This window comes from Monodon monoceros, unplaced genomic scaffold, assembly GCF_005190385.1.
Source record: "Monodon monoceros isolate NGI ecotype Baffin Bay Population unplaced genomic scaffold, NGI_Narwhal_1 Super_Scaffold_10, whole genome shotgun sequence".
NCBI classification, from domain to species: Eukaryota; Metazoa; Chordata; class Mammalia; order Artiodactyla; family Monodontidae; genus Monodon; species Monodon monoceros.
The window spans coordinates 4,803,694-4,874,525 of record NW_021703766.1 but is presented as its reverse complement, the minus strand read 5'-3'; the positions used below and the strand labels follow the sequence as shown (position 1 = coordinate 4,874,525).

General features: G+C 49.3%; 1 protein-coding gene across 2 annotated transcripts; it reads left to right on the top strand.

The window, feature by feature from the left end:
- Positions 1-32,222: 32,222 nt before the first annotated feature.
- On the top strand, positions 32,223-49,413 carry MLYCD (malonyl-CoA decarboxylase). Of its 2 annotated transcripts, none has more exons than XM_029213434.1 (5): positions 32,223-32,791; positions 41,398-41,510; positions 42,397-42,553; positions 45,314-45,466; positions 47,567-48,214. In XM_029213434.1, the coding sequence occupies exons 1-5, from the start codon at positions 32,249-32,251 to the stop codon at positions 48,098-48,100; spliced, it is 1,500 nt and encodes a 499-aa protein (XP_029069267.1). In that variant the 5' UTR covers positions 32,223-32,248; the 3' UTR covers positions 48,101-48,214. The 2 variants fall into 2 exon arrangements, with proteins under 2 accessions (XP_029069267.1, XP_029069266.1); XM_029213433.1 differs by having other exon boundaries at positions 32,248-32,791; positions 41,304-41,506; positions 47,567-49,413.
- Positions 49,414-70,832: the final 21,419 nt, after the last annotated feature.

Genomic DNA, 70,832 nt, shown 5'->3' with positions numbered 1-70,832 from the left:
CCGTGGCCGCTCTGCTCAGGATTAGCTTTGGGGCTGCAGCCTCGGTTTCTTATTCCCTTTAAGGAAACCGAAGGGCTTTTTCAGACTCACGAAGAACCACCGAGGGACCAGGAAAATGTTCCAGGGGTGCTTTGTGCCACTACCACCCCCCCACCCCCCCGCAGGCTGGCAAGCTAACAAATTTGTAGCTATTAAGGAACACAAATTGCTCTGCTATGTTTTAAATTCGGCAAATGGAAAACTTTGTTTAGAGAGGTGGCTGGAACGCAGAGCAATTAGTGTCTAATAATTTGTTAATGTTGGAGATGCTGCACAGAGATACGGTTTAAAATGCCTGCCTTAATGTCTTAAGCGAAAAGAGAGAGGAATTTGAAGAAACCATAGTCGAGTTAGGCATATTAATATAACAGCATATTTTTACAAACTGTACAAGGCTCTTGTTCTGCCTGTAAAAGGGACGGCTAATGCCGCATCCTTATTTTTACCACTTAATTGCCCTGTCTTGGATACTAATGATGGGCTGATTACAATTTAATTACGGAGGGATGGAGGTGGAGAGGCCGGCTGGATTGGGAGGGAGGGACCAAGGGTTGAAAGACACCTGGGAACGCACGTGGGGAAGGCGGGTCATCAGGCCACCCCATCGGTGCACGGGTCCCGGTGACGTCATCACACCGCAAGGTCTCGGCCCCTGCAGGCTCCCTGACGCATTTACCGAAACATGGTGAGAACTCACGGCACCTTGGTTCAGAGAGGCTGGTGGGGTGACGGATAACAATTTACTGTCTTCCGCCCAGTCTTCCGGTAGACGTGGCTGCTCCCCTTCCTCTAGGGCGGTGGTTCTCGCACCTGAGCATGCGTCACAGTCACGTGCAGGATCGACAAATCAGATTCTAATTCAGAGAACCTGAAGGCGGCCCGAGAATTCGTGGTAAGCCCTGGCCGATGCCGCTCCGATGCCACACTTGGAGGCCCAGCCATGTGGGGAACTGCTTCCCTGTGACCCAAGATGCACTTTCCCATGGACTGTTGGCAAATCTCAGTAGAAGCAGACGCCCCTCGTGGACAAATGTGAGTCTGGGAACTGGGCGCAGTTGATGGGCAGAGCAAAGAGAGAGGGCAGGCCGGGCAGAGAGGGGTGGACAGGGAGAGGAGGCGGCTTCCTGGTTCCAGTCCCCGAGGCCCGTCGTTTCCAAGGTTCGACATCAGCTAATGAGTTGCCCTTTTGCTTACCTAGTTTCCGTTGGATTTCTGTCACTGTAACCCAGAAAATTCTGACCACCACAGAAGTGCCAACCAGAATGCCAGTCTGTGAATGTACGAGGCCTCACTGATAACGGTGGCCTGTGCAACGTGGTCTCGTCCCGTAAGAGGTGGCGGGACGGAGATGTGGAAAGAGCAAGAGCTTGGGAAAGGCTTGCCAGACAGAAATCAGGACGAGCAGCTACATGCGAATCTCAGAGGACGAATGATTTTTTAGGACAAGCATGCCCCCAATATTGCATGGGATATACTTATCCTAAAAAATCATTTGTTGCTTATCCGAAATTCAAATGCAACTGTATTTTTATTTGCTAAATCTGGCAACCTGCGCCGCGGAGCAAGGCAGACCCAGGTTTGCCTCTCAGCTCTGTTACTGGCTGTGACGTTGCCGGTGTCCGTACCGGACGTGCGAGCTGGCCTGGTCTGGGCAGTGGAAGCAGTGGCAGTGGTCGGAGGGCAGGAGGAAGGGAGAAGGCAGAGTGTTTGCAGCGGCCGCCCTTCCTGCAGGGTCCCCGCTTCTGCTGGATGGCCCGCGGTGGATCCAGAGCCGCAGAGGCGCATGTCCTCATTTTTTTCACCCTAGATCGTTTGTCTGTCTAGGACTCCATATAAACAAAGTCATACATTATGCGCTTTGGGGGCCTGGCCTCTTTCATTCAGCATGATGTTTTTGAGATTCCTCCATGTTGTTGTGTTTCTGAGTTCATTCCTGTCAGTTTTTTCCCTGCTTTATTGAGATATAATTGACATATAACATTGTGTGAGTTTAAGGTGTACAATGGGTTGATATGATACACTTGCAAGTGATTATCGCCATACCTAACAGCTGCATCACATCACGTAATTACCATTTCTTTTTCTTCCTTTTTTTTTTTTTAAAGTTTTCCCTACTTGTGCTACAGCTCTGACCGCTACCTGCTTCTTTCTTTGTTTTTTCTTTTGGCTCCCTTGGGTCTTCATTGCTGCACGCGGGCTTTCTCTAGTTACAGTGAGCCAGGGATACTTTTTGTTGCGGTGCACAGGCTTCTCATTGTGGTGGCTTCTCATGTGGCAGAGCATGGGCTCCAGGCGCGCCGGCTTCAGTAGTTGTGACACGTGGGCTCAGTAGTTGTGGCTCCCGGGCTCTAGAGCACAGGCTCAGTAGCTGTGGCTACTGAGCTGTGGGATCCAACCCATGTCCCCTGCATTGGCAGGCGGATTCTTAACCACTGCGCCACCAGGGAAGTCCCAGCCGTTTATTTTTCATGGTGAGAACATTTAAAATCTACTCTCTTAGACAACTTTCAAGGGTAAAATACAGTTATTATTAACCATAGTCACCGTGCTGTACATTCGATCCCCAGGACTTATTCATCTAATTTCTGGAAGTCTGTACCCCTTGACCAACATCTCCCCTTTTCCCCCAGACCCTGGCAACCAACATTCTAGTCTCTGTTTCTGTGAGTTCAGCTTTTTTTAGGTTCTACATGTAAGTGAGATCATACAGTACTTGTTTTTCCCTGTCTGACTTATTTCACTTAGCATAATGCCCTCAAGGTTCATCCAGGTTGTTGCAAACGGCAGGATTTCCTTCTTTCCTGTGGCTGAATAATATTCCGGGGTGTGTGTGTGTATAGACACCGTATCTTCTTCTTTATCCCTTCATCTATAGATGGATACTTAAATTGCTTTTCATGTCTTGGCTATAGTGAATAATGCTGCAGTGAGCATGAGAATGCACATATCTCTTCAAGATCCGGTTTTCATTACTTTGGAAATATACCCGGAAGTGGGATTGCAGGATTATATGGTAATTCTATTTTTAGTTTTTTTAAGGAACCTCCATACTGTCCTCCGCAGTGGCTGCACCAGTTTACATTTGCACCAACCGTGTGCGAGGGTTCCCTTTTCTCCACACCCTCAGCAATACTCCTCTCTCGTCTTTTTGAGGAGCACCATTGTAATAGGTGCGCGGTGATATCTCATCGTGGGTTTGATTTACATTTGCATTTGTTTTCTGTGATGATTAGTGATGCTGATCGCCTTTTCGGTACCTGTTGACCATTCGTATGTCTTCTTTGGAAAAATGTCTTTTCAGTTCCTCTGCCCATTTCTTAATCGGATTGTTTGTTTACTCATCCATTCCCTTTCATTACTGAGTGGTAATCCATTGTCTGAATATATCACTTAAAAAAAACTCATTCTGTTGACAGGACATTTGGGTTGTTTCCAGTTTGGAACTGTTATGAACAAAGCTATGGAGAACATTAATGTACATGTCTTTGTGTAAACACATGTTTTTATTTCTCTTGAGTAAAAATCTAGGGATGGAAGTGTTTGGTTTTAGAGTAGGTGGATGTTTAATTTTAAAAGAAACTTCTAGGCCTTTTTCTAAAGAGTTTTGCCCTGAAACTGTATATGAGCATTGATATGTGTTAGGATGACACAAGTTCTCTGATGACGAGGCTATAAATCAGAATCTGAGATTGTTTCAAGTCCGGGGTTCTCTGCTTCTCTTGCAATGCTTGTGTCACTGTCTTCCAACACAAAGTTCTGTGGGTAACTAGGAACACAGAAGGTTGCTGAGTTGGCAAGTCCTCCCTTTTCCCAGAATACCTGCAATGATCAGAAATAAGAAGCAAGACCTCACATTGCAGCATTACACTTCTTTTTCCCAGCTTTACTGAGGCATAACTGACAAGTAGAAATTGAACGTATTTAAGGTGTACACCTTGATGTTTTGATATACATAGTGAATGATCACCACAGTCAAGGTAATGAACAAAAATCTGTTGCCTCACATAGTTAGCATTTTCGGTGTGTTTGTGTGATGGGAACAAGTAAGATCCACCCTCTTAGAAAATCTCAAGTGTACCATACAGTACTGCAAACTATGAACGCATTGAACAGAATTTGGGAGGCGGGCATGAAGCTGGTGAATTCCTGGTGGATGTCGTCAGCTCGGGCTTGGAGAGTGGCCTGTGAGAAGGGCCTTTCCATCAGGCCACTTGGAAGCCTGCCGGTCACAGATAGCCCACAAGCTACCCTTAGGTGACACAGTCACTCTGCCCTGTGCCTTGACCAAAGACCTTTGTAAACAGGAAAACAGTCTTGAAGGTAAAGAACAGGGTGTAGTGGTTCCTCAGATGTTCTATAGTTTGAAAATGACCATAAACAACCCAAATAGCCAGACACAAAAAGGGGGGCATGTTTTGGTCCACAGCCCCGAGGGCAGGCAAGGCTGAAGGAGGAGCTCAAACTACACCATCAGCCCCCCTGTGTTTAAGCAGACACTTCCCAGGTGGCCCAGGCTTACTTACAGCCTCAGGTTCAACAACTGTAGTGGAGAGGCAGCTTCTCTTTCCTAATATTCCAACAAAACCCCAGAATTGAATCTCATTGGCCTGGGTCACGTGCCCACCCATGAGCCAATCAGGATCAGGAGGCTGGAATAGGCTGATTGGCTGGGTCTGAGTCACGTGCTCACCTCTGAGCAGGCTGGTGTCAGTTGCGCAAAAACTCTGAGAGCCCGCGATGACGACTCTGAATCGAATCAAGGTGGGGCCGCTGGGAAGGAGGCGTGGACGCTGGGTCAGTAAAGCACGCCTTTCTCAGACTACCCGTTGTTACGCCTATGGATACTAGCTAATGAGAGTCGAAATGGTCATGACCTTGGAAAACTGAACTCCCAAGACGTGAAGCCAAACCCGCACAATTTTTTTTTCAGTAATGTGTAAAACCAGACAATACTAAGTGCTTTGTAAACTGTACTGAATATAATTATAAATATACAAAAGTCTCTCTTGAGATTTCTTAGCAATAGGCGAGAGAGACACATACCATTGAGGAAATGCTTGTTCTTCCTGCTGCAGTAAAAATGGGTCAAATAATATAAAGAAAAATGCAAAAAGTAAAATTCGTCTCTTTGTCAGCATTGCCATTGGAAAAGGCATAGAAAACACCGAGGATTTGAACAACCTAGAATTAGAAGAAAGTAAGCTGTGTGGGAGGTTTTCTATACAACTGGTTGAGAGTATAGATTAAAAAAAAAAAAACATGTCATAGCTAATGGTATTGGTTAGATTTTGTTTCAGTAAAGAAATACATAAAGACCACTTTTTTGTGAGCCATTAAATGAAAGATGTACCAGGGAATATATATTCTCAGTAGTATATCACTTCTTTAATAACAATAACATTTTAGGGAAAAGCTGTGTAAGTATAACCAGTGATGGAATAGGCGAGCTCAGACCCAGGTGTGTGTGTGTAAGAATTTAATATGCAATAAAAGTAGCATCACCAATTAGTGAATAAAAGGTAGATTGCTTAATAGATGGTATAAGGATAACTAGCAAAGACAAGATAACCGTGTAACACCTTACTTAAAAGTGGACTCTGAGGAATTAAAGAGTTAAAAGTGAAAAATGAAACTGCAAAGCTAATAGAAGAAACTTAGGAAAATATCTGTGGGCCAGGACAGAGGAAGAAATTTTCAAAACACGTTTCAAAGCTTAAGCCAGACAGCAACAAAATCAGTGAATTTGACTACATCAAAATTCAGGGCTTTTCAAAAATGAAAGGCACCATGAATAAAATTTTGCCCTTTTCATTAGAAGGGGACAGTGTAGGAGACAGCATTTACAATGTCAAAAATGGGCAGCCCAGTACTTTTCCCCAGAAATATAATTTGAGCCACTTAGGTAATTTAAACTAGTCTTGTAGCCACATTTAAAAACATAAAAATAAATGAAATTAATTTAATAATATTTTTAATCTGATATGTCCAGAATAAAACCGTTTCATTGTAAAATCAGTATAAAAATTATTAATGACACTTCTGCTTTCTCTTTTTCATCCTGAGTCAAACTGTAAGTGTAGTTTACACCATCACAGGACATCTCACTTTGAACCAGCCACATTTCAAGGGCTCAAAAGCCACACGCATTTAGTAGTCACCATATTGGACAACACAGTTAGAGACTATTCACAGAACTCCTGAAAATCAGTAAGGACAGAGAGTAATCCAAATAGGAAGATGGACAAAAGGCATCAACAGGCAACTTACAAAAGAGGAAAACCAGGAAGATCACAGCATCCGAAAAGATGCTCAAATTCAGTAGTCATCATGGAGATTAAAACTGTGAGATAGCATTTTATACATGTTAGACCGACAGTTGGAAAGCTGAATCACGCCGAGTGTTGGCAAGGATGTGGGTACGTGGGATCCTCATGTGTGATGGTCAGGAGACCAGAATGGCATAGCTATTCCAGGGAGGAGAAAATCAGCACTTGGTCCAATAGAAGCGGCACACACGGCCAGTGGCCCAGGAGCGCTACTCTCGGGTCTGTTTTCCAAAGGAGGGCTCACACAGTTTTATAAAGGACCAGGTACAAGGACGTCCAATCTCTTATTTTTTTCATGGTGGCAAGGAGTCAGAGGTATGAATATCCATCCCTGGGAGAGAAAGAAAGAAAATACAGGACTGCATATGGTGGCAGGGAGCTAGAGGGAACGGTTTAGAGGTACACACAGCAATATGAATGGATTTTGAAACAGGAGCTCAGTGGAAAAAGGAATGAGATAAACACATACATTAAAAATACATCACACAAAACAACAGTCCATATTTTGCAAGAGCGTGTACCCCCCGCCGCCCCTGTAAAAAACCCATTAAATACATGAGAAGACTTGCTTGGGGGACTAGAGAAATGCAAATGACCTATGGGGCACAAGGGAGAAAGGCTTCTTCCTAATGAGGGATCTTGGGTGGACCAGTGATGATGGTGTGTTCTGTAACCCATCCACCTCTACCTGAGGTCCAAAAAGGAGAAGAGGAGGATGAAGAAGAGGGGGAAAGGAAAAGAAGTTGATGATGTGAGAAGTACACGAGCATCAATGCCGCTAGGTGTCACTGGGGCAGTTAACCCTATGCAATCCACAGCTCACAATGAGATGGGAAGAAACCTTGTGGATACCTTGAGTATCTCATGGCGGAAGCCGTAGAAGAGTGTCAAAACTTAAAGAAGTTACACTTTTTTAAAAACAAAATGACAGGTGTTTCAAATTTGCTAATATTTTCTCCAATGACAAGTAGCTCTGAGCAATTAATAACCCAGCAAATAATTTCAGAAGTATAATCAACAGGGAACTCTACTCAGTGCTCTCTGGACCTAAATGGGAAGGAAATCCAAAAAAGAAGGGATGTATGTATACATATAGCTGATTCACTTTGCTGTACAGCAGAAAGTAACGACATTGTAAAGCAAATATACTCCAATTTAAAAAAAAGTATAATCAATCTGTCCCATAAAAATTCCACTTTTAATACTAATGAGAAAGGAATTGCTTTTTTAAAGAAACTCCTGCTATGGAGAGAGCATTTGAGGGAAGTTTTTCATTATTGTGTCACCTTTTCCCCCCAGAAACCCACTTTTAAAATATCACCTATAAAAGTGCCCATAGCTGTGTGCCTAAAATTTTGGAAATAAACCATTCTAACTATTTACAAAATCTCCTAAAAAGTTATAGTAGGAGGAGTTTAGTAAGAAAAGTTTTAGTGGGTTTTGAACCCACTTGTAAAAATATCAAAAGTACCACCTTCCCATTAGTTTGCAAGAACAACATCAAGATCAGGAAACATGGAAATTTACTGGCCACATGTCCACAGAAATTTGCATAATTGGTGGTTGGGATTGGAAAATGATTGTTATTATCTTCCACATAGAGCCACAAATCTTTGTGGGAAATATTTTTCAGTTATGATAGTCTTTCAAACCATGTGTTAAGACCTACTGAGGGCTTCCCTGGTGGCACAGTGGTTGAGAGTCCGCCTGCTGATGCAGGGGACACGGGTTCGTGCCCTGGTCTGGGAAGATCCCACATGCCGCGGAGCGGCTGGGCCCGTGAGCCATGGCCGCTGAGCCTGCGCGTCTGGAGCCTGTGCTCCGCAACGGGAGAGGCCACAACAGTGAGAGGCCCGCGTACAGAAAAAACAAAAACAAAAAAAACCCTACTAAACCTCAGAATCAGGTTCTTAAATTTTGGTATCGAGAAAAAGTGTTAAAGAATTTAAAATATAATGAAGCATATTCAATCCTTCACTCTGATTGAAAATACTATTAATATTTTAATACAAATAATTGTAACTATAGCCAAAAGGGGTTTTGTACTGTTACTGCACCTAAACTTAAAAATGCATTTTGAAATATTTCTTACGTCCCCTTTATTTTATCCTTTTTAATTTCTGATTTTGCTTGCTTTATAATGTACATAATGTATCTGTGCAGTGTACATTTTTTTACTGAAAGGTGTGTATGATCAAAAATGTTTGGAGACTGTATCAGTTTCCTATGGCTACTATAACAAATTACCATAACCATAGTGGTTTAAAACAATACAAAGTTATTGTTTTACAATTCTGTGCAGCAGAAGTCCAAAATAGATCTCACTGGGCTAAAACCAAGGTGTCGGCAGGGCTGTGTTCCTTCTGGAGGCTTCTGACCGTCCTTTTGTCTTCTTTTCTGACCCTGACCCTCCTGCCTCCCTTTTACAAGGACCCTCGTGATGACATTGGGTCCACCCAAACAATCCTGGGCCAAGGTTACTGACTCAACCAAATCTGCCAAGTCCTTCTTTCCATGTAAGGAAATATATTCATAGGTTCTGGAAATTAGGATGTGGACATGTCTAGGGGACCATCATACAGCCTGCCACAAAGACCATGGAAGAAAGAAATTGTGATGGCCAGGGTCAGATTGGGTGTGAAAGCTCCCCTTTAGGGAAGTTCTCACAAGGTCACTTTTTGGGCTGCACTTTGAGGGGCAGCTGGACCTCATCTTGAGCTAATGCATGTAGCATCTCTCGTCGCATTCCTGTCGTTTTGACTAAAGGTAATAAACCTCCTTTATTTAGGTAACAGGAGACTGGGATGATTCTTTGTTTTGCTTTCTACTGAGTCAGCTAGACCAAGTTTCAAATCTTGATTCAGGCTGTTACTCTCTTCCTGTATGACCTGGACAAATTCCCCAGCCCCTCTGATCCTGAGTCACCCTGTCTTTAAAACAGAGAAACTCGCCACAACTACTGAGCCTGCGCTCTAGAGCCCGCGTGCCACAACTACTGAGCCCGCACGCCTAGAGCCCGTGCTCTGCAACAAGAGAAGCCCCAGGTCAACACAACTAGAGAAAGCCGGTGCGCAGCAACGAATACCCAACGCAGCGAAAAATAAATGAAATTAAATCTTTTACAAAAACAAAAAAACCCCACAGAAACTAATCCAGACTTTGCAGGATAGCCAGGAAGCTAAAGGCTACAATGTATAAACTCCTTGCACAAGGGGCTGCTGAAAAATGTCAGTTTCTCTCCCTCTTCCAGTAAGAATTTCCATCTCTGCATCCGTGAGAGCAAATGGAGTCCGAGAGTGAATGCCACTTTGCAGTGATTTCTCATTTCATCTAGGGATTAAAAAAATACAGCTTCATTCACGGCTTCCTCAAAAGAGTGCCAAGCGCGGCAGTGGAAGTCAGAAAACTAAGAATTAAATGCACACTTGACAGGGCGATGGGTGTCAAAATCATTTCCCTAAAAACCCCTTAAAAACAAAGGTCTTACTAATTGAACAGCATTGTGCTTTAACCATTTCCCAAATCCTCAGAACGTGAAAAAATCAGCCAGTATTTGTTCAACCGAGTGCCACGGTTCTCTTCTGAGATCCCGAACAGGGTGGGTGGCGGGGAAGCCCTTCCACAGGTGGACATCCTTTTGGAGGAAACATCTTCATTTTCCTGCTCTGAAGTGGGACTTGTCAAATCCCATTTTCCTGCCAAAGGCTTTTTTTTCTTTCATGCAGTAACATCCCCCTCTGCTGGAACATGTAGATTTTGCTACAGTATTTATTAAGAACAAATAAAAACCGAAAATGGGGTGCATCTTGCAACCAAACGAGTGGTTCGTAAATTTACTTGTGTGTCAGAATCTTCTGAGGTGTGGTTTTCTGATAGAGATTTTTGTATCCTCATTCCCATCTCTTGAGATTTAGAATGAGTAAGGTTGGAGGGGGCCCCAGATCTACATTTAAACCCCTTCCACCCCCCAGACCGCCACCCCCCATCCTCGTCCCAGAGAGTCTGATACACGTGGACTTCTCAGGAGAATTTCGCTGAATTCTAAATGAAAGAGGATAGTGTGGTGGAGAAACGTGGATATCAAAGTTCTCCCTCTAGGTAGATTCAGCAGGAAAAGGGGGAGATTTTCAAGCTCAAGAAATCTGTATCTTCTCATTTTATTTCAGCTTTATTGAGATGCAATTGATATATTTAAAACTACACATATTTAATGCATACAATTTGATGAATTTGGGCATATACATACACCCATGAAACCATCACTGCAGTCAAGGTCATAAACACATCCATCACCTCCAAATGTTTCCTTGTATCCTGTTCGTTTTGTTTTTCATTGTTTTTTGCGGTGATGTTGCTGAAACTCAAGAAGCTCAGCCCCTGTTCACATGTGCCGAATAGAAATGCAGAGACAGTTTTGGATGAAGTAGAGAAGAAATAGCTTTATTGCTTTGCCAGGAAAAGGGGGCCGCCGCGGGCCCGCGCTCTCAAGACTGTGTCCCGCCCTGGAGGGGGTAGTGAGGAGTGAAGGAGCAGGGCGTGGTCAGCTCGTGGACATTCTTCTGATTGGCTGGTGGTGAGGTCATCGGGAGTCAGCCTCCTCAACCTGCTGGTTGCAACCGGTCTGGGGTCCACGTGCTCGTGGGCGGCACACAGTTAACTTCTTCCCCTTGGTGGAGGTTTCAGTACCTGCCAAACAGCTCCCAGGACATGGCGCAGAGTATCATCTCTAGTCCTTGAGGAGGAACTAAAGGTCCTTGACTTTGTTTAATGGCTAAAGTATTGTTATTGTGTCTTGCTTCACTGTTTTCCTTTCTTTCTACGCTTTCTCACTTCTCTGATTAAATGTATTCTTCAACTAGAGTTTTTCTGCAGACAGAAGGCAGGCGGAGGAAATGGTGGGGTCTATTCTGGGAAGGCTTCTGAGGGTCCTGCTCGGTTACAGTAAGAACGCTTAGCACCAGGTCTACGCTCTTGACCAATGTTGAAGTGCACAATACAGCCCTGTTCCCTGGCGGCACTGTGTCCTGCAGAAGGTCTCTAGAACTGACTCGTCTTGCATAACTGAGACTTTATATCAATTGAAAATTCCATTTTCCAGCAACTTCCCATTTCCTTCTCCCCTCAGCCCCTGGCAACCATCAGTCCGTTCTCTGCTTCTGTGAGTTTGATTATTTTAGATGCCTCGTATAAACGGAATCACAGTATTTGTCCTTATGTGTTTGGCATATTTAACTTGGCGTAACATCCTCCGGGTCCATCCACGTCGCTGTAAATGCCGGATTTCCTTCCTTTTTAAGGTTGAATAATAGTCCATCGTACGTATATACCACATTTTCTTTATCCATTCATCCATCCATGGACATTCGGGTTGTTTCCATACCTTGGCTATTATGAATAACACTGCAGTGAACATGGGAGTGCAGGTGTCTCTTCGAGATCCTGATTTCAGTTCTTTTGGATAAATATACCCAGAAGTGAGAGTGCTGGATCGTATGGTAATTCTATTTTTAACTCTTTAGGAACTTCTGTGCTATTTTCCAAAGCGGCTGCATTCCCACCAACAGTCTAAAGGGCTCCATTTTCTCCTTACCCTCACCAGTGCTTGCCATCTCTTATCTTTTTGATGATGTCCATCCTGTGGGGTGTGAGGTGGTATCTCATTGTGGTTTTGATTTGCATTTCCCTGATCATTAGTGAGGTTGAGCACCTTTCCATATATCCGATGGCCACGTGTACGCCTTCTTTGGAGAAATGTGTATTCAGGTCCTTTGACCGTATTTTAATCAGGTTGTTTGGTTTTTGGCTGCTGAGCTGTAGGAGCTTCTTACGTATTTTTGATGTCAACCCCTTATTGGGTATTTGGTTTGCAGATATCTTCTGCTGTCCCATAGGTTGGCTTTTCATTCTGTTGATTGGTTCCTTTGCTGTGCAGAAGTTGTTTCGTTTGATGCACTCCCACTTGTCTATTTTTGCTTTGGTTGCCTGTCCCTTTGATGTCATATCCAAGAAATCACTGCCAAGACTAATGTCAAGAAGCTTTTCCCCTGTGCTTTCTTATAGGGGTATTACAGTGTCAGGTCTTACATTCAAGTCTTTAATCCATTTTGTGTTGATTTTCGTGTATGAAAATCTTCCTGAAGGAAGGCCCCCCAAAAAAAGGGGAGTGGGGAAAGATGAGATGTGAAAAAGAATATAACAGCAATAATCATAATAATTGTATCAGTTTCCTATGGCTGCTGTAACAAATTACCACAAACTTAGTGGTTTAAAACAACAGAAATTAATTCCCCTATAGTTCTGGAAGTCACAAACCTCAGGGAGTGTTTGGGGAGCTGAAAGTGATGGCGATGTGGGGATAGGAAGGGGCCAAATCACAAATGGCTTTTCTCTACATCAGGGTTTCCAAATGTTCAACAAAGGAGCGGACAGTATTCCCACAGGCAGTGCAGCCTGGGCGAGCCTCCACATTCATGCAATCCCAGACTCACTGACTAGATCACCCCTTCTTTTCCTCAACCCCCCAAAGTTTCTCAGAGTGTAAGTGAGAGTGATGTGATCATTAACATGTGGATAAGATCAAACCCACTGTTTCTATGGGGCTACAATGCATAAATCTTCAGGGTACAATTCTGTCGTTTTTACATATACGGCTGTGTAATCCACTCCCATAAAAACGCAGAACTTTTCCGACACCCCAGAAGACTCCCTTCCCAGGGGGTACAGACGCATACCCCCCACTGCTGTAACCCCTTTTCTGGCTTTTGTTACCATAGATTAGTTTTCCCTGATCTTTACTGTGATATAATGGAATATCCATCACACGGTCATTGTGTCTGGGGTTTTTTTGCTCATTATTACATTTACGAGAGTCATCCATGCTGTTGTGTGTACCTGTAACATGTTCTTTTTTTAGTGCTAAGTAGTATTCCATTGTACGAATAGACCACAATTTATTTATCGTGCCCCCGTTGATGAAACATTCTCATATAGACCTTTCAGAGATTTCTAATTTAAAAATAATTTTAAGTCATCCGAAAACAGCCATATTTTAACTTTTAACAGTAACAAGTTATTTGGAATACAGCTCGCAACTGCTCCAAATCCTAAATGCCATAGCTTTGAACTACTGCTGAAAAATCTGTTTTGGGTGACCGAGGGTATTGGCAGGCTTTGAGCAGGAGAGCAATGAAGTCGTTTAGAATTTCAGAATGATCCCTCTGGTGGCCGAACACCAGCATTTCTGTGACTGAACCGATGTACTGGTTTAGGGCAAGCCCTGTGCTTGGCAATTGAAAACACAGAGGGTGTCATCGAGAAAAGAGAATGCTCACTATTGTTTGTTCACTTGTTTTGCTTTTTCACTCCCGCCGTGTCTCATTCCATTTTGGCAAAGCCTACAGCTGGAATTAAACTTTCAACTCAAGGAGCAGATCTGTTTCCCTTAGCCCTGCATCTGTCAGAGATGATATAGATTCAGCAGACTCATGTCCCGTCCCATGGTGACAGCACTCCCCTTTCATCTGCACAGCCGGGCACTGGGGAGAGCACGGAACAAAGAGTTCTTGTCGCCGGCAGCCTGTGCAAATGAGTCGGGGATCAGCCACCTGTCACTGCCTCCTGGCAAGAGAAGACATATATATAGTGCGATGTTGGTTTGGCCAAAGAAACCCGACCTGAAAAGGGAGGCAAGGAGTTGGCTCAGGCTCGGAGCATGAAGACGTGTGTGATGGGGAGTTTGGGGGGATGTCATTGGAGCCGTTTCTACAGCTCCTTCCACGGCTTCCAGAAAGCATTGCCTCGTAGCCCAGCTCCTCTGGCCATCACTGGTCGGATGAAGGCTGCACACCAGCTTCAGAATCTGGAAATGGTTCAGAGATGCTTCTCAGCCTCCGCTGGTCCCTCTCTCACAGGAGACGTGAACTGGGAGACAGGAGGAGTCTATGTGTTGCTGTTCACCTGTCGACCCTGGGATATGGCAAAGAGCAAGACACGTGTGGTCCTTGCTTTCGTGGAGCCGCATCCTAGTGGGGAGGAGAGAGACAAAAATCAACTTAATGGCTTCCCTGGTGGCGCAGTGGTTGAGAGTCCACCTGCCGATGCAGGGGACACGGGTTCGTGCCCTGGTCCGGGAAGATCCCACATGCCGCGGAGCGGCTGGGCCCGTGGGCCATGGCCGCTGAGCCTGCGCGTCTGGAGCCTGTGCTCCGCAACAGGAGAGGCTGCAACAGTGAGAGGCCCGCATACCCCCCCAAAAAAAAACTCAACTTAAAAATAAATCAATAAAATAACTCCATATTTGTGATTGGTTACAGGGTTGTGCTTACCAGCACGATGCAGACTCACTGTGGTGGGTTCACTCCTCTGCCTGGACCACGTCCCCGCACTCATCCGCTGGCTGGCTCCATCACAGCGTCACCCGTCCCACGGGTCCACCCTTATTAAAACCATCTCCCTTCCTCTTACTGCTTCTCTGTGGGAACCTTTTGTTTCCACCACAGCAGACCTGTCCAGGTCGAGAAACAGAACGTGACCACCACCAAAGCCCGTCATATCTCATCCCAGTTGTCAATCTCCACTTATCCCCCGAGTAACCACCATCCTGGCTTCTGACAGCAGAGGTTGGTTTTGACAGTTATTGAACTTTCTGTAATGGAATTGAAACCGCACAACTCAGATGGGAATTGAACCCACGGGCGAGGACTCGAACCCGGCCGGAACCCAGATTGGGACTTGAACACACGGTCTTTTGAGATCACGCACCTGGTCTCAGGACTTAATGAAGCTCAGCTTCTTGATGTCTCATCACAGAAAGAATTCAGTGAGAGACAAAGTGATAGGTAAGAAATGGATTTATTTAGAGAGAGACACACTCCACACGCAGAGTGTGGACCATCTCAGAAGGCACGAGGCCCCAGAATATGCAGTGGTTAGTTTTTATGGTCTGGGTAATTTCACAGACTAATAAGTGGGAGGATTATTCCAATTATTTTGGAGAAGAGGCGGGGATTTCCAGAAATTGGGCCACCGCCCACTTTTTGGCCTTTTACGGTCGCCCTTGGAACTGTCATGGCGCCTGTGCGTGTGTCATTTAGCTCATCTGTTCCAATGAGGGTATAATGAGGCTCAAGGTCCACTGGAAGTCGAATCTTCTGCCATCTTGGACCTGATCAGTTCTAACCAGTTTTTGTCATGTCCTGAAGGGCTGTGTCATTCTCTTAAATGTCGTGCCCTGCCCCCTCCCCTCCTGTTGCATCGTCACCCTTTGGTGTCTGGCTCCTTTCACTCCATACTGTGTTTGGAGGTTTACCCACGTTGCATGAGGTAGAATTTGCTCATTCTCACGGCTGTAGAGTATTCCACTGTGCGACATTCCATGCTTTATGTGTCCACTCTACCGTTGATGCATATGGTGGACAGACTCGAAGGTGGCCCCTCCCCTTGATAGTGGGCAGGGTGTCTGACTCAATTCTAGCCAACAGAATACAGCAACAGTGATGGAATTTGCTTCCATGATTAGGTTACATAGGATGGCGACCTGCATCTCGCAAGGAGACTCTCTCCCTGGCTGGCTCTTCGGAGGACCACGTGGCAAGGAACTGAGGACAACCTCTAGCTGACAGCCAGTGAGAAACCAAAGCTTCAGGGTTACAGCCACAAAGATCTAAATTCTGCTAACAACCACATGAGCTTAAAAGCGAACCCTTCCCCAGTCGGGCTTTGGAATGAGGCCCCTGCCTAGCAGATTCCTGATTACAGCTTTGTGAGATTCTGAAGCCAAGCCCATGTGCCCAGATCCCTCACTCACACAAGCTGTGAGATGAATAATGTGTGCTGTGTTGGGTTTTTTTTTTTTTAATTTTTTTTTTAATGAAAAAAAGTTTTTTTAATGTATTTTATTGATTTTGGCTGTGTTGGGTCTCTGTTGCTGCGCACAGGCTCTCTCTCGTTGAGGCGAGCGGGGGCCGCTCTTCGTTGAGGTTTGTAGGCTTCTCACTGCAGTGGCTTCTCCTGCTACGGAGCACGGGCTCTAGGCGCGCAGGCTTCTGTAGTTGTGGCATGTGGGATGTAGAGCGCAGGCTCAGTAGTTGTGGCGCACGGGCTTAGTTGCTCCATGGCATGTGGGATCTCCGCAGACCAGGGCTTAAACCCGTGTCCCTTGCATTAGCAGGCGGATTCTTAACCACTGCGCCACCAGGGAAGCCCATGCATGTTGTTCTAAGCCACTAGTTTTGCGGCAGTCTGTTACACAGCAATAGAAAATGAATACAGTGGACCTTTGGGTCGCATCCAGGTCTGAGTTTTTAAACCGCTTGGCTACTGTGTACATTCTAGGACATGCCTTTTGGTGAACACTTCTGTTCGGTTCATACCTAGGAGGGAACCTCTGGGTCATATGGAATGCATACATTCAGCTCTAGTAGATTCCGCCAACAGTTTTACCAACCAAGTTACATTTACATTGGTGAAGATGAGATTCAAACCCGGGTACGCCCAGCTCAAAGATCTTCATGTTTTCAATTACAGCTGCTTCCTAAGCTACTTGACAAGCGATCCTTACAACAAGAAAACAAATGTCTCTTCATAATAGTTTTAAGTGAGCAAAGCTTCCATGTGTAACGTACTTTAAGGCAATAAATCTCTTCACAGGCATATCTCATTGAATTCCCACAACAGTCCATGAAGGGGAGGGTACTGTTATTATTATTCCCCATTTACGGATGAGAAAACTGAGCCCAGCAAAGATTAAGGATTTCCCTGAGACCAGACAAACCACAAGTGTCTGAAGCTACACACTCCTGGGCCCAGAAATTTTCACCACATCATGCCTCTTTGTTTCTTCTCTCTTCCCTTCTTTTTGTCTCTTCCTTTTTAAGGATATCGCAGCCTGTGTCAGGATTTGTGATGGGCTGAGGAGACACGAGAACAACTTTGCTTCCCTTCGTATCAACTGCACTTGTCTTTATATAGACACTGGTCAGGAGCCAGTACCTCATCACAGTCATTTCTGCTCATTTGACAGTAGGGGTTTCATAATGTTGAGTTTTATAGTCTCATAATTTTAATCCCAGCTCTCAGAAGTACCTTCTGTTTCTCTTAATTAACAAATGTTTGGAGGTTGTCTTAGAATGGATCCTCATCACAATTTAATTAGAGAGGAAATGTTTTCAACCGCTACGCATGTATTTCGAGGCAGCTCAGATCTAGTCCATATTTATAATCTTATTGAACACGCAAAGCAGTAACAGATGTGTGCCGAACACCTACGATGTGCCAAGCTCTCAGACAGCAGCAAAGATGCTTAAGTATTAATGGAAAATGACAGGCCTCAGCCTCACACACTCTGTCCACAGGGTGCTTATACCAATTATCTATTGCTACCTAACAAATGAGTCAAAACTTTGTGACTTGAAACAGCCAACAATGATTTGCCAGTCACCATCTCAGTGGGTCAGGAATTGGGGAAGGGCTCATCTGGGCAGGTGGCTGAGGGTCTCATGTGGTTTTAGCCCAGTGATGGCTGGAATTAGAACAGCAGGAGGTTGGAGTAAGGGGTGGCTGACCAGGCACATCTCTCTCTCTCCCCTCCTCCCTTCCCCTCCCCCTCCCTCTCTGCACCACCCCTTCCTTCTCTCTCTCTCCCCAGTCTCCCCCACCCTTCCCCCACCCCTTTCTTGTCATCTCAGGGCTTCATGTGGTCTCTCCAGGTGGGCTGCTTTGGACTTCCTCCCAACACGGCAGCCTCATGGCAGCTGAAGGCTTCAAGAGCGAGTCGCGCAGTGAATGGTGTGAAGGCTACCTCAGCTTTTATGCCCCAGCCTTGGAAGTCATGCAGCAACACCTCCGCAACATTCTCTTGGTTACAAGACAGCAATAGGCTGTGTCACATGAGTCCTCTGGGAAGCAGCCACTGAAACAGAGCTTAGAGTCCAAGAGGTCTGTCGCGGGTAACATCTGAGAGAGCACAGAGGAAGGAGGCAGAAAGAAGCAGGAAGAGCCTTTAGACCAAGGTGTGGATCTGACACCTATGAAGGGAAAGGGGTGGGGCATGCAGGACGGGGTAGGGGGAGCCTCAGAGGGCAGTACAGATTGGACAGCCGTGGGCGACCCAGCCTCATGCTCTGGCCCAAAGGTTGTCTGCTGGAAGACGCCCATGCTGGGAAGTGGCCAAGCCCCAGACCTCCACTCTGCTGAGTCATCGGCAGGGCTGCCCAGGAGGAGCGTGGCCTTGGCTTGAGAGCTGAGGTGCGTGCTGAGGGCGTTAACAGTTGCAGGCTAACAGTCTTCCTTGCAGCTCAACTCCGAGTTCTTTCTTGAGGGGAAATCTGAGCGGCGAACTGCATGGCTGCTATACACACCCACTCAGATTCAAGGAGAGGAGAACTAGGAAGATAGGAATTATTACCAGCGTCTTTGGAACATACGTTATGCCGTAGCCCATGAAATGGGTCGTGCATACCGGAAAGTGGTAAAGCGGTACTGCGTAGAGATGAACATCTTATGCCTTAGAATCGGCCCGAAATGGGTTGAATTCTTGGCACTTCGCTAACTAGCTGTGTGATTTTGGACACATTACATGACCTGTCTGAGCCTCAGTTTTCTCATCTGTAAAATGGAGAAGTAATAAAGCTCCTCCTTCAGGGGTTATCTGAGAGTTAAACGAGATGAAACGTGTGAAGGACTTTGCACTTTTCCTAGCGTGTAGTCAGTGCTCAGAAATATGAATATCACCACCATTAGTACCGACCAGCAAGAAATCGTGACAGTCTGCGACCACTCAATTTAAGGAGTAAGTGACCCCATGTGTTGCAGGAACCCCCAGGAGCATGAAGAAATGCATGTCCTGAGACAGGAATTGAAACCAAGCAAAGTATTTCACACTAACTTGGGTCTTGGTGAGAATACTGAGACCCCAGCAAGAGACTGCATTGCGTTTTGTGTAGTTACTGAGGCAGGAAACGTGAGACATTTACAAACACGGGAAGTGATGGCTTGGGTGCCCTGAGCTGTCTGGACGCAGGACCTGAGCTTTGTTCATCATTGTCACACGGGGGCCGAGGGCTGTTCACCCAAGTGCCTCCCAGCGTCCACCGCGTCAAACTGCGTCGAAGAAAGGGTGAAATGTCGCTTCCTGGAAGATGCACAAGTTATGAAGGTAGATAAATATAGGTTCTTTTATTCCATCCAAAATGGAAGTGTAGAAAATATGACTTTTTCTTATTATTAAAAGTCACGCATGCTCATTGTAATCCAAAAAAAAGAAGAAAAAAAGGTTGGGCAACCCAAAAATATATTTTAAAGTTTTTTTTTTTTTTTGCAGTACGCGGGCGTCTCACCGCTGTGGCCCCTCCCGTTGCGGAGCACAGGCTCCGGACGCGCAGGCTCAGCGGCCATGGCTCACGGGCCCAGCCGCTCCGCGGCATGTGGGATCCTCCCAGACCAGGGCACGAAACCGTGTCCCCTGCATCGGCAGGCGGACTCTCAACCACTGCGCCACCAGGGAAGCCCTAAAGTTTTTTTTAAAAAAAGAAAAGCCATTACCCAGAAATAACTAGTATTAACATTTCGGTGAACGTTTTTTCAGGATGCGTTTTTTTTGTTTGTTTGTTTTTTAATAAAAATACAATCATGGTATAAGAGTTTTGGAGCCAGATCTTTTTCACGTGGCAACGTGTGATCCCCATGAGGGAGGCTGCTGCACGGGCCCACAGGGAATGGAAGCAGAGGGTGGATTCTGAGCAGCCCTCTTCTCTCGCCCTCTGGACGACCACCGCCGTGTACACCCTGGAAGGTCCTTGCAGGCTTGGCCGAAGCTCCAGCCACCCACCCTCTGTCCTCGGAAACGCCTGGTTCTCCGGCCGCCTTCCCACCTCTGGCCGCTTGACCCTTCCCTCTGGGTCCCTGTCAGCTGTTGCTTCTCACAGGGCCTCTTCTTGCTTCTATGCCCCCACCAGCATCACCATCTCTTGTCCCCTCCTCAGCAGAAGGATGGGCTCCTCCCTCCGGTGTCAGGCAAGCGGAAGGACCAACGCCCACAGAGTTGCCTGAGTCCCCAGCACCATGCCACATACTTTACCCAGAATACCCTTATCAGTTTCCACAACTGCTCTATAAGGGGGTATTAGCTTCACTGCACCCATTTTAAAGATGAAAAGATTGAGGCTAGAGAGGGCAAGTAACTTGCTTCTGGTTACAGTAAGCAAGTGGTACCTCGAGGGTTTGAGCACAGGAAGTAAGACTCAGTATCTCTCTCAACCACTTCCCTGCTACCCTACATCAGAGAACCAGGTAGGGGCAAGAAGTGAAAATACACTTATGGAGTGTTTTCTCATACTTTTCCTCATGTCACTGAAATGCCAGCTCTTTAAGGTAGAGTTGAGTTGTGTTGTCTTGTTTCTGGGGAGGAAACTCAAGCTCAGAGAGGTTAAACAACTTGCCTGGAGTCCCACAGCTTATAAGCCACAGCACCATCATTTCAACCCTTCAACCTGCCAGACGCAGAAGCTTGCTTGTTCCACAGTAACACAGGCTTGCTCTTTGCACACAGCCGCCCCCACGGCTTTGCCCCATCACATATCTAGAAGGGCTGCGATCTTACCAGAAGGAAGCTGACCTTTTGTGTAATCGGTCACAAGCATGGCAGCATCTCGTGTGGGCTCTGGAGCCAGACTGCCTGGGCCACCTTGGACAGGTTACTTAACCTCTCTGGGCCTCAGTTTACCTGATCAGTACAAATGCAGATTAAAAATAGAACCTACCTCTCAGAGTTTGTTGTGAGGGTTGAATGAATGAGTTTGCATGAAGTGCTTAAGACAGTCTCTGGCACCTAATACATTCACCACCAAATATTAGCGGTTCTTACTATTAGCAGAGGCCAGAGTTTGATACAAAACATACTTTGCCCGTTGCATTTCCTTTTGGAGCAAACAAAGCAAACGTTGGAAGGTGTGTAAGTGTCCTGTGGCTGCTGTAACAAACAACCACAAACTTAGTGGCTTCAAACAGCAATTCTGGAGGCCAGAAGTCCAGCACGAGTCTCACTGGGTTAAAATCAAGGGGTGGGCAGGGCTGGCTCTTTCTGGAGGCTCCAGGGGAGATCTGTCCTCTTGCCTTTCCCAGGCAGGAGGCTGCCCGTGCTCCTTGGTCTGTGGCCCCTCCCTCCATCCCGCTCAGCACCTTAGCGGCTTCGAGTCTCTCTCTTATTCTGACTCCTCTGCCTCCCCTTCCACCCGCATGATCTCCCCATCTCAGGGTCAGCTTATTAGCAACCTTAATTCCCCTTTGCCATGTCATGTAACATGTTCACAGGTTCCAGGGATTAGGACAGGCACATATTTGGGGGGACATCATTCTGCCGACCACAGAGTGGTACCTAGGAGTCCCGTCACTCCCATCTCTATCCACCTTCTCTTTGCTCAGCCTCCCTATCCCAGCCATGACTCGTTTCTGCCAGCACCCCAGAGCCCCTCATTCCTGGCACCCCCTTCAGACAGCAGGGAGGCCCCTGATGGCCGTTTACAGTCCTCAGAGGCATCAGAATGAAGCATCAGCAAGTCCACACACCTTTCTTAGCTTGACTCAGGAGTGTGTTAAAGACTCCATGGGGCCGCTGACCCCCATCTCCAGTCACTACAGTTCTGCTGCTTTCCCTGCTGGCTCTAACTTCAAGGTGTTTTTAAACCGCAGCAAAATTATAACCCCCTTCCCATCATTCAACAACAAATATACATGAAGCAGCCACTGTGTACCGGGTTAGGCAACAGGAATCTAAAGGCAAACGAGACACAGACCCTGCCATGGCAGAGCTCAGGGTTGGAGGCATGGATGCGGGGAGGATGGCAGACGTGTGTAAAAGAAGAAGTGGTAGGGAAACAGTTTGCCATTACTTAGTAAAGTGCAGCCCTACCACCCAGCAGTTCCACTCACAGGCATTTGCCCCAGTGGTTTCGAACGTGACTTCACGTCATCTAAGGCTTCACTTTTAAAAATCCCAATGCCCAGCCCCCCACTCCAGACCAATTATATCAGAACCTCTGGGTGTGCAGCTGGGATATCAGTGTTTGTTTTTTTTTTACAGCGCCCAGGTGATTCCAGTGTGCAGGCAATGTGAGAATTGGCATCTAGCAGTGTCCCTGGGGGTTCTGATTTAATTGGACTGGGGTGCAGTCTGGGCATGGAATATTTCTTTTTTTATTGAAGTATAGTTGATTTACAATGTTGTGTTAGTTTCTACTGTACAGCAAAGTGATTCAGTTATACATATGTATACATTCTTTTTCATATTTTTTTCATTATGGTTTATCGCAGGATATTGAATATGGTTCTCTGTGCTATATAGTAGGACCTTGTTGTTTATCCATCCTATATATAATAGTTTCCATCTCCTAATCCCAAACTCCCACTGCATCCCTCCCCCAACCCCCTCCCCCTTGGAAACCACAAGTCTGTTCTCTATGTCCCTGTTTCTGTTTCGTAGATAAGTTCATTTGCGTCATATTTTAGATTCCGCACATAAATGATATCACATGGTATTTGTCTTTCTCTGGTTTACTTCACTTATTATGATAATCTCTGAGTCCACCCGTGTTGCTGCAAATGGCATTATTTCGTTCTTTTTCATGGCTGAGTAATAGTCCATTGTATACATGAACCACATCTTCTTTATGTGTTCGTCTGTCGATGGACATTTAGGTTGTTTCCATGCCTTGCCTATTGTGAATAGCACTGCTTTGAACCTAGGGGCGCATGTATCTTTTTGAATTGTAGTGTGCTCCAGATATAGGGCATGGAATATCGCTAAAGCTTCCCCATGTGATTCTAAAGCGCAACAAAGTTTGAGAACCACTAGTCTAAAGCAGTGGTCCTCAACAGTGGGAAGGCAGCGTGGTCTCCCAGGGGACATTTGGCAATGTCCGGAGACATTTCTGGTTGTTGCCACTGGGAGCTGCTATTGGTATCTAGTGGGTAGAGACCAGGATGTACGGGACAGCTCCACAGATACAAACACATCACAGAGAATGATATATTCCAATATGTCTATTGTGTCAAGGGTGAGAAACTCTACAGGGAGTCTGGCCCTAGGACTGGAAGACATGTCTGAGGAAGGTCGTGGTAGCACTGTAACAGCAAAAACAAACCCACCTGGATGCAACCCAAATGAAGAGATAAATCCACATTTGCATATTCACAGCACAGACAACTCAGGGAACTACTAGCGGGGAGAGAGGCATAAACACACCAGGGGTGAGAGAGCAGAGGCTTCCCGGGGGCGGTGGGGTGGGGGTGGGGTCTCCAGGAGTTGAGTCCGTCTTCCCAGGGAGCCCCAGTGAGTTTACGTGTCTCTCTCCATGCTAGGTTTCTTGGTTAGTTTGACATTTCATGGGAAATTTTATCCTGTTTGGTCTTTTTAAATAATTTGGGCAACTCCAGTAAAGAAAAAATCAGTATGCATGAGAATATTTCCTCATATATATATATATATATTAGCAGAAAAAAATTAGAAGCCATGTAAATATCCAAAAATGGCCAAGTGATTAAGAGATTATGGTACATCAACTCAATTGAATGTTATGCAGCCATTAAAAAGGATGATTATGAAGGTGATTTAGAAACATGGGAAATGTTTGTGATATGATGGGAAGTAAAAGAGAACAGGAAATAAACAGCACAAACATAGTGATTACAACTCAGAAAAATATGTTGGCCTGTGGACAAATACTGGAAGGATTTGCAGAAATAAAAACCCTCATAATTAAGATGCTAGAATTATGGGTGATTTATTTTTTTTCCAAGATTTTCTTTAACTCTTTTTTTATGCTTAAAGTAAACATCTTTTGGGACAGCTGCCTGGCCCATAACCCTCTCCTCTGAATACTGTGTCCCTACCCAAAAGGGTGAATCCCCCCAGGCCCATTTGGTCTTTGTGACCTTTTATACCAGCCTGGTCACTTAATCCAAGCTGGACCAATGACATTCTCTTGATGGAAATTGGCTAGAGAGATGCAAATCCTTCTGAGATGGTCTCTTTTCTTTTTTTTGAGATAAAATCCACGTAACGTAAAATTCATTTTTATTTTAACCACTTTATTTTTTTTTTCTTCCAGTTTTACTGACATACCACTGACAGAAGTTTGAGGTGTACAGCATAATGACTTGGCTTACGTACATCATGGAATGATTCCCACAATAGGTTTAGTGAACATCCATCATCTCATATAGACACAAAATAAAAGAAATCGAACGAAAATTATTTTTACCTCGTGATGAGAACTCTTAGGATTTGCTCTTAGCAGCTTTCACATGCGACATACAATGGTGTTAATTATATTAATCATGTTGTACATTACATCCCTAGGACTTATTTGTCTTGTAAGCGGAATTCTGTACCCTTTGACCACCTCCATCCAATTCCCCCCCCCTCCCCCTCCCTCCTCCCTCCTCCCTCCCCACCTCTGGTAACCACCAATGTTCTCTCTTTTTCTTTGAGTTTGTTTTTGACGTATAATTGACCTACAACACTGTGTTGGTTCCTGTAGCACAACAGAGCAACTCAATATTTGTCTACATTTTAAAATGATCACCGTGGTAAGTCTAGTGACCATCTGTCTCCGTACAAAAATATTGCGTAACTTTTGACTGTAGTCCCCACGCCGCACATTTCATACCTGTGATTCATTTATTTTGTAACTGGAAGTTTGTACCTCTTTCAGCCATTCTGAAGTGTGCAATTCGGTGGTTTTTAGTACATTCACAACGTTGTACAATCATCACCACTATCTAATCTCAGGACATTTTCATCAGCCGAAAAGAAACCCCACGCCCATTAGCTGTCACTCCCAACTCTCCCCTGCCCTCAGTGCTAGGCAACCATTAATTTACTTTCTGTCTCTATAGACTTGCCTATTCTGGACGTTTCACATAAATGGGATCATAAAAAACGTGGTTTTTTGTATCTGGCTTCGTTCACTTGGTGTCATCTTTTCCGGATTGGTCCATGTTGTAACATGCATCCGTATTTCATTCCTTTTGATGGCTGTTAACGTTCCCTTGTATAGATAATGTGACATTTGTTTTATTCCATTCATCCATTCATGGACATTTGGGCTAGTTCTACTTTTTGAGTTTATAATATTGCTGTGAACATTCATGTACAAGTTTTTCTGTGAACGTGTGTGAACATGTACCTAGGAGTGGAGTTGCTGGGCCATATGGTAACTCTATGTTTAACTTTTTGAGGTGCTACCAAAATAATTTCCACAATGGCAGCACCATTTTACATTCCCACCAACAGTGTATGTGAGTCCCAGTTTCTCAATATCCTCACCAACACTTACTTCACTATTATTGTTGCTGTTGTAATTATTGTTATTGCCGTACCAGTGGATTTGAAGTGATAGCTCACTGTGGCTTTGATTTGCATTTCCCTAATGACTATTGATGTTGACAGTTTTTTCATATGCTTATTGGTTATTTGCATATCCTCTTAGGAGAAGTGTTTATTCAAATTCCTTTGCCCATTTTTAAAAGTGGGTTGTTTGTCTTTTTGTTACCAAGTCATAGGAATTCTTTATACATTCTGAATACTAGATCCTTATCAGCTATGCGACTTGCAAATATCTCTCCCATTCTGTGGACCGCCTTTTCACTTTCCTGACAATGTCCTTTGATGCATGAAAGTTTTAATTTTGATGAAGTCCACTGTATCTATTTTTCTTTTGTTGTTTATGCTTTTGGTGTCATATTTAAGAAACCATTGCCTAATCCAACCTCCTGAAGATTTACACCTGTTTTCCCTTCTGAGAGTTTTACAGTTTCAGTTTTTACATTTAGGTCACTGATACATTTTGAGTTAATTTTTGTGTGTGGTGTGAGGTAGACATCCAGATTCATTCTTCTGCATGTTGATATCCAGTTGTTCTAGCACCATCTGTTGAAAAGTCTATTCTTTCCCCCATTCAGTGGTCTTAGAACCCCTTGTGAGAAATCAGTTGACCGTAGACGTATGGGTTTATTTCTGGAGTCTCAATTTTATCCCATTGATCTATATGTCTGCCTTTTTGCCAGTACCACACGGTTTTGATTACTGTAATTTCCTAGTGAGTTTTGAAATCAGGAAGTGTGAATCTTCCAAGTTTCTTCTTCTTCTTAAAGAACAAACAAAGAAGAAGTTTTGGCTATTCAGGGCTCCTTGCATTTTCATTATGAATTTTAGGTTCAGCTTTTCCATTTCTGCAAACCGGAATTTTGATAGGGACTGCATTGAATCTGCACATTCATTTGGAGGGTTTTACCGTCTTAACAATATTAATACTCCAACTCATGAACATGGGATATCTTTCCATTTACTTAGATCTTCTTTGAGTGTTCTGTAGTTTTCAGCGTACACGTCCTAAATGTCCTTGGTTAAATTGATTCTTAAGTTTTGTTTTTTCTTTTTGGTACTCTTGTAAATGGAATTGTTTTCTTAATTTCAGTTTGGGATTAGGATAATGTTTTGAACCAAGGGCACAAGCAGGGAGAAGCAGAGAATGGCAGTTGACACCTGGAGGAAAACAAGTATGAACACAGAAAAAAGCAGATTCAAGAAATTAATGTGAAAAGGGAGGAAGATGGGAGAGAGACAGGTTGAGAACCGTACTTGAAGCAAATACCTAAGCAAAGTGGACAAGGTCCCTGCAGCAAGGCAGGAGTATCCCAGGACAGATGAGAGTACATGGGACAAGGAAAATAAGGACAAGCACCGAAGGAACCTGTCTGGACCAGGCAGACTGCTTTCACCAGCTGGAGATGAGTTTTCACCACTTCCTTAGAGAAGAGGAACTAGTGTTCCTTCAGAAGGCTTTGTGTATTTCTGTCTCTGCAAAAGGAGCCAAACACAGTTCCCTGGAGCCCTGTAAGATCCGGTATGCCCAACAAAGGCTGGCCCCATAAAGAACTGCTACCTCTCGGTGTTTTTATACTGTAATGCTTGGACCAGAGGGTTCTACCTATAGGAATTCTGGCACCTAGTCAGCCAGGTACCGGCTCCCCTACCCTTGAACAGAAGATGCTTTGGATTTCTATCTGAGTGGAACAAAAGTCCCACGTACTCCTAATGCTTCCTGCAGTTTTGCTCCGTGGGAGACCTGGCTGGTGTGGGATATTCTCTCCCATAAATGTGGTGGTGGGGTGGGGAATAGAAGGAGGAGAAAATGGAAGGGAGGTCAGAGCCTCACTTCCTAGAGGACGAAATCATCTCCCTTGATAACTGTAACTATTTGAAAATTGTTTCAAAAGAAAAATCTTTTTGTTATCCTGGCAATTGCTCAAGGAAATGGCTTTCCATCAGCCTCTCTCTCTGTCTCCGTCTCGGTCTCAGTCTCTCTCTGACTCTTTCTCTCCCTTTCCACCCTCTTTTCTCACACTCAGCTGCCTCTTCCCTCACTTATTGCAGAATTCCAGGAAGAAGCTGCACAGGAATCAGAGTGTCTCTGAGCCCGGGGTCAACATGGTGCTCCATTTTTGGATACATGCAAATATACACCCACCCTCAAATATTAATGACCGTAATTTTGCTAAAATGTTACAGAGGCTTTACTGCTTGCCACGTGCTTAACATGAATTGTTTCATTTAATCCTCACAAGCCTGCAATAGACAGTTACTCTCAACTACACCTGTTAGATGTGGAAACAGCCTTTAAAAGGTGACCAAACCTACTCAGGGTCACTGAACTGGAAAGCGGCAGGTCCAGGATGCGTCCCCAGGACCTTCTGCTGACTTCGGAGCCCATGGTTTTTATTAATGTGCTCTCCCAGCCCCCTGTACTCGCCTCTGGGGATGGAGACGCTCCAACCAAGCCCCTCCCCCACCTCTATTTTGCTGTTTCTTCCTGGCCAAGGTGCTCCGGCTGAGGACTTTTGAGCCTGAGTCCTTGTTATCGCCAGAGATGTCTGTTCCACCCTCACCTCCGTCTCCTTGCAGGGACCCTGCTGTTGTCCTGGGCTCCCTGCCTGATTCCTGGTCCTGCCGATTGAGAACCCAGGTCTGGTCAACCTTGTCATTGACCCATTCAGCAGATGGAGGATGTATCTGTGCACATTGCTGGGCCAGTTTGTGACGCTGAGAGATAACTGCCAAGGCACCCCTCACCCCCCCCCACACGGGCTGTATCAGGTGATGCTCCCACCAGTGGTGGAAGAGGATGCCTGCTTTCCCACAAGCTCGTGAGCACAGACTGTCATGCAGCTTTTTGATCATTACAACATGGTAAATCAAAACTGGTAGCTCACTGGAGTATTTTAATTTGCATTCTTTTAAATCACGAGTCAAGTTGAGCGCCTTTCATATATTTTTAAAATTTATTTATTCTATTTATTTATTTTTGGCCGCGTCGTGTCTTCGTTGCTGCCCGCGGGGCTTTCTCTAGTTGCGGTGAGCGGGGGTTACTCTTCGTTGCGGTGCGCGGGCTTCTCATTGCGGTGGCTTCTCTTGTTGCGGAGCACGGGCTCTAGGCGCATGGGCTTCAGTAGCTGTGGCTCGTGGGCTCAGTAGTTGTGGCTCACGGGGTCTAGAGCACAGGCTCAGTAGTTGTGGCGCATGGGCTTAGTTGCTCCGTGGCATGTGGGATCTTCCTGGACCAGGGATCAAACCCGTGTCCCCTGCATTGGCAGGCGGATTCTTAACTACTGAGCCACCGGGGAAGCCCACCTTACAGATTTTTCAGAGCCATTTCTATTTACTCTTCTATTTCCTCTCACCAGAACTCTCTGGTGAGATCTTTTCTCCATTTTTCTGCTGGGTTGACAGTCTTTTCCCATGGTGCTTTGTAGTTCTTTATATATTGGGGGGATTAGCCATTTCTATGTGATAATAGCTTGCAAATATTTCTCCAAGGTAGTGTTTGTCTTTTGCTTTTGTTTTTAAGTATAAAGAACTTAAAAAATTTATATACTGAAATTTACTTATCTTCTCTTTTATGCATTCTGGGTTGGTGTCATGCTTCAAAAGGTTTGTTGCACTCTGGGATTATTTTCTTCTAATACTTCTGTTTCATTTTGTGAAATTTTAAACCCTTAAGCCATCTAGAATTTCTTTTGTACAGTGTGAGGACACAACTTTGCTCTTTTCCCCCCAGTGATGTGTGATGCTACCATGATGTGGGCTGCTACACCCAATACCCAAGCACCTCTGGGCTCTTCTGTTATTTTCATAAATGTTTGTGTATTCATTCAGTTTTAATTACTGGAGCTTCATAAGTTTTAATACCTCTTAGGGCTGGCCCCTCTCTGCATTTTTCCCCCATTATAAAATAATAGTTATCACTCCCTGTTGGTTCCCATCATCACTGGGATGGAACTTGGGAACAGATGGATGATTCCCGTATGGCCTCTGAGGAAGGAAAACCTTTCCAGAAACTTAACTCACGAGAGTGGGAAAAGCAAAAGCTTCGGCGCCGATAGACAGTGGTCAAACCTGGACTTTGCTTCTCACTAACAGGATGACCTTGGTCTGTCACGTGACCCCATCAAGCCTCGGCTTCATCTGTAGTTGGGGGACAACTACCTGACAGTGTTGATGTGAGGATTGAAAGCAGTCAACCCTCGGCCATGTGGGAGGGAGTTGGTATTTATTAGATTCCTGTCTCTCCTGTCTTTTCCTCAGCATCTCAGCATGAAAACCAACTCAATTCTAAATAACGCAGGAATCCTCATTTTAGCAGAGGCAGGATCCTGGGGTGGAAGGAGCACAGACTTTGGAGAGACAGCAGCCTGCGCCCAGATAGTCCTCCTGCGCTCCAGGCTGGGAGAGACCCAGGGAGCACTGCTGCATTTACTAGTGGGAGCCCTTGGGCAAGTCCCTGTATCTCTCCGTGCCTCTGTTCCCACCTCTATAAAATGGGAATAATAGTGCTGGCCCCATAGGGTTACTGGGAAGCTTAAATGAGATACTGCAGGTAAGTGCTAAGAACAGGGGATGGCATTTAGGAAGTGCTGAATGACTGGTGGTCCTATTAGTGTACAGAGAGGCACATGAGGGGCTCGGCCAGGGCCTGCGCACATCCTTCTCACGGCACAGGGGACATCAGAGGGACTTCAGTGGGACATCAGTTACTGACTACTGTGTGACTAAGGAAGGGAATGGTTCACCGTCCTCTGCCCACCCATCGCTGGATGCCCTGTAGCTCCCGAAACACACAAGAAAGGCCCTGCCCCAGAGCCCACTTGCCCCGGGCATACTGCCCACCATGTGTTCTCAATGGTCTCTTTGATCCTCTCCTTCATCCTTTGTACCTAGATGAGGCTTCTCTTTCTCCAGGAGCACAGTGGGACCCTGGATGGCTTTTCCTCTGGACTCCACTGAATTTGGCGTCAAGCCCTGCGAACTCCCCCCAGTCTCTCACTAACTGTGGCAGAAATCTCACTCCTGGAAGGAGGGACTGTCTGAAGCAGGGGTGTGTGTCAAGGCTGTAGACGGATGCGATCCCAGCCACCTCCCCACTCCCTGTCCTGTGTCCGTCTTCCCAGTGTTTAAAAACTGATCCCCAAATCTAAACATCTGGGAGCCACCAGGCCACAGAGTAAGGCACGTGAGGTGGGAAGAGACAGAACACGGGGCCAGAGAGGGGAGCAGGGGCCGTCCGTGCCAGGCTCTGCCTGTCAGGCTCAGAGCATTTGGTTGTTGAGCAAGTGAATAACGTAGTTAGATGGATAGTTTAGAAAGTTCACCCAGCGGCTGATGCAGAGAATGGATTGGAGCAATCAAGCCTGGAAGCAGAGAGGCTACTGCAAGTGGCCCTCGTAAGAAGTGACACGGGCTGCAGGAGCAGAGAGCCAGAGAGAAGAGATGAATGCAGGAGTCTTTTTAAAGCAGAATCGATAAAATTTAGATGTTGGGATGAAAGGCAGGGAAGAGGTTATAAAAAACGGTGCTTTTGAACTTGGGAGAACGGATAGGTGAGCTTCTCCCCACCTCCCCACCTCCCCCCGCTTCTGGTATCAGTTGAAATGTCACCCCCTCAGAGAGGCCTTCCCTGATGACCCTGTCCACAATGGGACGTCCGCTCTGACCCAGCTGTATCACTCCACCCGGTTTATTTCCCTTATAGCACTTAACACAATTTGTAGTTATGGTATCATCTGTCTCTCTCGTTAAACTGTAAACTCCCTGCAGCAGGTTCAGGTCTATCTGGTTCATTATTTTATCCCCGTGCCCCGTATAGGACCTGGCACATACCAGGCGGTTAATAAACACTCTGTTGAATGAACGAACGAATGAATGAATGAATAAGGACCAAGGAAGGAGGGACATGTTGGGGAACCAGATGCTTGGGAGAGCCCGGTTTGCCGTATCGGTGAGAAAGTTCTCCAGAAGGCAGCTGGAAGCCTAGCTCTGGGGGTCATCTGGGTAAGTGAGAGCGCCTAGGCAGGGGTCAAGACAAAGCCTACCTTGCCAGAGAATTACCACCACGAATACTTCGTAGGCACGCAGATTGCTCCGCTCCTCCCCAGATACACTGGATCAGAATTTCCGGAGTAGGGCCAGGAATCTGCGTGCGTAACAGGTTCCCTAGGTGACCGTGATGTTCCTTGGGGCTGGAGAGCTCGGCCCTAGAGGAGAGGGACTGAGGCGGTGACTTTGGGTGACTAGATGACAGGGCAGAGGCCCCCCCTGAAGTCGCCACCCGCGCCGTCGCTCGGCCCTCCGATTGGTCGCCATTCGGGTTACCTTTGGCCACACTTGGCCTCGCGCCGCACTCCGCCCCGCCCCCGTCGCTCCGCCCTCCGATTGGTCGCCGCCCCGCCCGTCCCCCGGGCTGGGGCAACCGGACTGGAGCGTGCCGGAAGCCGGAAGCGCGGCGGCGGCGGCGGCGGCGTTGGCGTTCCCGAGGCAGCTGTATCCTTGCGCCATGCGAGTCCTTCGGCCGACCGTGTCGGCTGGGCGCCTCCTCCTCCTCTGGCTACGGCTCCCCCTGCGGCCGCCGGGACCCCGGCTGTCGAGCGGGCGGGCGGCGGCGGCGGCCGGCGCCCTGGAGCGGGCCATGGACGAGCTGCTGCACCGTGCGGTGCCCGCGATGCCGGCCTACGGGCTGCGCGAGAAGACGCCGGCGCCGGCGGAGAACCAGTGCGCGGACTTCGTGAGCTTCTACGGCGGCCTGGCTGAGGCGGCCGACCGCGCCGAGCTCCTGGGCCGCCTGGCGCGGGGCTTCGGCGTGGACCACGGCCAGGTGGCCGAGCAGAGCGCCGCCGTGCTCCAGCTGCTCCAGCAGCCGCGGGACGCGGCCGTGCTCCTGCAGGCAGAGGACCGGCTGCGCTACGCGCTGGTGCCGCGCTACCGCAGCCTCTTCCACCACATCAGCAAGCTGGACGGCGGCGTGCGCTTCCTGGTGCAGCTGCGGGCCGACCTGCTCGAGGCTCAGGCCCTCAAGCTGATGGAGGGACCGCACGTCCGGGTAAGGCCCCGCCCGGGCCGCCCCCGACCCTTGGCGGCTCTCCCCATGTCGTCCTCACCCGCCCCTCAAGCCCCAAGCACTCCACCTTCCCCTGCCTGGAGCCGCGCACACTTCGCCCCGAGTCAGAGGCCCCGAACCCTGTCCCCTTCCTTCCCACGCTTTCCCAGTCCTTGCCTCCCTCTAGGCTCGTCTTTATAGAAACTCGGCCGTCGCGTACTTTCAAGGTGACTGTCACGCCTCGTTCCTGATGAGCGTGCTCCATAAAATCTCTTTTTCATTCTTTTACCTGAGAGGTTTCGTCCATGTGGTACACTTGAATGCGGACCGAACCGAGCATCCGGTAACTTTCTGAAGACCTGGATGGGGTCAGTAAGAGTTAGTCGCAGGTCCCACTGTGTAAGCCCTTGTCCTACAAAGTCCTGTGAAACGTACAAAGGTGACTAGAACTCGAGGTTGCCACCGTCTAGGAGTCTGGATGCCTTCTATTTTCTCTCTGCCTCATAACTATGACCAGGATATTTTTACCTTCCTGAGTTCAGCCCTAAAATAGGATTCTAAGTTGACTTCTTGAGCAAATCAGGCGTTTAGCACAGTGAGCTCAGGTTAGATGCGAATAAATAAAGATTTAAATAATGATGACTTGAAAGGTGGCTGGTAGTTGAATATAGTCCTTTTATTACTATTGATGTTAAATATGGTGGGACCCCTAACTTGCTCTTTTAGTAAACCAAAAATGCTGTAAATGTTCTGGCATTCAGAAGGTTAGTAGGTGCAGTTGGCTTTAAAAAGAATCGAACAGTTGAACGACTCCTTTAAGAACTCTTAACACTGGCGTAACGGTTTTTACGTTCATTGCCTCACTCTTGGGGAGGTGATAAGCGTGTCTCCACATGTCGACCTCTCATGTGAGGTCACATGACTTGACCAGGCCCCCAGAGCAAATAAGTATGTCTCTGATCATCCACCCAAATCCACATTGCCCAGGTTCTTTGCTCTGCACTTTATATCTTCCTCATGTTATGTGAGTTATGGTGTTTATCAGAAACCTTCGTATCTTTCTTGGCTACGTCGCCCTAGCCCATAAAATCGTGCGTAGTTAGGATAGGGTTAATCTCAGGATGATAACAGGAGCTATGATTTGATGGCTCTTAATAGCTGGCTAATCTACAATGCTAAGTATTACCTAGGACCAGTGAGCCTTCAGCTATAAGAGTCACAGGCTGAGAACCTCAGTTGTTTATTGCATTGGCACCAAATCAGTCCTGGAATCCCAGTCTGTTGAACTGACCATGTTCCCAACTAAATCCCCACCTGAATGGCTGAGACCTTGTGTTCCACACACTGTGTGCATACACATCTGGTTCCTCCCAAGAGAGGCTTGGGTTTCGTCTGCAATCCAAGCAGACCTTTTTTCTTTTCCTCCTTGAAGCGGAGACAGGTGCTCCTGAAAGCCTTCTGAAACTTAATTCTCATTGCATAGGAGGCTTGAGAATTAGGTAGGATGTCTGTCTACCTAATCCAAGGTAGGATGTCTTTTGGGTAGGTGACCTGTCCCAAAATGAAACTCTCCACCCATCCATTCAGCCATTCATCGGCTGCCTATATGGTACCAGGCGTGCTCAGGCTCCAAGATCACTTGGTCCGAAGCTTCCCTTCTAGTATGGGAAGGAAGAGTTAGGGGCGGGCACGGTGTGTGTGGGTGCCTTTCACGCACTTGCTCATTTCATCCTCAGCAAGATGTGGTGACTGTTTGACAGATGAGGTGATTAAAGCTTGTCGAGGCCCAGTGCAGCGCCCAGAGCACAGAGCTGGTAAGAGCGCCTCCACCCAAGCCCCGTCTCCACACTCCACGGTGTGTACTTCATCTTGGCACACCAGCCCTCTTAGTTGACAACCTAACTAGATCGAAAATGGGCTTATTCTTTTAGATTTGCCTTTTTCTATAAAACTGAAGGGAAGGTAAAACAACCCAGTTGATGAATGGCTTTGTTTTATTTACTTTCACTGACTCAGGAGTTTAATATTCTCTAGTTGTGACTGTGTTTATCTTTCCAAGACTTTGTGTAAGTTTCCATCTTATCAGCAACCTCAGCACCCACCTTTTTCTGAAACCTCAGGTCAGTCTCTGCTCTTCTGTCGAAAAATCATCAAACCTTCCGTGGCCACGAGGATGGCATTCGGTGTCTTTCCTTTGGCCTTTTTGCTGCCCACCAGCCATCCTGCGCATTCCCACTCCCCCAGCATTACTCGCTCCCCTCCACGGACCCTCCTCTCCAGCCAAGCTGGCTCCTGGATGGAACGTTCCTGAACCCGCGCCCCTGCGTGATTCCTGTTAGAAAAAGAGCCACCTGCACTCCCAGCTCGTTTGCTCGGCTTTTCCAGGCGCTCCAGCTCAGGGTTGCCTCACCCGGCTCTGAGCTTATAGATACGTAATTGTACCACTCAGTTCGATTTGATACATTAACCACAGAATCTGTTGTTTGAAATTTATTTTTCCCCCGCAAGTCCATGATCAGCTCCTTGAAAACTGGGGCCTTCGTCTTGCGTAGCAAAATGATGAATGAAGCGTGAGATAGAGTCCCGGGTGCCCTGCCATCTGGCGAAGTCAGCAGCTAACCACTCCCATTCGTCCTGAGGTCAGACTGCTCCATTCAGAGGTCTGAGCCTGGAATGGAACCTGGAGGCCAGGGAAGGTTTCCTTGCGGCCGAGAGAGAGAGAGAGAGAGAGAGAGAGAGAGAGAGAGAGAGAGAGAGAGAAATCCTAGCAGACGTTGGGACCGCCCTTGTCCTGGGGGATTCCTGATGTCACATCCGATTCTGTGAGACATAACTGGACTCGTTTCCTTACTCTTCCCCACATACAAGAGAAGACTCTTGGTTATGAGGTTGAGAAGGGACATCATCAAAGCTCAAAGCTGTGACCTTGAGACTTGACTTGTGGGAGGGGAGCTGGCCCCAGGGAGATCCAGAGCTGCCAGCAACACCATGTCCTCAGACGTTCAGGGTTCCCTTGTTTTATAACCAAGGCTGTCCACACACGTTAAGGGAAAAACATCACCAACCGAAAGGCACAAAGTCACGTGGAATCAAGATATTTCTTACGCAGAGGGTGAGTGACCCTAGACTGACCTTGGCCTCTGCGCATGGTCTGGACACGCTGGGTGCAGAAGCCTTTTCAGGTGGCTCCATCACACCTCTTGTGTTTCTCTACCTAGAAATCCTCCCCTTAGCCCGAGTGCCTCTACCTGTTAGCAGCTAAATCTGTTGCTCCCCTTCCCCTTTGCTCTTTGTGGCTACGTAAATGCTTTTTTATCTCTATCATTCAAAACATTCAGAGTTGACTTTTTTTTAACCCATAGAAATCGTCACTGGGATCTGATATTGTAATTAATCACCAGAATCACTTAACGTGTGTGTGGTACATCTTGATTCCGTGTTTGTTTCATTCTGGATTTTGCAGCCAAGTTAAAGAGGTGGTTAAAAAGCTAGAGCTTTTCGCTTGTAGGAATCCAGTGTTGGAAACCACCAGCAGTTTGGCCCTCGAGCTTCAGCGCAGGAGCCGCAGATCCTCAGGCGCCTAGGATGCCGGGGGACGCCCAGGAGGCAGGGAGTAGCAGACCTGAGCACCCCTTGCTGTGCACACGGCACCCCATCACACAGGTGTTCTTCTCCCCTGGCCCTTGCTGACCTTGGAGCTGCCAGCTAATGTCAGGTGGACGAGAGCTGCTGTGGGCTCAGGCCTGGGCATTGCCCTGGACTGGACTCAGTGCCCTGCTTCTCCTCACAGCTTCTTGTTTGCTGAATCTCGTGAGCACAGAGGCATCCTTAGAATAACTGGCATGTGTGAGGCCCAAAGGGATGCTGACTGGGCATCTCATACGGAACAGTGGGTACAGCAGAAGACGCACCAGGTGGGGAAGGAAGGCCCCGGTTATGCTGGTTCGAAGCGTGATTTTAGGTGATCGTAGCCACGTCCCTTAACTGTCCCGGGCCAACCAGCTCTGCTGCTGAGGCGGTGGTGGTCAGCCTGCTTCTCTTCTAGAAATACTGTGGGGCTTGGCTAAAAACACAGTTACGAATGAGGGCAGTTTGTCAAGATCTTGGTCTCTGACCGAGGGCTGTGATTATTGGAAATACGGGAAGAATCCAGAGGCTGACGCTTCTGTTTGAGTGGAGCCCAGCGTGCAGCCCAAGGCGGAAGGCCCGGCAGGGGTAGGTCTCTTTTCTTGGGTATTTTAAATCCGGTGAGGTTTCTTTTCTTATTCTTAATCCTTCCTGATAGGAAGTTCAGAGTCGGTATCAAGTCTATTTGCTGGGAAGATGCAAGTGCTGTGTAGAAAGTTTTTACAGCCCAGCAGACGTCAGATGTCTGCTGTGGTTTTCAAATAGCAGATCAGCTGCAGAGAGGATGGACGTTGCTGCCCATCAGTTAAAAGGTCGTTAGAAGCCTAAGTGTCTTGGAGGCCAGCCTGGGACTTCTTGATTCATCCCAAGTCTCTACTGCGATGGTCCGTCCCTCTGATGCCACTTTGTAGCAACTCTTGGATTATAATAAGTGAGTTGATCTTAACGGATTTACCCCAAGAAAGGGATTTTAGTTGTTTTCATAATTAAGGAATTTGTAGAAAAGGGACTTGTCAACGTCCTTGAATTCTCTGATCGCAGGACCCCTGCCCCCCACCCCGAGTTTTAATCTTAGGAAATAGAACAGTACATCAGTCATCCAGTGTTGGGCAGGGGTGGGTAATACCAAATCCACAAAGCAGCTTAATGACACCAGGAAGAGAAACGGCCCCTTTGCTTACAAGATCAAATGTTCTTTTTGTTAAAAATGCTCTTCTCCCCTGTTGAAGTTCCAAGTGTGCTTTAAGGCTTCTGATGCCTGGACATGTGGCCACAAGTCCGGGTTTGCGTGTTCTTTCCCGAGGCGGGGAAGTGTGGGCTTTGGGCTCTGAGGTGTGAACCCAATCCACCCGTCAGTTGCCCTCCTCAACGAGACGCCCTGTGAACTTGCGGTTGTGTGTCCAGCTCCTGAGCGGGGTACACGGTGTGCGGGCAGGCGCGTGCTTCTTGTGTGAGCAGTTTACAGGCTTTTTGTTTTTCCGCAGAGTTATTTCCAAAAGCCCTTTGGGGTTGAAGAGTTCAGTCTCTTACAGATACAATCCCCAGTGAAGCCGAGGGGACTCCCATTCTAAGAGAGGGTCTGGGCACCGTGAGATATTTGTGGGCAGCAGAAGGGAGCTGGCATTTGGGAAACGATGGGCGATTTGAATGTAGAAATGACGGTGAGACCTGTGGGAATCTTAACAGAAGCCCAGGTGGAACATTGGAGAAGGGACCAAACTCGTATCAGGCAGGGTCCCCACGCCACCACTGCAGCGCCCAGCCGCACCACAGTTTGTTGTAAACCTTCTCTGGTGTCTTGTCCTGTTTTGAAGTTAACCTGGTGGTCCTCCTGGTTCTACTAAATTCTGCACTTAGCTAGACTAAGAGATGAACTCATTTGTAGATGGGAACGTTGTCCCAGCAGTTGTATTTTTGAGTCCTGGGTCGCTGATAAATGATTTCTCAATCACTGAGCGTGACGCATACACGATTCCTCTCCCTCCTGCTATCTGAGATCCGGTAGCCTTGCTTCCCTCGGCACCTAATTCCAGCCTGAACAGCTGCGGTCCTGTTAGCACTGGGCGGTGGAGATGTGTAACCTTTAACCTAGATTCCCGGATCTCGTGTCCAGTGTCCCACGTTATAGCTGTCAGTAGCCCAGAATAGAACGAAGGGACTTGTAGAAGAGGCGCTTCCGTCAGCCAGACCATTCCTTTCATAATCAATACTGAATGAATGCCGAAGGCAGATTTTTCCAACTTGTTCCTATTGTGCGTCTCATAGAGATGCCATAGAGTTCCATGTACATCCTACATGGAACTCGGCTGGTGTGTTCCTAACCTTTCAGTGCAGAAGTTCCCAACCTGGGGAACCTGGTTGGGAACTGAGTTTCAAAGGGCTCCATGAACTCCAGGAAGCTGTGTGCAGAGTTTTATTAATGTGTTTGTGTTTTTCTGGGGAGAGTGTCCCCAGTTTTTAGCACATGTGCAAGAGTGTATGAGGACCCCAGGAAGACTGAGAACCACTGTAGTCAGTGCAGGAAATACAGTTTTATAAGGAGCCGTTCTGTGTTGCCTGGTGAGCCATCCCTTCTCCCCCTTCCTGCTACTTCCTGGTCACTGTTTTCCAGTTTGTCTTCTCTTTTTCATTTGCCATCAATCTGTTAAATCATCTTCCACATGGAGGACCCCACTGATGGCTTTGAGAACCAGAGGACTAAATCAGAAATGACCTCTGCCCTTACAGAGCTGAGAGGCCAGTAGAGGAGACTAGACCATGGGATAAAGAGTTACGAGGGCCGGGCGCGGTGGCGCGCGCCTGTAGTCCCAGCTACTCGGGAGGCTGAGGCAGGAGGATCGCTTGAGCCCAGGAGTTCTGGGCTGTAGTGCGCTATGCCGATCGGGTGTCCGCACTAAGTTCGGCATCGATATGGTGACCTCCCGGGAGCGGGGGACCACCAGGTTGCCTAAGGAGGGGTGAGCCGGCCCAGGTCGGAAACGGAGCAGGTCAAAACTCCCGAGCTGGTCAGTAGTGGGATCGCGCCTGTGAATAGCCACTGCACTCCAGCCTGGGCAACACAGCGAGACCCCGTCTCTAAAAAAAAAAAAAGAGTTACGAGGAATTACAGAGATCACATGGTCCAGTCGCCTGTCGACGTGGAAATCCTTTCTAAAACATCTCCACCGTGTTCTTGCCCACCCTGTGCTCATCTCTTCCCGTGGGGAGGGCCACTGTCTCCCAGGAGGACCTCTGTGGGCAGCCCTGGCTCCTCAGAAGCTCTTCTTTCCATGGAGTCTGACTGTGCCTTCCCCCTGTTGGTCCTGGACTTGCTCCCTCTCCTTGCCCCCGTGGGGCCTCTTGTGTGCCCTAGGCCTTCAGTGTTCAAAGATGGACCTCTCTTCATTCTGAAACCCTTTCTGAGCCACCCACCCCCATGCCTACAACTTATCCTCAAGTGACAAGGTTCTGAGCCCTTTGACCTTTTACCAGAGATTAAAATGTGAAATGGCCCTATAACAGTTTTATAGCTTGTGTACAGTTTTACAGGTGTTATCCGTCATGGTCCTTGTGATTCTTATACAGGGATTCATAAGGTCAGTTCTGTACCAGACATACTGAGATGTTTGCTGTTATTCGATAATAATATGCAGTGTATCTGTTAGTATGCAGTTCATCTATAACTAACGGAGACTCAAAACAGCAGTGGTTTGAATAAGAGAAGTTTGTCTTTCATGAAGAAGTCTGGAGGTAGGCAGCCCAGGGCTGGCTCTGTGGTGCCCTCAGTTGGCCCAGGCTTCTGTTTGTTGCTCTTCCCTGAAAACCTCATCCCCAAAGTTACCTCATGGCCCAAGATGGCTGCTCCAGCTCTAGCCATCACATCACCTTCCGACCTGCAGTGGGGAGGACAAAGAAAAAGATGGAAGGACATCTCTTCCCTGCAGTGGGAAGGACAAAGAGAAAGAGCAGCCCTTTGCTGCTCCTGCCATCTTCCAAGTTTCCCAGAAGCTGCTGCAGGATACCTCTGCTTACATCTGAGAAGCCAGAACTCAGTCACACGATTAGCCCTGGCGGCAGTGCAGACTTTATCCTGAACAGTCACGTGCCCAGGTAAAAAGTGAAGCTTCTGTCGATTTGGGAAAAAGGGACGCAGCCGTTGAGGAACAACAGCCTTGTCTGTTGCCCTGGACGTCCCCTCCACTCTGACTGTCACGAAGCTTACCACTATTACATGGTCAGCAGTCACCACAGACTGAACTGGGATGGTTCTGCCCCTGCATCGCGTCCTCTCCTTTCCTTACTCACCTCTTGTTCTATTCTTGCTTGAAAAGTTTCAGTGCGAATGCATCTCTGATGGTACAGTTGACTCAAATCATTTTGGGAAGTAGAATAAATATAAGTAGGTGAAATTAGAATAATGTCATCAATTCTAAATGCATGGATTGCCCGACGCACTGTTACCCTGCGGCCCACTCGGAGGAAAAAATGCTGCCGATTAAACCGTGACCCGCCGTCATTTGAACAAGGTGTCCTGACCACCAAGATGTGAAAATAGGAAAACACACACCTTAGAGCTGTCGAAATGTGGGGTCCTCGTTTCTCTTGGGAAACAAGAAAGGGTGTTTTTGGGGAACCAGGGAACGTTCCTGAGAGGGCGCTGGAGTTTCCTGCACTGAGACGCCGTTCAGCGTCAGCTTAACATCACGTGTGCAGCTGTGTTCACGGCGGCGAATGCATCGGCACACTTTATTTGATTTGGGCAGCTTAGCTCAGATGGAACCCAGGTGTCTTACAGGTGGAAGGAGGGAGGGAAGACGTAGAGCTGAGTTCGGTCTGTCGTGGCCGAGAGCAGAGCCCGGTGGAGCCGCCTCAGAACAGCCTCATCCTGCCCACTCCTCTTTTGTATCAGGTTTTGGTGTCGAATTCCCTGTGCTGGCAGCGATGCGGGGATGGGCTGGACGTCTTTCCCTCGGAAGGCCAGCGCTCCCCCCTCTCCATTTCAGGAAATGAACGGGGTGCTGAAAAGCATGTTCTCAGAATGGTTTTCTTCCGGGTTCCTGAACCTGGAGCGGGTCACCTGGCGTTCACCGTGCGAAATGCTGCAGAACATCAGTGAGTAAGTATTTATGACGTCTCTGCTTTTCTTACGTTTCAGCGGAAAGCCAGTCTCCATTCCCGTGTACGTTTTGTTCCAAGCCTGATAAAACCCAAACACAGGATCCACAAAGGTGGCTGTCCTAGCAGGTGATGCCGAGACCATGGAGGAGGAAGGGGCACAGGTGGAAGCTGGTCCTTGTGCCAGTGAACCTGCGCTTGGGGTCTCGGTCACGTCCTCATATTTAAAGCCCTCAGGCCCGCGTCTCCCCAGCAACCCCATGATCAGAGCTGCCCGGGTTCACTGGACCCAAGCATTGGCATTAGTAACTCAAAAACCGTCCGTCTCAACCAGCTGTGAAAATGTCTCCCTTGGATAAAATCTCCAAATTCACAGTGTAGTGCGTGATTCCCACCTTCCCCCGGACACGGTAAAATGCAGGCTGGCCGACAGTAGCATGCTGCCACGTCGCATGTTGAAACAGAACAGTGGTGGCCGAGGTCGCTGGACACATGGAAGCAGCCAGGCGATGCGTGTCCTCAGGCAGCGCGGACTTCAAACTGCGGAGATTCAGGGGAAGCAAGAGACGTAGGCTGTCCGGTGACAGGCATGGTCAGGTCTCTGTGTTGAAATCTGCCACATACCTGCTCCCCCGGGGCCTGGCAAACGAGTCTTAAGACCGGGGATGAGAGCACAGTTTTGTGTGTAAAACGGTCACCAGTTGTGCTTCCTCCCAGTCAGCGCTGTTTCGCGCTAAGATGATCTTTGAATTTCCCGCAGAGTCCGCTGAAGCTGTATTTAAAGGATTGCTTTGACTTGAGTGAATAATACGAGTAGGAATCAGCCCCGCGGCTCTTTAACTTGTGATTTGTACTTTTGTCTTGCCCTTTCATAACGTTCTCGTCAGGGCTGAGGCTGTGCATCCCGTTAAAAACTGGGCGGACATGAAACGGCGCGTGGGGCCCTACAGAAGGTGTTACTTCTTCTCTCACTGCTCGACCCCGGGGGAGCCCCTGATCATTTTGCACGTGGCCCTGACCAGTGAGATCTCCAGCAGCATCCAGGTACCTGTGCGCGGTCGATTCAGGACGGGGCAGACGGCCCAGGGTGCCTTAAGTTTTCTGTTAACTTAGTTTTCTCCCCTTTTTGAAAATAAATTGCTTTTCGGCCTTTGTGGATCTTTGCATTAGCTAGATACAGTCTCCAGATCTGCAGCCACAGAGTGGAGACGGGCAGTGTGTGGGCAGTGATGGGACGGGGCAAGCTTTTGCCAGGGTGTGTGGACCTTGGGTTGAGACGTGGTCCAGGCTGTTATGGATGAGGGGGGTACAGGTGCAGGGGCACGGGGATCAACTCTTCAGCATCTAAGTGCCTGTGGGTAGTTTCAAAAGACAGCCGATTGAGAAATTGGAAAGTCGGCTGTGCTGCGTGCCTGACGCGGGCCCAGCGCTCTGCCCGGCGTGGTGGTTCCCCCCCCGCGGAGCAAGCTGGGCTTCTCCTCGAGGCGTTGGTGAGTGTCTGAAACACTCAGTCCGCAGGCCCACGGAGGGCAGGGGCTGGGGCTGCAGAGCAGGTCCGTTGAGGGGAAGTGGGTACACCTGGGTCACTGTGGCTTCGGGGTCGGAATGGCCTGTTCGGAGGCCGAGAGGTGATGGCAGACGTCAGGTGGGCGCTGGGCAGCGTCTCCTGGCATCCGAGGGCGGAGGACTCGTCATCAGGGAGACGTTCCCGTACGATGCTTGTTTGGAGGCGCCTGCACTGTGATGACGCACTAGAAGTTATCACGGCCTCCCTGGGGGCAGTTTGGTAATAACTATTAAAATATAAAACGTGTGTTCCTTTTGACCTAAAAATTCCACTCTCAGGAATTTATCCCAGGAGAGGCCCAGAGCTGAGAGTTTGGGCGGTTGCCCACTGCAGCATCGTCTGGAGGTGGGAGTGATAACCCAGGTGCCCACCGGGAGACGCTGCTGTAGGGGACGACGGCGTGTGCGTCTGGCCTGTGCTCACAGACCCTGCGGTCCCGCGTGTGGCTTTAGCTTTGTACTTGTGACCTGGCTCGTCAACCTTGACTTGTTGTTGACTGAAGATTCAGTTCCAGCCTAGCCCATCTGCTGTGACCTTCTGCGTGGCGTGAATTCCGTGGACCGAGCGTTTGCTCTGCCCCGCCCGCCCGCAGCGCGCCCTCCTGTGTGACTGCTCACAGCGCCTTGTGACTCAGGCTTTTTATCGTCAGTGTCCTCACCTTAGACATGGGGACTCCGAGGCTAGGAGGGGACTGCAGAGATTTGCCCAGGATGATGGAAGAAGTGGGGACGGTGGGGGGACGGTGGGGGGCCGGGATCCCAGCCCTGAGGGCAGGTGCCTTCCGTGTGAGGAGACTCGCGCATCCGGACACATACATGAGAGACGCGTGTGTACGTGGTTTTGTATGCACATGTACTTATGTGTGTACCTGCCTGGGGCCAATGAGACCGACCTGGAGAGGCGCTCCCCAAAACGTAAACAGTAGGACTGGGTGTTCAGTTCTGGAGTGATTTGTGATTTCTTCTTCATGCATTTATTTCTTGCCTCTTTGATATTATGCATATCTCATTCATACAATCAAAGAAAGGTTCATTTGTTTGGATTTTGGGGTTTTTTTTTTTTTTTGAAAACTTAAAAAAAAAGATTTGCTGGAGACAGATTTTGAGTCCAGAACCATGAGATAACCTACAGACTTCTTGAAAAACAAAGGAGGTGATCCAACAAGATGAGGAATGATGGGAGGAGAGCTCCTCCGTCAGCTGCTGGTGCAGGAGAGGCTGGTGGGGCCCCGGATGTCACGGCCTCTGCGTCACCATCCGCCCAACTTTCCTTATGGCGACGGTTCATGGCTTCCCAGGAGTCACAGAAAAGACCCTCCGAGCGTCTGAAGGGGATGAGAGCTGAGGATGTTTTCCCCAGGGGGGTACGCGCAGACCCACGTGTCCCATTGGCAATTTAAGAAAGTCTGTGGGCTCCAGACCTCAGCCTGGACTCTGGGCCAGACTCCCCTACTCCAAGCATCCGGGGTAGCTGGTAGGAGTTTAGAGCAGCGTAAGCGTGTCCTTCAGAAGCAGGCTGGCGGGCCTGTGTCCACGCCAACTGCAAGGTCTCCACCACTACTGTCCAGTGGCCCTCAGGGTATTAAAGCTCAGAACGCCCCGCACTCACATCTCAGAGCAGATCAAGTCGGACTTGGCTAAGGGACCTCCCAGTACGAGTCATGCTGATTCTTAGATCGCTTCTCGTACGTGTCTGTGCGGGCGTGTGGTTTCACTGTGGAAATATAAGGACGTGACAGAAAACCAAAAAGGTACGTAGGAAAAGCATAAAAAGGTACATTTCCTGAAAGAAAACTTAGGTAGGACTGCATCCGGCTTCCTGGGAAATGTAAACAGCTAGGATTCAGAGGGGAGGAGGGACGCCTGCAGGACGCAGTGGGCAGCCTGCGCACAGGAGCCGCAGGAAGTGGGCCCCTTGGCCTTGGCAGAGGGCTGGCGTGCTGTCTGGGGGTGTCGGAGGGCAGCAGATTGCACAGAGAGAGAGACCTCCCCTGAGAGAGACCTAGGGGACATCAGTTGTGATTCAGCGAAGCTTGTGGGAGAATTTCAAAGTGGAAGAAATGATACAACATTGAGCAAACAGCCAAGGAAGTTGTGAGACCACCGCCGCCTCCAGAGAGGTCTCAGAACAGGGTGCTTGCCTCTAGAGCCTGGTCCTTGGGTCGAGGGACCCCCAGGAGGGGTGAGGGCGAGGCGGTGCATCCACAGCTGCCCGTCACTGTCCTTTATGTTTTCCAGACCATCATAGTGAAGGAGAGTCCCACGTCGGAGACAGAGGAGCGGGACAAGATCACCACAGCCGTCTTATACTCGCTGAGCCTGACCCAGCAGGGGCTGCAGGGCGTGGAGCTGGGCGCCTTCCTCATCAAGCGGGTGGTGAAGGAGCTGCAGGTGAGCGAGGCTCGACCCTGACCCCGCCGCACCGCTGTCGGTGTCCCCGCCTTGGGATGGCCCAGCAGTTCTGCCCTCATCTCTGCGGACAGGGTGAAGCTGTTGGGCCGGAGTGATCAGGAGGGGTGGAAGAGTGCCAGGTGCCCCTTGGCACTCCCTAGGAGCCCCGAGACTCGTCAGGGGGTGGAAGCGGTGCCGAGGAAAAGGCCCTCAAAGCCGGCTTCTCATGGGCCACAAATCCAGATGCGTCCTGGGGGCGGCGGCTTCTGCAGCGGACCCTGCACCCTGGCTGGCGGGGCAGCTCCTGATGGGCACGTGCTGCCCCGGCATAGCCGCCAGCAGGGCCCCCTTCGCTCCCACTGTCCAGTCCTGGCCGTGCCAACCTCCCTACCCACCGTCGCCCACTCGTGGCCCGGGAGGGAGCATCGAGGTTCGACTTTGACCGGGCAGTTGGAGGGTAAATGCACTGGCACCTGGTTTTTTTAATAATTGCCTTCTCTTGGTTGCCCTGGGAAACACAGAAATGTTCAGGTCCCCGCTGGGTTTGGGCTTTTTAAAACTGTCTCGTGAGGGGCTGGAGTGGACTCTGATGTGTAGAATCTAATCTTTAGGTGAAGTAATTAGGTCATGACTAACTGGCTGTGACAGCAGCACTTTCCACTTCTGGCGGCTTCAACACAGACAGCTGCTGCAGAAGCTCCTCCTCAGAGAATGACACACAGGGTGCCATTTAAATATTTGCGTGCTTCGTGTTAGATTCAGTTTGAAGTCTGAGAACTTGGGATTCAGTTGGGTGTCAGCTTCGCGAGAATCCCTCCCTGCCTCTTTTTCCCCGGAGGCGATGAGAAGCACCTCTGATTACCCTGAGTTTCTTCTTTTACTTCCTGCTGCTTTGCTGAAGGTGCTAACGCTTGGGGCGAGGGTGGGCGGGTAGCAGGGCTGGTGTGAGGCAGAAGGGCAGTCAGAGGGTCTGGGTGATACAGCAGATTCTGTTTCTGAATCAGGCAGCCCAGGGGCCATCCTGCTGCTGACCGCTTCTCCACGTCTGGGCTGGGAGCCGGAGAGTCACCTGAGAAGTCTGGAGGGAAGGGCAGCCTTTCCTCCACAGAGGTGTTCGTGCAGGCTTATGGAGGAGGCACCTTAAATGCCCAGTGAAAAGAACAGGGTTAGGAAAAGTCGTGGGATCGTTTTATCTTTTAATATTGTTCTGTCGTTAAAGTTACGGTTCTGAATTTTGAGTGACAGTGAGAAAGCGCTCATGATATAAATGCACAAAGCAGGATTTAAAATAACTGTCTTGCCCTTGCAAAAGTTGCCTAGAGAAAGACCAGGAGTTATACTCTATCAGACCTGGAGAGTGTGGTGGTTTCTTTGCTTCCGTCCTAAGTTAAAAAAATTTTTTTCTGTAGTGAGCATATATTACATTTTTAATTGGAAAATACTGAGTTCATCGAAATGATCATTGAGATCTCTCTGTAATTTGAACAACAATGATTGAACCGTGTTATCTGATGTGCAGACATAACCGTTACCTCTCCTTCTATACCATCCTCTGCACCCACTGTGCTATAGTTGAGCGATCAATTATTCATTCAACAAACAGCAGACAGTCACTGGGTACTTGTGTGCCAAGCACCAAACCAGGTTCTGTGGCGGCAGCAAAGTCCATGGGAGGGGCCTGGTGGGCTAGAAAGACAAGACCTGTAGTCAGAAGACAGCACCGCACATCATAGCAGCCCACCCCTCCAATTTCAGGCAGGTCCCCCAACTTGCCGTTGTGGATAGCGGTGCAGATTGGAGACCCCACAGTAAAGGCTTGTCCTGGGGACTCGGGTTGCCTCCAGGACCTGGCACACATCAGATCCTTAATAACTGTTCCTTGAAAGAAGAAGGTTCGTGCGCATCAAATATCACTTTGTAAACCACACAGCAGCACACGGAGGTTAATGATACGTAAGCGAGAAATGAGGAGGTGTTTCTGAATCCGTGACTCACCTGCTGAATTGTGTGTGTGTGTGTGTGTGTGTGTGTGTGTGTGTGTGTGTGTGTGTGTGTGTGTTTTCTCCACCTTCCTTTCCCCACCCCAACTGTGCCCTGCAGAAGGAGTTTCCTCACCTGGGGACGTTTGCAAGTCTGTCCCCTATCCCCGGGTTCACCAAGTGGCTTCTGGGGCTGCTGAAATCAAAAGCAAAGGATCACGGGAGGAACGAACTGTTGACCGATTCCGAGTGTAAAGAAATCTCCAAGATCACGGGCGGCCCCGTGAATGAGACCCTCAAGACCATTCTCAGCAGCAGCGAGTGGGCCCAGTCTGAGCAGCTGGTCCGGGTGCTCCAGGCCCCCCTGATGCGGCTCTGCGCCTGGTACCTGTACGGGGAGAAGCACCGGGGCTACGCCCTGAACCCCGTGGCCAACTTCCACTTGCAGAACGGGGCCGTGATGTGGCGCATCAACTGGATGGCCGACGTCAGCCTCAAGGGCATCACGGGCTCGTGTGGCCTCATGGTCAATTACCGCTACTTCCTGGAGGACACGGCCAGCAACAGGACCACCTACCTCAGCTCCAAGAGCATCAAAGCTTCCGAGCAGGTCCTCAGCCTGGTGGCCCAGTTTCAGAAGAACAGCAAACTCTAAGTCACCTTTGCTGAAGCCAACGTCCCCGGCTTGGAAAAGGATAATTTTCCGAGGGGTCGGGGATGGGGTTATGTACCCAAAGGAGCTTCTAGAGTGAACCAGAGTTGAACTGTGCTCTCTGGCCTGTGGCGGGGTCACACCGGAAGGCCGGGCCCGGGCTTTGCACGAGGGAAGATGTGTTACCGCTGCAAGGTAGTGGTGGGTACAGGTAGACGTGGGCTGGATGGGGATGCTGTGCTCTCTCCAGAAGGTTCCATCGTGGCCTTCGGCCTGGCTCCCTGCCCTGGGATGGTCTTCAGAAACCATGGAGCCTCTGCTGGCTCTCGTCCCAAGGTGGATGGGTCAGCCGCTCTGGGACCCGGGCAAGTGGCCCAGGTGAGAACAGATATTCCTTCCAGCGTAGAACGTGGTTCAGCCATGATCGTTTTAGCCGTTTCTCTCTGCTGATTGCAAAGGGGTAGAGGGCTGTGCTACACTTCACTAGTTAAATTCTGGAGATCGTGAACGTATGAAAAGGTTTGTGACTTTGCACAAACTTCACTAAGCCAAGTTATTGGACACGAGAGCTCTTGTCGCCTGGGGCTTAAATTGCATTATAGACTTGACAGTCATAGCGATTCAAGTTTGTGATGAACTCCATAGCAAAGAACAAGTTTGTCCTGTGAAGCATTAAACATGTGGTTATTCACGATCGCATGGTGGTCGTCTTTGAGGTCTGAGACCTCGTTGGCCGTGCCCTTGGTCCCCAGCCAGCCCGTTGGCAGGTTTGACGCTCTGTGAAGCGGGCCTGGAGCGTGTGGCCTGAGGACAAAGGTGATGGCAGAGGCGCTGCTGATTGTGGGTGAGGAGACGGGTGTGAAGTTGAGTCAGGCAGCAGGTCCTCACCTTCCTTGCCTTTCACCTTCCAGACCCGTCCCTGGACCACCTCTGTTGTCTTCTTCGTGTCACTTGTTGCCTGGTAACAAACAACATGACCGCGGTCACTGCTAGAAATTGTGCCTTTTCTGTATCCTGGTGGAAGCAGCCCCCTCCTTCTTGGTTTTGCTTTGAGCTGATGGTGAAGGCCCCCGAGCTCTGCAGGCCTGACGTCACCGCCGTCCAGGAGCTTGGAAAAAGTTAAGGCACCGACTGCTTCTGTGTGGCAGGCGGCCCCTGAGACCGTAGCCCCTGATTCCCACACTGCACGCCTTATCTTTGTTCAGCCTCTTATATGGGAGTCTTCAAACAAAATACACAGAAGTGGAGAAAATAGTGTAATGACCCTAGGTACATACCACCCAGCTTCCACAACCATCAGTAACTTTCCATTTTTATCAAACCTTATTTCTTGGGCTTCCCTGGTGGCGCAGTGGATGAGAGTCCGTCTGCCGATGCAGGGGACACGGGTTCGTGCCCCGGTCCGGGAAGATCCCACATGCCGCGGAGCGGCTGGGCCCGTGAGCCATGGCCGCTGAGCCTGCGCGTCCGGAGCCTGTGCTCCGCAGCGGGAGAGGCCTCAGCGGTGAGAGGCCCGCGTACCGCAAAAAAAAAACAAAAACTTATTTCTTATAATGTGTTACATTTAGGTGTCCTGTGAAGACTGGATGATGGACGGGTGGATATGGATGGTGCCGTGCTCTGAATGTTTATGTCCCACCAAAATTTACATGTTGAAATCCTAACCCCCAAAGGTGATGACATTAGGAGGTGGGGCCTCTGGGAGGTGATTAGGTCATGAGGGTGGAGCCCTCCTGAATGGGATTAGTGTCCTTATACCTCGTGACCTCATGAAGCTCCCTAGGCAATTCTGCAGCTGAAAGAGGGCCCTCATCCAACCGTGCTGCCCCCCAATCTCAGATCTCCAGCCTTCAGAATTGTCAGCAACCAGTTTCTGCTGTTCTAAGCCGCCCAGCCTGTGTTATTTTGTTGCAGCAGCCGGAGCGGGCTGAGCTGGTGGGTATAGATGGCTGGATAAGGACTCGGCGCCTCGGTCCACATGACTGAAGGGAAAGCTTATGACGCTTCCATTACAGTGCACTGGGTTGAAATTCCCCTCACTTCATGTGTGTTACAGGGAACCCCTTCACTTCCCACACTTACCCTACAAGCCCTAGAAGGGCAGAAGATGGCTGAAACAGCCCAGCCGCCCACTTCCTCTGAGGGATGGTCAGACTGCCCACTTGTGCGTATGTTGTCCTTCTAGCAATGGCAGCCAGGCAGGAGTCAGAATCAGACAGCAGCTGGGTTTGGAGGCAACAGAAGTTCACTCACGGACCCTCCTCACGTTGCGAATTTACATCCTATGGAAGAGTACAACCCACTGCCCGGGGGCATCATCGCAAGGGGGATGCAGTAACACGAGCATGGACAGTCTCTCCCAGACCTGTTTTCCATCCCACTTGCTCTCAAGCCATCACTCTGACCACCGGATGTTCCTCTACTTGTGCCTGGCAGTATGGTGGGCTCACAGTAAGGGCTCAGTAGATTGTCATAGTAGTCAGTTAACACAGCGCCCTGGGTTCAAGGCTGCAGCCACCCTCCACCCCTCCCCAGCACAGAGCCTGCTCCCCCTGGCATTCCCAGCCCGCACCCTACAGACCCCACCCGTGGGGTGTCTGTTCTCCCCTCCTTTCCCGTGCACGGCTCTCCTCCTCTCTCATTGCTTTGGGGTCTGTGGTTCAGACAGACCCCAGATCTCTCCAGCCTGTTGTCCAACAGTCTTGGGCTATTCTGGAATTCAGTTTCCAGGGCTGCAAGTGGCCTTGGGGCTGACCTCCTCTGACTTGTTCATGGGCGGTTTTTGTTCTGAAAGGCAGTAGGTGTCATAATGGTTGACGCCACCAACTTTGGCTCCAGCCAGTGGCGGGTTCAAATCCCGACCCCACCACTTCCCAGCTGGGTGACCTGGAGCAAACCACCTACCCTCGTCTTGCCCATTTTCCCATCTTTAAATGGGGGTAACCACAGCACCTACCTCAGGGGCTGCTGAGAGCCTCCAAGGCGATGCCGTGCATAAAGCTTTGAAAAGGCACCAGCTGTTGTCTCTATTACAGATGTTTATACATCTGGACTCTGGGACCGCCGTCACGCTCACCCCGATGTAGGTTCCGGAATCTGTCGTCCCCCTCTTTGGAAATTAGAGTTGTGATGGTTTTCTGGCTTCCGTTCTATACGGTGACTAAGTGCACTAATTCATTTCCAGGAACTTCTGTGCACTGAGGTGTCCTCACCGCCCCATGGCAGCTAAGCAGCACCTCACTTTCAGACGAGGATCCCCAGGTTCAGTGGCTTGGCCCAAGCTGAGCTCTCCCGGCTGGTACCTTGTCCAGAAAGCCCTGAGCCGGCTCTCCCATGCTGGCTTGAGGCACTGCGATGCCTGCCCCACCATTGCTTCTCTGCACCACCCACCCCATCTTCCATCTCAGAGGGCTGGACCTTCTCTGCCCTCCAGATCTAGGGCAGCTGAGGGTTGCACAGCCCTGCCCTCTGTCGGTCATCTAGGGTCATAACACTTCTGCAAGAGGGCCATGTTGTTCTGGTTTTGGCTTTATATTCGTTGGAATATAAAGTCCATTCTGATCTCTTCTTGGATAGAAACAGAAGCTACTCCGTGATTCCTGTTCACCACAGAAAGCTGCTGCGTTATTTGCAGTTTAGCAAAATCGGTAGCGTGACCCCAGGTCTCTCTCTCGTCTTTGTTTTTTTTTTTCCTTTTTTTTCTTCTTTTCTGATTGCATTTGCATTTCTCGAGTAGCTAATTTTTTTTAACATCTTTATTGGAGTATAATTGCTTTACATTGGTGTGTTAGCTTCTGCTGTATAACAAAGTGAATCAGCTATACATGTACATATATCGCCATATCCCCTCCCTCTTGCGTCTCCCTCCCACCCTCCCTACCCCACCCCTCTAGGTGGTCACAAAGCACCGAGCTGATCTCCCTGTGCTATGCGGCTGCTTCCCACTAGCTATCTGTTTTACATTTGGTAGTGTATATACGTCCATGCCACTCTCTCACTTCATCCCAGCTTACCCTTCCCCCTCCCCGTGTCCTCAAGTCCATTCTCTACGTCTGCGTCTTTATTCCTGTCCTGCCCCTAGCTTCTTCAGGACCTTTTTTTTTTTTTTTAGATTCCATATATATGTGTTAGCATACGGTATTTGTTTTTCTCTTTATGACTTACTTCTCGACTAGCTAATTCTTAGTCTTCGAGGAAAGAAGGAAGAAACAGCATTTATCTCTGCTCTGGGCCGGATGTTCTCCGCACCTCCCAACCCCGCAGCCTGAGGGAGTGATTCTCATCTACAGATGAGGAAACTGAGGCTCTGGGAATGCTGAGAACAGCTGCTGAGGCCGGAGCTGGGGCCCGAGCCCAGGCCTGCCCAGCGCTGTCCACGCCGCCCTGACTTCCAACCTCACAGCGCAAGCAAAGCCCCAGGGCCGGAGGCCAGCGGCACCGTGGCAGGAGTGAGGGGGATGGAGTCGGGAGGGCAGCCCGGCCGGACAAGACGGCCAGGGATGGAGATGTTGTGACACTAAAACTCCAGCAGGGGGGAGGCTGCTGGGAAGGTTTAAATCCAGTGTCTTCTCTAAAACCTGAGCAGTCGGTATTTGCCAGTGTGAAGTTCAGGGACGGACGCCCCGCTCCAACCAGTTCAGGGCAGAGAACCTCAGCTCGTAAAATCCACCGGACGAGGGCAGAGCCACTGAGCGCACGTGGGCGGAGACAGCAGGGCCCCGCGAGCCTTGGGAGAGCAGAGCAGGCCTGCTGCCTGCCCAGGGCCCCCCCATCTTCTCCGCTGCCCTCTCCGCTCTCCTCCAAGGCCTCGCCACTTTCTGGAGACCCGCTTCAGCCCAGGGGTCTGCCCACAGTCCCACCGCTGTAGAGACCATCTCTCTGGGTCGCCCCGCCGCTAGTTACCCGGCCTCAGCCGTGGGCAGGGCGGAGGGATGATCGGCCCAGTCTGGAGACGGGGAGACGGGCCCCGCGAGGGGTCCAGCTGGAAGGCGACTCTGTCTCTGGACCAGTCGAGTGGAGCGGTTGGCGTCCACTGTTCCCGTGGTGGTGGGAGGTGACAAGTGTCGGGGGTGGGGGACGGTTCCTGGGGGGGGGGGCGGGCCGTAGCCCATCTACCACAGAGCCTGGTGTGTATGGGTGACAAAGGCTGGAACGCCCCCCCCACCAGGCTTGTCCGTTTCAAGTACGTTGCTGTGAATCTTCCCACCACCCCTGGCTCGTAGCAGGGGCTCAGTACCTATTTTCCATCCCCTGGAGAAACGCAGCCCTCATTCCTGTGCACTAGACAGCGCTTCCTGAGCAAAATTTAGTCCCTCCTTGATAACCCTGGCAGGGAAGGAGGGAGACCAGAGAGCTGCCTTCGCTATTGCAAACGCTGTTTTCCTGGGAGAGAGGTGCGGCTCTTTTCCACGCTGCTCCAGAGAGGCCTGCCACGGGCACTTGCTCCTTCCCCTCGCCCTGCTCTGGGGTCCACCTCTCACCGGCTCTGCGATACTCCCAGCCACCCCGAAGGGGTAATCCCAGCAGGTGCCCTCTGGGCAGCAGTCAGGCCTGGGGAACGTGCTCTTCCCCCGTCGCTACTGGCCGTCCCGCTGCCTCCTTCCCGCTACCCTCAAGTCTTGGCAGATGGTCCCTCAAGGCCTGATCCCAGGAGTCCCTTCTTTCCCCTCGAGAATCTCATCTCCATCCACGTCTTCACTTGCCACCTGCACACCTGATGACCAGAGTGACCGTCGTCCTTGCTTGCTTGGGGCAACGCCCATCCGAGGTGCCCCTGTCCTGGCATAGTTGTTACGAAAGCATCCCTTCCCTCTCGGAAGTGTCCCAGTTTGGACCAACAGTTCTATGGTCTGCCCACCGAGGACGCGCACGTGGGTATCGACAACGCAACTCGGCCACCTGCAGAGGGTCCCCTGGCTTGGACAGCGACCATCACCCTGGGCGCCCCGCATCACGGCCCCTTACAGGCAGGGTCTTTCTGACCAGGCTTGGCCCCCTGCCCTGGCTCTCCCCACAGAGTCCTGCCCCCTGGGGCTGCTGTGTGGGAATAGGACACAGTCCCCACCCACCCATCCCAGGAACCCACAAGACCTCACTTCCTCCAAATCCAGTTCCTGCCCAGGAAGCACAATCCCAGCTGCCTTGATGGAGGGCTGTTGGGTGCAGGCATGTTCTGGGTGATGACTTGCATTCAGTCTGAAGACCCCGAGGGGGCCTGTTACAGGAGCGCCATTGTCCCCACTGACAGCTGAAGACACAGGCCCAGAGGGATGGGCCTGGGAGCTGCTCTTACAGCCCTGCTGTGTGACCTGAGACCTACAGGGCAAGTTCCCTCTAAACACAGAAAAGGGAAGTTAAAAAAGACATGCTTCTCTCCGCAGTCCCACTTCCACCTCTCCCGAGCTACACAGTGTCCCCAGGTCCCCTGCCTGGCAGTGAAGGCAGGTCTGCAGGGAATGCTGGTGTTAGCACCCAGTCCTGGGGCTGTGAGGGGGGATTTGAGGGGACAGGTAGGTCTGGAACCCAGCACGGTGTCTGCGGCACGCAGGCTCTTAGGTGTGGTGGCTCCGTGGGTGGTGACCTGCCGTGGCTGGAGAGGCAAGGAGGCCACAAATCCCCCTTTGCCACTGTCAGCAGGGTCAGAAACCTGTCTGATGCTAAAAACGGTTCTGAGCCTGGATCCCGATCAGCAGGCATCGCGGGTGCTGTGCACACTATTGGCCACAAGATGGCGGTGTTGCCTTTCCCTTTCCTGAACTTGGGGCCTTTTTTTAATATATATATATAAATTTATTTATTTATTTATTCTTGGCTGCGTTGGGTCTTCGTTGCTGCGCGCGGGCTTTCTCTAGTTGAGGTGAGCGGCGTCTACTCTGTTGTGGTGCGCGGACTTCTCACTGTGGTGGCTTCTCGTTGCGGAGCACAGGCTCTAGGTGCGCAGGCTTCAGCAGTTGTGGCACATGAGCTCGGTAGTTGTGGCGCACGGGCTTAGTTGCTCCGTGGCATGTGGGATCTTTCCGGACCAGGGCTCGAACCCATGTCCCCTGCATTGGCAGGCGGATTTTTAACCACTGCGCCACCAGGGAAGCCTGAACTTGGGGACTTTAATCACAACTTAGCAAATAACAAACCCACCTGCCACCCCCAGCCCCCGGGCGGGTGTGAAACCTGCACCCAGATTCCGCACAGCAGGCTTCCCATCCTCTCACAGGAGCTGACAGCGCTCAGAACTGCTGCAGTGACCTGAGCTGTCCAAGCCTGCTGCTCCGCTGGCTTTCACCAAGTTTCCTCGCAGGCTCTTGGGGGCCCCCCCAGCCGGAGCTGGTCGTCATCTCCAGTGGAGCAAGAGTGGGCGTGTTCGCAGATGTCCCAGGGCACCCCCTCCCCAGGCCCTCAGATGGGTCACCGTGCAGGCTGCCTCAAGACACGGCTTTCTGGTTCCGGCACGGAGCCCAGATCACAAATCCCTCCCGCTAAATGTAGAGGCCGTGGCCTCAAACTTCAGACGTTTGGTAACCACCAGGGCGATTTTTATATCACTGCCATAAAGAAACACTCAGTGTTTCCTGTCAATAAATAGAAGTTAAGAGTAAAAATAATACGTTAAAAACAAAGCAGTATTAACAACATTCTAGATAAATTTGGTTGCTTCTGAGATGCACGTTAGGGAGTGGGAAAGATGGACAAAGCACCAGACAGACTTACAGACGTTCCCCTTGAGGATCCAGAAAGTCCTCAGAAGACTTTTGGAAGAATGAGAATCGGAAAAAGATTCAGTGAGATGCTGGCTTTGTCCAAGAGCCTCCAGATTGGCGCACCTCACACTTCGGGAAACTTCTGGGGGACCCTGTCTCTGGACACACACAGTGCGCTCTTCCCTTGCGCTTATCGACGTCAGTTGCTGCAGATGTGCTCTCGAGGGGCCAGCGGTCAGTACGAGGGCCGGAAGGAAAGCCACGTGCAGGCAGAACTCAGAGCCCGGCGAGGAGCTGCCCTCGGGGGCCAGGAGATGGGCGGCTCCCCAGCCCCACGTGGCCAGCGGCTGGCACCCTGATGCTGGGGGACTGTCCAGGCTCTGTGGGCCTTCCGGAGCTCTGCAAACGCTGGATTAAGCTTTCGCTTAAAAATCTCGCACACGTGTCTGCACGTCACCTCCCCGCACGGACGCTGGTGTTAGCGGCCATGCTGCGGCGCTGAGATATTTGACGAGATAAGGCCAGCATGGTGTCTGCCGGGCAGCGAGATGCTCTCAGATGTACAGCAGAAGCAGCCCATCCATAAATGCGGTGCCTCAAACGCGAGCATGCGGGGGGCTTGGGGCACCAGGTAATCTCAGCTTCATCAGGCCCTCCGAATACCCAGGCTTGCCCCCAGATGTGTTCAGTGGAAGCCCACGCCGACAACTGCCTTAAACTCTGAACATTTGCACCTTTCTGTCTGCACGACTCAGCGCTCTCTCTGGGTTCTGTGCAACCACAGAGACGGGTCAGCTTGTTGAAATAAGCACTGGACATCCCAAACCCCTCGGTTCCAATTTCTGCAATTCTCAAAACAGCCTTGTCGCCGAAAGCTTTTTTACCCAAGACCTCAGGATCACGAGGCCGCCACCCTCCAAAGCAGCAGCTGGTAGCTGACCTTCTGAAGAGGAAGGTCATGTGTTGAAACAGCCATGGGACTCCTCAGTCCTGGCCTGAAGCCAGGCAGGAGGGGGCCTGCCAGGGGCATGGGCTTTTGAGGGTCTTACACGTCACACACGAGAGAAATTTATTAACAAACTCGTGACACCTCTGTCCCTCCAAGCTTAACCTCCACTCCTGCAGTGACACCAGTCGAGCCCAGAGGAACGCTCTCCGTGTCCCTTGCTTTATGTCCTTGAATCAAAAGGCCGCTGTGCCCAGCACCGGTGGTTGGCAGGCTGTGGTGTCACCGGCAGACACAGCGCCGCTTCAGAGCAGAGGGGGGACTGCAGCGGCAGAAGGGCGTAGGCGACAAGGAAGACACATCATTCAACTGTCAGGCCCTTCCTTTCCGATGGCAGAAATCCAAGGGATTTTGCCAGGCCCAAGTGTAGCCGCCCAGAAGGCCAGGACGGTTCATGAGCTAGATACGCCTGTACTTTCTGACCATCCCAACCCACGGCCCCATCCACGGAACCCCCAGACATAACTGTACTGTCATGATTGTTATATGGATGACCTTCAGACACATAAAAACTGTAGCTTTACAGTACTTTTTTCCCTTCGATTTTGTCATCACAAAGACTACCTGTGACAGTAGAGGTTAGGACCTAATTTATTTGAACCCAGATACGGGTTCTAACCCTGGTGTCATCACTTACGAGCTATGGGGCCATTACTGAATTTACAACAAGTAAATGTCACCATTTTAGTTTATAAAACAGAGGTAGGGCTTCCCTGGTGGCGCAGTGGTTGAGAGTCCGCCTGCCGATGCAGGGGACACGGGTTCGTGCCCCGGTCCGGGAAGATCCCACATGCCGCGGAGCAACTGGGCCCGTGAACCATGGCCGCTGAGCCTGCGCGTCCGGAGCCTATGCTCTGCAACGGGAGAGGCCACAACAGTGAGAGGCCCGCGTACTGCACAAAAAAAAAAAAAAAAAAAAAACAGATGTAAGCCAGTAAAAAATTTTTTTTTCTTGGCCCCTGACGAGGGCTTGTTTTTTTTAATTAATTTGTTTTTTTTATTGAAGTATAGTTGACTTACAATGTTGTGTTAATTTCTGCTGTACAGCAAAGTCTTCAGTTATACATGTATACACATTCTTTTCCGTTATGGTTTATCACAGGATACTGAATATAGTTCCCTGTGCTATGCGGTAGGACATTGTTGTTTATCCGTTCTCTATATAATAGTTTGCATCTGCTAATCCCAAACTCTCAATCCATCCCTCCCCCGTTCCCCCTCCCCCTTGGCAACCACAAATCTGTCCTCCATGTCCATGAGTCTATTTCTGTTTCATAGAGAAGTTTATTTGTGTCATATTCGAGATTGCATATATAGGTGATATCATATGGTATTTGTCTTTCTGGCTTAGTTCACTTAGTATGATAATCTCTAGGTCCACCCATGTTGCTACAAATGGCATTATTTCATTCTTTTTTTTATGGCTGAGCAGTGTTCCACTGTGTATATGTACCACATCTTCTTTATCCATTCCTCTGTCAATGGACATTTCAGTTGTTTCCACATCTTGGCTATTGTGGCTTCCCTGGTGGCGCAGTGGTTGAGAGTCCGCCTGCTGATGCAGGGGACACGGGTTCGTGCCCCGGTCCGGGAAGATCCCACATGCCGCGGAGCGGCTGGGCCCGTGAGCCATGGCCGCTGAGCCTGCGCGTCCGGAGCCTGGGCTCCGCAACGGGAGAGGCCACAACAGTGAGAGGCCCGCGTACCGCAAACAAACAAACAAAAACCTTGGCTATTGTGAATAGTGCTGCTGTGAACATAGGGTGCATGTATCTTTTTGAATTACAGTTTTGTCTGGACATATGCCCAGGAGTGGGATTGCTGGATCTCATGGTAGCTTTACTTTTAGTATTTTTAAGGAACGTCCATACTGTTCTCCATAGTGGCTGTACCAATTTACATTCCCACCAACAGTGTAGGAGGGTTCCCTTTTCTCCACACCCTCTCCAGCATTTGTTAAGTGTAGACTTTTTTTTTTTTTTTGACATCTTTATTGGGTGTTAGGTTACAAGGGTGTGGGTTACAAGGGTGTGTTAGTTTCTGCTTTATAACAAAGTGACTCAGTTGTACATATACATATGTTCCCATATCTCTTCCCTCTTGCGTCTCCCTCCCTCCCACCCTCCCTATCCCACCCCTCCAGGCGGTCACAAAGCGCCGAGCTGATCTCCCTGTGCTATGCGGCTGCTTCCCACTAGCTATCTATTTTACGTCTGGTAGTGTATATATGTCCATGCCACTCTCTCACTTTGTCACAGCTTACCCTTCCCCCTTCCTATATCGTCAAGTCCATTCTCTAGTAGGTCTGTGTCTTTATTCCCGTCTTACCCCTAGGTTCTTCAGGACCTTTTTTTTTTTTTCCGTAGATTCCATATATGTGTGTTAGCATACGGTATTTGTTTTCCTCTTTCTGACTTACTTCACTCTGTATAACAGACTCTAGGTCCATCCACCTCACTACAAATAACTCAATTTCGTTTCTTTTTATGGCTGAGTAATAGTCCATTGTATATATGTGCCACATCTTCTTTATCCATTCATCTGTCGATGGACACTTAGGTTGCTTCCATGTCCTGGCTATTGTAAATAGAGCTGCAGTGAACATTTTGGTACATGACTCTTTTTGAATTATGGTTTTCTCAGGGTATATGCCCAGTAGTGGGATTGCTGGGTCATATGGTAGTTCTATTTTTAGTTTTCTGAGGAACCTCCATACTGTTCTCCATGGTGGCTGTATCAATTTACATTCACACCAACAGTGCAAGAGGGTTCCCTTTTCTCCACACCCTCTCCAGCATTTATTGTTTGTAGACTTTTTTGATGATGGCCATTCTGACCGGTGTGAGATGATATCTCACTGTAGTTTTGATTTGCATTTCCCTAATGATTAATGATGTTGAGCATTCTTTCATGTGTTTGTTGGCAACCTGTATATCTTCTTTGGAGAAATGTCTATTTAGGTCTTCTGCCCATTTTTGGATTGGGTTGTTTGTTTTTTTGTTATTGAGCTGCATGAGCTGCTTGTAAATTTTGGAGATGAATCCTTTGTCAGTTGCTTCATTTGCAAATATTTTCTCCCATTCTGAGGGTTGTCTTTTTGTCTTGTTTATGGTTTCCTTTGCTGTGCAAAAGCTTTGAAGTTTCATTAGGTACCATTTGTTTATTTTTGTTTTTATTTCCATTTCTCTAGGAGGTGGGTCAAAAAGGATCTTGCTGTCATTTATGTCATAGAGTGTTCTGCCTGTTTTTCTCTAAGAGTTTGACAGTGTCTGGCCTTACATTTAGGTTTTTAATCCATTTTGAGTTTATTTTTGTGTATGGTGTTAGGGAGTGTTGTAATTTCATACTTATACATGTACCTGTCCAGTTTTCCCAGCACCACTTTTTGAAGAGGCTGTCTTTTCTCCACTGTATATTCTTGCCTCCTTTGTCAAAGATAAGGTGACCAGGGCTTCCCTGGTGGCTCAGTGGTTGAGAATCTGCCTGCTAATGCAGGGGACACGAGTTCGAGCCCTGGTCTGGGAAGATCCCACATGCCGCGGAGCAACTAGCCTCGTGAGCCACAACTCCTGCGCGTCTGGAGCCTGTGCTCCGCAACAAGAGAGGCCGCGATAGTGAGAGGCCCGTGCACTGCTATGAAGAGGGGCCCCCACTTGCCACAACTGGAGAAAGCCCTCGCACAGAAATGAAGACCCAACACAGCCAATAAATAAGTAAATAAGCCAAGCATTTGAAGCCCTTAAAAAAAAAAAAAAAGATAAGGTGACCATATGTGCATGGGTTTATCTCTGGGCTTTCTGTCCTGTTCCATTGATCTATATTTCTGTTTTTGTGCCAGTACCATATTGTCTTGATTACTGTAGGTTTGTAGTATAGTCTGAAGTCAGGGAGCCTGATTCCTCCAGCTCCGCTTTTTTCCCTCAAGACTGCTTTGGCTATTCAGGGTCTTTTGTGTCTCCATACAAATTTTAAGATTTTTTGTTCTAGTTCTGTAAAAAATGCCATGGGTAATTTGATAGGGATTGCATTGAATCTGTAGATTGCTTTGGGTAGTATAGTCATTTTCACAATATTGATTCTTCCAATCCAAGAACATGGTATATCTCTCCATCTGTTGGTATCATCTTTAATTTCTTTCATCAGTGTCTTATAGTTTTCTGCATACACGTCTTTTCTCTCCTTAGGTAGGTTTATTCCTAGTTATTTTATTCTTTTTGTTGCAATGGTTAATGGGAGTGTTTTCTTAATTTCACTTTCAGATTTTTCATCATTAGTGTATAGGAATGCTAGAGATTTCTCTGCATTAATTTTGTATCCTGCTACTTTACCAAATTCATTGATTAGCTCTAGTAGTTTTCTGGTAGCATCTTTAGGACTCTCTATGTATGGTATCATGTCATCTGCAAACAGTGACAGCTTTACTTCTTCTTTTCCAATTTGTATTCCTTTTATTTCTTTTTCTTTTCTGATTGCTGTGGCTAAAACTTCCAAAACTATGTTGAATAAGAGTGGTGAGAGTGGGCAGCCTTGTCTTGTTCCTCATCTTAGTGGAAATGGTTTCAGTTTTTCACCATTGAGGACGATGTTGGCTGTGGGTTTGTCATATATGGCCTTTATTACGTTGAGGAAAGTTCCCTCTATGCCTACTTTCTGGAGGGTTTTTATCATAAATGGGTGTTGAATTTTGTCAAAAGCTTTCTCTGCATCTATTGAGATGATCATATGGTTTTTCTCCTTCAATTTGTTAATATGGTGTATCACATTGATTGATTTGTGTATATTGAAGAATCCTTGCATTCCTGGGATAAACCCCACTTGATCATGGTGTATGATCCGTTTAATGTGCTGTTGGTTTCTGTTTTCTAGTATTTTGTTGAGGATTTTTGCATCTATGTTCATCAGTGATATTGGCCTGTAGTTTTCCTTCTTTGTGACATCTTTGTCTGGTTTTGGTATCAGGGTGATGGTGGCCTCGTAGAATGAGTTTGGGAGTGTTCCTCCCTCTGCTATATTTTGGAAGAGTTTGAGAAGGATAGGTGTTAGCTCTCCTCTAAATGTTTGATAGAATTCGCCTGTGAAGCCATCTGGTCCTGGGCTTTTGTTTGTTGGAAGATTTTTAATCACAGTTTCAAGTTCAGTGCTTGTGATTGGTCTGTTCATATTTTCTATTTCTTCCTGGTTCAGTCTCGGAAGGTTGTGCCTTTCTAAGAATTTGTCCATTTCTTCCAGGTTGTTCATTTTATTGACATAGAGTTGCTTGTAGTAATCTCTCATGATCCTTTGTATTTCTGCAGTGTCAGTTGTTACTTCTCCATTTTAATTTCTAATTCTGTTGATTTGCGTCTTCTCCCTTTTTGTCTTGATGAGTCTGGCTAATGGTTTATCAATTTTGTTTATCTTCTCAAGGAACCAGCTTTTAGTTTTATTGATCTTTGCTATAGTTTCCGTCATTTCTGTTTCATTTATTTCTGATCTGATCTTTATGATTTCTTTCCTTCTGCTAACGTTGGGGTTTTTTTTATTCTTCTTTCTCTAATTGCTTTATGTGTAAGGTTAGGTTGTTTATTTGAGATGTTTCTTGTTTCTTAAGGTAGAATTGTGTTGCTATAAACTTCCCTCTTAGAACTGCTTTTGCTGCATCCCATAGGTTTTGGGTAGTCGTGTTTTCATTGTCATTTGTTTCTAGGTATTTTTTGATTTCCTCTTTGATTTCTTCAGTGATCTCTTGGTTATTAAGTAGTGTATTGTTTAGCCTCCATGTGTTTGGATTTTTTACAGATTTTTTCCTGTAATTGATATCTAGTCTCATAGCGTTGTGGTCAGAAAAGATACTTGATATGATTTCAATTTTCTTAAATTTACCAGGGCTTGATTTGTGACCCAAGATAAGATCTATCCTGGAGAATGTTCCATGAGCACTTGAGAAGAATGTGTATTATGTTGTTTTTGGATGGAATGTCCTATAAATATCAATTAAGTCCATCTTGTTTAATGTATCATTTAAAGCTTGTGTTTCCTTATTAATTTTCTGTTTGGATGATCTATCCATTGGTGAAAGTGGGGTGTTAAAGTCCCCTCCTAATGATTGTGTTACTGTCGATTTCCCCTTTTATGGCTGTTAGCATTTGCCTTATGTATTGAGGTGCTCCTAGGTTGGGTGCATAAATATTTACAATTGTTATATCTTCTTCTTGGATCGATCCCTTGATCATTATGTAGTGTCCTTCTTTGCCTCTTGTAGTAGTCTTTATTTTAAAGTATTTTGTCTGATATGAGAATTGCTACTTCAGCTTTCTTTTGATTTCCATTTGCATGGAATATGTTTTTCCATCCCCTCACTTTCAGTCTGTATGTGTCCCTAGGTCTGAAGTGGGTCTGTTGTAGACAGCATATATATGGGTTTTGTTTTTGTATCCATTCAGCCAATCTATGTCCTTTGGTTGGAGCATTTAATCCATTTACATTTAAGGTATTTATCGATATGTATGTTCCTATTACCATTTTCTTAATTATTTTGGGTTTGTTATTTTAGGTCTTTTCCTTCTCTTGTGTTTCCTGCCTAGAGGAGTTCCTTTAGCATTTGTTGCAAAGCTGGTATGGTGGTGCTGAATTCTCTTAGCTTTTGCTTGTCTGTAAAGGCTTTAACTTCTCCATCAAATCTGAATGAGATCCTTGCTGGGTAGAGTAATCTTGGTTGTAGGTTTTTCTCCTTTATCACTTTAAATATGTCCTGCCACTCCCTTCTGGCTTGCAGAATTTCTGCTGAAACATCAGCTGTTAACCTTATAGGGATTCCCTTGTGTGTTATTTGTTGTGTTTCCCTTGCTGCTTTTAATACTTTTTCTTTGCATTTTATTTTTGACAGTTTGATTAATATGTGCCTTGGCGTATTTCTCCTTGGATTTATCCTGTATGGGACTCTGTGCTTCTTGGACTTGATAAACTAGTTCCTTTCCCATAGTAGGGAAGTTTTCAACTATAATCTCTTCAAATATTTTCTCAGTCCCTTTCTTTTTCTCTTCTTCTTCTGGGACCCCTATAATTCGAATGTTCGTGCGTTTAATATTGTCCCTGAGGTCTCTGAGACTGTCCTCAATTCTTTTCATTCTTTTTTCTTTATTCTGCTCTGCAGTAGTTATTTCCACTATTTTATCTTCCAGGTCACTTATCCGTTCTTCTGCCTCAGTTATTCTGCTATTGATCCATTCTAGAGAATTTATAATTTCATTTATTGTGTTGTTCATCATTGTTTGTTTCCTCTTTAGTTCTTCTAGGTCCTTGTTACACATTTCTCGTATTTTCTCTATTCTGTTTCCAAGATTTTGGATCATCTTTACTGTCATTATTCTGCATTCTTTTTCAGGTAGACTGCCTATTTCCTCTTCATTTGTTAGGTGTGGTGGGTTTTTATCTTGCTCCTTCATCTGCTGTGTGTTTCTCTGTCTTCTCATTTTGCTTAACTTACTGTGTTTGGGGTCTCCTTTTCGCAGGCTGCAGGTTCGTAGTTCCCGTTGTTTTTGGTGTCTGTCCCCAGTGGCTAAAGTTTGTTCAGTGGGTTGTGTAGGCTTCCTGGTGGAGGGGACTAGTGCCTGTGTTCTGGTGGATGAGGCTGGATCTTGTCTTTCTGGTGGGCAGGTCCACGTCTGGTGGTGTGTTTTGGGGTGTCTGTGTCCTTATTATGATTTTAGGCAGCCTCTCTGCTAATGGGTGGGGTTGTGTTCCTGTCTTGCTAGTTGTTTGGCATAGGGTGTCCTGCACTGTAGCTTGCTGGTCGTTGAGTGGAGCTGGGTCTTGGCGTTGAGATGGAGATCTCTGGGAGATTTTCGCCGTTTGATATGACGTGGAGCTGGGAGGTGTCTTGTGGACCAGGGTTCTGAACTTGGCTCTCCCACCTCAGAGACACAGCCCTGACCCCAGGCTGGAGCACCAAGAGCCTGTCAGCCACACGGCTCAGAATAAAAGGGAGAAGAAAGAAGGAAGGAAGGAAGGAAAGAAAGGAAGGAAGGAAGGAAGGAAGAAAGGAAGAAAGAAAGGAGATAAAATAAAATAAAGTTATTAAATAAAAAATAATTATTAAGAAAAAAAATTTTTTAAGTAAAAAAAAAAAATGCACAGACAGAACCCTAGGACAAATGATAAAAGGAAAGCTATACAGACAAAATCTCACACAGAAGCATGCACATACACACTCACTAAAAGACAAAAAGGGAAAAAAAATATATATCGTTGCTCCCAAAGTCCACCTCCTCAATTTGGGATGATTCGTTGTCTATTCAGGTATTCCACAGATGCAGGTACATCAAGTTGATTGTGGAGATTTAATCCGCTGCTCCTGAGGCTGCTGGGAGAGATTTCCCTTTCTCTTCTTTGTTCTCACAGCTCCCGGGGCTCAGCTTTGGATTTGACCCCGCCTCTGCGTGTAGGTCGCCTGAGGGTGTCTGTTCTTCGCTCAGACAGGACGGGGTTAAACGAGCCGCTGATTGGGGGCTCTGGCTCACTCAGGCCGGGGGGAGGGAGGGGCACGGAGTGCGGGGCGAGCCTGCGGTGGCAGAGGCCGGCGTGACGTTGCACCAGCCTGAGGCGCGCCGTGAGTTCTCCCGGGGAAGTTGTCCCTGGATCCCGGGACCCTGGCAGTGGCGGGCTGCACAGGCTCCCGGGAGGGGAGGTGTGGACAGTGACCTGTGCTCACACACAGGCTTCTTGGTGGCGGCAGCAGCAGCCTTAGCGTCTCATGCCCGTCTCTGGGGTCCGCGCTTTTAGCCGCAGCTCGCGCCCGTCTCTGGAGCTACTTTAAGCGGCGCTCTTAATCCCATCTCCTCGCGCACCAGGAAACAAAGAGGGAAGAAAAAGTCTCTTGCCTCTTCGGCAGCTCCAGACTTTTCCCGGACTCCTCCCGTATAGCCGTGGCGCACTAACCCCCTGAAGGCTGTGTTCGTGCCGCCAACCCCAGTCCTCTCCCTGCGCTCCGACCGAAGCCCAGGCCTCAGCTCCCAGCCCCGCCCGCCCCGGCGGGGGAGCAGACAAGCCTCTCGGCTGGTGAGTGCTGGTCGGCACCGATCGTCTGTGCGGGAATCTCTCCGCTTTGCCCTCCGCACCCCTGCGGCTGAGCTCTCCTCCGCGGCTCCGAAGCTTCCCCCTCCGCCACCCGCGGTCTCCGCCCGCGAAGGGGCTTCCTAGTGTGTGGACACCTTTCGTCCTTCACAGCTCCCTCCCACTGGTGCAGATACCTTCCCTGTTCTTTTGTCTCTGTTTTTCCTTTTTTCTTTTGCCCTACCCAGGTACGTGGGGAGTTTCTTGCCTTTTGGGAGGTCTGAGGTCTTCTGGCAGCGTTCGGTAGGTGTTCTGTAGGAGTTGTTCCACGTGTAGACGTATTTCTGATGTACCTGTGGGGAGGAAGGCGATCTCCGCGTCTTACTCTTCCGCCATCTTGAAGCTCCTCCACGTGTAGGCTTTTTGGTGATGGCCATTCTGACCGGTGTGAGGTGACACCACACTGTAGTTCTGATTTGCATTTCTCTAATGATTAGTGATGTTGAGGGTCTTTTCATGGGCCGATTGGCCATCTGTAGAAAATACGTTTTTTTAATTTAGAATTTTTCCTACTGGCATTCCAAATGAGACTTTTTGGTTTGTTAATATTCTCTGAGTCTGCATGCGGGGGAAGTTCGGGAACGTTGGACGAGATGGTTTGCAGGCCTTTCCGAATGGCAGTGGGGCCCCTGGAGTCTGAGCAGCCTCCTTCCTCCTCTTGGTCCGTCCTCACCTCTGCCCTTGGGGCAGCAGCTTGCATGGCGGTGATGCTCCGGGTTCTCCTGGCTCTGGCAGCCTCCTTTGGGAATGAGCCGCGATCTCGCTTTTCCTTTAGCAGCTCCATCCAGAAACCTCCAGTAAATAGAGGGACGTCTGCCCCATCCCGGGTCTGGAGGGTGCCCGGTGCTCGCCCACGCTACAAGTGAGGAGACGGGTCTTGCAGGCCACGCTGCAAACAGGTGGTGGTGGTGGGCTGGCCGTGGCGATGTCTGCCCCCGAGACCAGAGTTCTGAACCATCCAACTGTGGGGCCTCTTGCCCACCTCCCCTTGCGTCGGGCTCACCTTGGCAAGAGGCGCCCATTTTCAGGGTGCCCCCCTTGAGGCCGAGGATGCTCTGGTGGAGGTGCTGCGAGGGAAGGAGCGGGGCCCAGGCAGGACCCTGGGGCAGAGGCTGTCCAGGCTTCCCCCCACCACAGACCCCCACCCGCCCAGGGTAGGACTTTGCGATGCGACAAATAGGCCAGCCTGGCCTCCTGTCCCCCTGCTCCCCTGATGCCACATCCAGGTTGGCGGAGTGTCCCCAGGGGAGGACCAGCTCCACTGTGCCCACTCCTTCCCAGCCAGCGCTGGTCACCTGTCAGCCCTGCAAACCCAGCCTTACTTGTCACCAGGTAGGGAAAGCGGCCTGTGGCGAGAAGGGGCCAGAGAGGAGGGGACCTCCAGAGAGGTGGCGGCCAGACCCCGTGGCCCCGTGGCCCCGGAGCGAGGATGGTTAAGCCTGTGGGCTGTGGAGTCAGGGGGCCTGGGCGGGAGCCCCCGGGCTGTACTTGCCGTCACGCGATCTGGGGAGAGTGCTGTGACCCCTGAGCCTCAGTATCCCCAGCAGTAAAATGGGCTAACTCTGGTCCCTCCCCTGCGAGGGTGACGGGAGCTCCCTCTGGAGGCCCTAGCACACTCCACCCCCCCCACACACACACCCCCCCCCGTGCAGAAGGTGCCAGGACCCGTCATCATCCCTTGTCATCAGCCCACGTAAGTGGCCACCATCACTCCCATCTCAGCCCGGAGCCGGGGCTCTCCTCAGAGCGCCAGCTGCTCACAGACGCCTGTGGACCCTCCGCAAGAAGCAGCCCTTGCCAGTGTGCCCACGCCCCTGCCACTCCGGAGCTGAGGGAGAGGTTGGCCAGGCCTCCCTCCCTGCCTCTGTCCTCCTAGGCCAATGGTGCCCACCTTGGCCCTGTGTCCGGCTGGTGGAGACAGGCCCGGGCGCTCTGACTCAGTCTCTGGCGAAGCAGCTCCCCCAGGAGACCGCGTGCTTCACGGCGCAGGCCCGCCTCGAGTCCTGCAGAGGAACCGCAGCCCCCAGGGATGTCCAAGGCCCCAGCCAGTCCTCCCCCCGCCCCCCAGACAGGGGATGCTGCGGCCCCACTGGGTCCTGGCCCCAGCCCTGGCACTTTTCTGTGGGGGTCGCTTTGGGAAGGTTGCGCAGCGTCCGTTTCCTCGTCTGTGAAATGCCTGTAACCGCAGCTTCCCGGTGGGGAAGCCGAGGTGCCCCGTGATGTGATGCAGCTGAGGCGCTGAGCCCCCGGGGTTGGGGTGAGTGGTCTGTAAATGGTGCCCCCCAACCCCATCCTCCTGGGGAGAGCCCCGCCTCCGGGTGGCTGGTAGAACACCACTCCCACGATCTGTTCTGGTTTAAATGGCTGGCCTCCAAGGCTGACAGCAGAGCTCCTGGGGCTTCCGGACCACAGCCACCGGCAGCTGAGCTCAGGCAGAGCCGGGCCGCACCCCACGTGCTGCCCTGTGTGCCCCGCCTCGCTGGGCTCCACCTCGGGCAAACACCATGCGCAGGCGTTGCCCGGGTGTTGCCGGGGCGTTGCCCAGGGGAGGTGGTCCTGTACCCGGAAAGCTCCCTGCCCAACGCACCCCACCCCAATCCCAGTGCCGGGAGCAGCCGGGCAGTCGGGTGGGACCAGGCTGAAAGCCCAGAGCTGAAACTTGGAGGGAAAGGTAATCCTCGACATTCCCCTCCCCGCAGGCTTTAATCCCCTGCAATCCCTCCTGTGGGAGCTTTCTGGGACAGCCGTAGCAAAGGACCACAAACTGGGCGTCTTAACACAACAGAAATGTGTTCTCTCACATTCCCGGGGCCAGAGCCCCGGATCAGGGCGTAGGCAGGGCACCACCCCGCAGGCTCTGACGAGCGTCCTCCCTTGGCTTGTGACTGTATCACTCTAGGCCCTGCCTCTGCGGTCACATGGCCTTCCCTGTCAGATCTCCCTCTCTGTGACAGGGACAATTGTCATTGGATTTAGGGCCACACTAAATCCAAATGATCTCATCTCAACATCCTTACCTTGATTAACTTTGATCTGCAAAGACCCTTTTTTCTCAATTGGCCGCATTCGTAAGTTTCTGGGGTTATAGGACTTGGATGTATCTTTTGTGCGCCACCATTCCACCCACTCCTTCAGTTTCCTCTCCCCGAGATGTGATGACGTCTAAACAAAGATGTGGAGACACATGGGGTTTGCCTGGTAGCAGTTCATGTGGCTCAGCTTACATCTTGACCGCCAATTCCTGTTGCACACTCCCAAGCCCCTGGATATTAGAATGGATGGGGGGATGGGAAGGGCAGGTCCAGAATGTCTGAGATGGAAAGTCCCAGGGGAGGAGCCCAGGCCGACCCCCTCATTTACAGATGAGAAACCTGAAGGCCAGTCGACACTCCCAGGGAGCCAGGGGTTTGAAGGTGCCCTGGAAGAGCTGACGCCTCTGATGTCATGTCTCCAGGAACAGAAAGGTCAGCCCCAGAGGAAGGAACCCAGGAGCCTCTGGTCTTAATTGTCCCTTGCTTAAGGAGTACTCTTAGGCCCAATTCATGCAGTGGTATTTATGGAACACCTACGTGCCAGGCCCTATCCCAGGCATTTGTGATCCACCAGGGAACAGAACAGAAAACACCCTGCCCTCTGGGAACTGGCATCCCAGTGTGGGGATCCAGACAAGCAAACGAGCAAGTAAGTGTGTAGTGTGTAAGTGCTGGCGAGGGCTGTGTGGCGAGAGACAGCTGCGTGAGGAGGGTAGGAGCTGCTTTTTTTTTTTTATTTTAAGATTTATTTATTTATTTTTGGCTGCATCGGGTCTTAGCTGCGGCACGTGGGATCTTTCATTGTGGTGCGCGGGCTTCTCTCTAGTTGTGGCATGCCGGCTTTCTCGTCTCTTGTTGTGGCGTGCGGGCTCCAGGGCTTGTGGGCTCTGTGGTTTGCGGCATGCAGGCTCTCTAGTTGAGGCACGCAGGCTCAGTAGTTGTGGCGCGCCGGCTTAGTTGCCCCGCAGCATGTGGGGTCTTAGTTCCCTGACCAGGGATCGAACCCGAGTCCCCTGCATTGTAGGGAAGATTCTTTACCACTGGACCTCCAGGGAAGTCCCAGGAGCTGTTGTTTTATACAGAGTGCTCTGGCCACTGAGAAGACATATGAGCAGAGACCCGCATGGACTGGAGGAACAAGGCACGTGCATGTCCGAGGAAAGAGCATCGTAGGCCCAGGGCACGGCAAGTGCAAAGGCCCCGTGGTGGGAGCAAGCCTGGGGGAGGCCCAGGAAGGCAGAGAGGCGGGAGAGGAGATCAGACGGGTGATGCCAGGTCGCAAAGGACTGGTTTACACCCCAGGTGAGAGGGAAGTCGTTGCAAGGCTAGGGCCCCCTCCCTCTCCCCGCTCCCTCTCCCCCCTCCCCCCTTCCCCCCCCCCCCAGCTTTGTTTGATGCGACTGTCCTAGCTGCTGCGTGGAGGCTGGGCCGGTTTAGTTAGAAGGCTCTGCAGCAACACAGGGCAGAGATGTGGCAGCAGCTGGGGTGGTGTCAAGTGGTCAAAGTCCAAATACATTTGCAGGTACAGTGGGTGGGATCTGCTGATTGAGTCGGGGTGTAAAGGTTGCCTCTGAGCAGCTGGAAGGAAGGAAGAGCAGCTCTGGGGAGGGGGGAGGGGGAGGGGTCGACGGGGAAGAGGGGGAACCGGCTCTGGCACCCGGGGAAGGGCGGGCTTCCCAGTGCAGGGAGCCGAGGTGGACAGGCAGGTCCTGCCTCTCGAGTCCCCCCTTCTCCACCTGGCTGCATCTTCCCTCTGCCAGTCGCTGCCTGCTGGGGCCCGGAGGGCTGGGGCACAGAGTCAGGCCCCCGCCCAGGGCCCTGCCCCACCCAGTCCCGGCCAGAGCCAGGAGGATTGCACGAAGGGATGCCTTGTCCCCAAGCGCCTGGGAGCCGCTTCCCCGCCTGCAGGGGTG

Coding starts and splice junctions, on each gene's coding strand:
- MLYCD (XM_029213433.1), top strand. CDS start 32,249: ATGCGAGTCCTTCGGCCGACCGTGTCGGCTGGGCGCCTCCTCCTCCTC. Junction 32,792..41,303: donor TGGAGGGACCGCACGTCCGG/GTAAGGCCCCGC, acceptor CTTTTGTATCAG/GTTTTGGTGTCGAATTCCCT. Junction 41,507..42,396: donor CGAAATGCTGCAGAACATCA/GTGAGTAAGTAT, acceptor CGTTCTCGTCAG/GGCTGAGGCTGTGCATCCCG.